At 36.0% G+C, this 72,089-nt stretch overlaps 1 long non-coding RNA gene across 1 annotated transcript; it reads left to right on the forward strand.

Annotated features, from left to right (window-relative positions):
* Positions 1-29,057: 29,057 nt before the first annotated feature.
* LOC129624068 (uncharacterized) lies at positions 29,058-50,998 on the forward strand. The gene is made up of 3 exons (XR_008700722.1): positions 29,058-29,173; positions 48,132-48,272; positions 48,894-50,998. It is a non-coding gene; the product is annotated as an uncharacterized LOC129624068 (long non-coding RNA).
* Positions 50,999-72,089: the final 21,091 nt, after the last annotated feature.

The following is a 72,089-nucleotide window of genomic DNA, read 5'->3' on the forward strand; positions in this document are numbered from 1 at the left end:
ATCATCTCTCCAAATATGGTAATGTTCTAATGTACTAGGGAAAATGACTTCAACATATATATTTTTGAGGTACACAATTTAGTCCATAATAGACACAGGTATGTATATATATATACATATATATATATATATATACATATATATGCATATATATACATATATATATATATATATATACAGGTATATATATACACACACACACATATGTATATATACACACACACACATATATATATATATATTTATACTTTGCTGTATATATAATGCTCAGTATCATTAAACTTGAAATTCAGTTCAGTATTAGACACATGGCATTGTAGAATGTGTGTACTTTACATACAAAATACTTTAAAGGTCAGAAAATCAATCAGCTATATTTTACTTGTCATGCCTGCTAGACTTAGCCAATATAATATAATGAACACTATTCTGTATTTTAGCTTTGTATGAAACTGATTGATTCTCTATAAACCCATTATTATAGCTCAAATGCTTCTGTGGGATGGAAAAAAAAAAGGTTTGAATTGATGGTTTGAATAAGCACATACAATCTGTTGAGCTATAGATTTAATCAATCCTGGAAAATTGTGAAAGACATGGGAATACTGGACCACATGATCTTCCTTCTGAGAAATCTGTGTGCAGGTCACAAAGCAACAGTTAGAACTGGACATGGAACAACAGACTGGTTCCAAAAAGGAAAAGGAGTACCTCAAGACTGTATACTGTCACCATGCTTATTTAACTTATATACAGAGTACATCATGAAAAATGCTGGGCTGGATCAAGCACAAGCGGAAATCAAGATTACTGGGAGAAATATCAATAACCTCAGACGCAGATGACACCACCCTTATGGCAGAAAGTGAAGAGGAACTAAAGAGCCTCTTGATGAAAGTGAAAGAGAAAAGTGAAAAAGCTGGCTTAAAACTCAACATTCAGAAAACTAAGATCATGGCATCTGATCCCATCACTTAATGGCAAATAGATGAGGAAAGAGTGGAAACAGTGGCAGACTTTATTTTGGGGGGGCTCCAAAATCACTGTTTGGTGACTGCAGCCATGAAATTAAAATATACTTACTCCTTGGAAGGAAACTTATGATCGACCTAGACAGCAAGCAGATCCAACCAGTCCGTCATAAAGGAAATCAGTCCTAATCATTCATTGGAAGGACTGATGTTGAAGCTGAAACTCCAATACTTTGACCACCTGATGCCAAGAGCTGACTCATTTGAAAAGCCTCTGATGCTGGGAAAGATTGAGGGCAGGAGGAAAAGGGGATGGCAGAGGATAAGATGGTTGGATGGCATCACTGACTCAATGGGTATGAGTTTGAGTGAATTCCAGGAGTTGGTGAGGGACAGGGAGGCCTGGTATGCTGCAGTCATGGGGTTGCAAAGAGTTGGACATGATTGAGCAACCAAACTGTACTGAATTGAACTGATAGTTAACAATATGTGGTAGAAGTACCTCCCACGAGCCATGTAAAATATTTATGTGGCACAAAATACTGCAATTTAGAGAAAAGTTTTCTCTATCCACTCTTTTTGTAGCCTGAGAACTGAAACAGTTATTTACGGGTTTCAGTATTTGAAACAAAAATACAGTGAACAGAGGGAGTTCAGATATGATATGCTAATCATGATCAACTTCCAGGATCACAATATGATACTAAAAATTCTGAAGAAGCAAAATAGCACTTTTTACATATCATATCACAAGAAACGCTGGGCTGGAAGAAACACAAGCTGGAATCAGGATCACCTGGAGAAATATCAATAACCTCAGATACACAGATGACACCACCCTTATGGCAGAAAGTGAAGAGGAATTAAAAAGACTCTTGATGAAAGTGAAAGAGGAGAGTGAAAAAGTTGGCTTAAAGCTCAACATTCAGAAAACGAAGATCACTGCATCTGGTCCCATCACTTCATGGGAAATAGATGGGGAAAGAGTGGAAACAGTGTCAGACTTTATTTTTTGGGGCTCCAAAATCACTGCAGATGGTGACTGCAAACATGAAATTAAAAGACGTTTACTCCTTGGAAGGAAAGTTATGACCAACCTAGACAACATATTGAAAAGCAGAGACATTAATTTGCCAACAAAGGTCCGTCTAGTCAAGGCTACTGTTTTTCCAGTAGTAATAAATGGATGTGAGAGTTGGACTGTGAAGAAGGCTGAGTGCCAAAGAATTGTTGCTTTTGAAATGTGGTGTTGGAGAAGACTCTTGAGAGTCCCTTGGACTGCAAGGAGATCCAACCTGTCCATCCTAAAGGAGATCAGTCCTGGGATTTCTTTGGAAGGAATGATGCTAAAGCTGAAACTCCAGTACTTTGGCCACCTCATGAGAAGAGTTGACTCACTGAAAAAGACTCTGATGCTGGGAGGGACTGGGGGCAGGAGGAGAAGGGGACGACAGAGGATGAGATGGCTGGATGGCATCACTGACTCTATGGACATAAGTTTGAGTGCACTCTGGGAGTTGGTGATGGACAGGGAGGCCTGGCATGCTGTGATTCACGGGGTCGCAAAGAGCTGGACACGACTGAGCGATTGAACTGAACTGAACTAAAAAGATAAGTGCTCACTGCTATTATTTTGTTTAAATTTAATTAAATAATTAATTTATTTTTGTCTATGCTGAGTCTTCATGGTTGCACAGTCTTTTCTCTAGCTGCGGTGAGCAGGGGTTTTTCTCTAGCTGCAGTGTACAGGCTTCTCATTGTGGTGGCTTTTATTGGGGAGCACAGTCTGTAGGTTGTAGGCTTCAGTAGTTGGGATGCAATGATGCAATGATGACTTAGTTGCTCAAAGGTACGTGGGATCTTTCCAGATCAGGGACCAAACTCATGTCTTTGCTTTGGCAGGCAAATTCTTTAGCAGTGAGGCACCAGGGAAGTCTGTCACTGTTTCCTGCCACTCTTTATAAAGATAAGGACAAACTTTATCAAATGGTATTATAACATTTGTCTTGCATGTAAAAGAAATATGTGAATACAATGTGCATAAACTAATCTATAGAATTGCACTTTTGATTGTACTGTGGTATCTGGTCCTCTTTTGAGGGCAGATATCCTAAAGGGGTAAAAAAAGTCCTTTATTGAGGACTAGCCTGCATTTATGAACAAGCATGCTTGTTTATAGGGACATAATTAAAAATGTTTTATAATGATCTTAGAGTAGTCTTTGGGCAACAAAGCTTTAATTGAAAGCCCATTTCATCTCACAATTAATTTGGTTTGGATTGGCTCTTTAAAACTTTGAATGTGCTTTTATAATACATTATAACAATTGATTCTTGCTATTTCCTAGAGAAAGGGGCTGTGTAAGTATTACTACAGGTCTGCACTTCTAAAACATGGTAAGAAATAAAAAAATTTCCTAAATTAAAGTTTGTTTGTTTTCTTTCTTTCTTTTTTTTTTTTTTGGAACAGCTCTCTAGAAAGTAAACAGAACCTTAATTTACACCTGAAAACTGATTTAATACTTGATCCATTTTTGTAAAGGATAGAAATAGATCTGCTGCTGAAGACCATACTGGGGCTATTTTACACAGCAAGTGTGTAGAAAAAAAGCGAAATAAAATTGAATTCTGAAATATTTGTTGCCCAAAGCTTTGGGATATAAGGATTTGTTTTAGAGAAGTATGAAGACAGTAAGGCTGGTCAAGTGTGAGTTGCTCAAGACCATATTAATTTACCTGAACTGGGTAAGATATTTTTTCTGGTTGTCATTAAAAAAAAAAAAAAAAGCAACACTAAAACCAAGGAAAGAAAAAGAAAATTAAAACCAAGAGTTCAAGTAATTTGTCAAATGCCCCACAGTAACTTTTTCCAGTAATCTTCCTTCATCCTTTGTAATAATGTTCCCCATGCTTCTTTCACATATGTCTTCTGTCACAGTGAGTTCCCTGCTTGGAAAAACCTTTCTTTCCAGTGTATTCACCTCTTTATTAGATACTTTTCTATCTTTGTTTCTGATGGAAAATTTCAGATCAGTCTCCTTAAGGCACATTTTCTGTGATCCCTAGAAAATGTCAACTCTTCATGCTTCTAAGGCATTCAAAATTCTTCTTTCTGCAATTACCACAGTTTTAGTTTCACATGTGTGTGTACATGCACACATGTGAGGCTATTTGATGAATGCTTTCCTCACTTTTTAATCTATAAATCTCACAAAAGTGGGCACTTGGTTTTTCCTGACTTGTTGCTATAGATTGAATATTTTCATTCTCCCACCCCATTCATGTATTGAAGCCTCAATTCCCCAGATGATGGTACTCAGAAGTTAGGCCTTTGGGAGATCATTGGATTTGAAAGAGATCTTGGCAATCCCCATGATGGGATTAGTATAAGTGGAAAGCTACAAAAGATTTTCCATTGTGTGAGAATACAGCAAGACAGTGGCTATCTACAAAAAAGGAAAGGGACTCTCACCAATAAGCTGATCACTCTCCAGGAAAGAATACTGGAGTGGGTTGTCATGCTCTTTTCCATGGCATCCTCCTGACTCAGGAATTGAACCTGTGTCTCCTGTATTGCAGGCAGATTCTTTACCTACCAAGCCACCTGAGAAACCCACCATATGTATCAGTTCAGTTCAGTTCAGTCGCTCAGTCGTGTCCTACTCTTTGCGACCCCATGAATCACAGCATGCCAGGCCTCCCTGCCCATCACCAACTCCCACAGTTCACTCAGACTCACATCCATCAAGTCAGTGATGCCATCCAGCCATCTCATCCTCTGTCGTCCCCTTCTCCTCCTGCCCCCAATCCCTCCCAGCATCAGAGTCTTTTCCAATGAGTTAACTCTTCGCATGAGGTGGCCAAAGTACTGGAGTTTCAGCTTTAGCATAATTCCCTCCAAAGAAATCCCAGGGCTGATCTCCTTCAGAATGGACTGGTTGGATCTCCTTGCAGTCCAAGGGACTCTCAAGAGTCTTCTCCAACACCACAGTTCAAAAGCATCAATTCTTCAGCACTCAGCTTTCTTCACAGCTTATGTAGCTCAATAACAACATTGAAAGCCCAGGTTAAAAAACAAAAAAGTATAAGATCTAAATATATATTGTTTCCAAAGAATACATGCAGATAATAAAAACACACATGAAAAGATTCTTAACATCACTAATTATTAGAGAAATGCAAAGCAAATCTACAATAAGGCGTCACCTTACACTGGTTGGAATGGGCGTCATCAAGGAATCTAGACACAAACAAACAAAAAGTCTAGAAACAATAAATGATGGAGTGATTGTGGAAGAAAGAAGCCCTTGTACACTGTTGGTGAGACTGTAAATTGGTATAGACTTTATGGAGAACAGTGTGAAAGTTCCTTTAAAAAATAAAGCTAGTGCACGATACTGGATGCTTGGGGCTGGTGCACTGGGACGACCCAGAGGGATGGAATGGGGAGGGAGGAGGGAGGAGGGTTCAGGATGGGGAACACATGTATACCTGTGGCGGATTCATTTTGATATTTGGCAAATCTAATACAGTTATGTAAAGTTTAAAAATAAAATAAAATAAAAAAAAAAAAAAAAAAAAAAAAAAAAAAAATAAAGCTAGAATGACACTACAATCCAGCAATACTACTCCTGGGCATATGCCAAAAGAAAATTATAATTGATAAGACATTCATGCCAACATTTATTTCTGCACTATTTACAATAACCAAGACAAAGAAGCAACCTAAATAAACACTGACAGATGAATCAATAGCTAAGATATGGTGCATGTATACAATGGAATATTACTAAGCCATAAAAATGAAATAATGACATTTGCAGCATTGTGGATGGATCTAGAGATTGTTATATTGAGTAAGGCAGAGAAAGAGAAATGCATGATATCTCATAAGAAGAATCTTAAAAATGGTTCAAATAAAGTAATTTACAAAGAAGAATTTCATATGCAGAAAGTAATCTTATGGTTCACAGAGGTAAAGGAGGATGAGGGATAAATTGGAAGACTGGGATTGACATATATACACTATAATATGTAAAATAGATAACTAAAAACGACTGACTCTGTAGCAGAGTGAACTTGACTCGGTGGTCTGTAATGACCTATATGGGAAAGAATCTGAAAAAGAGTGGATATATGTACAACTGATTCTCTTTACTGTACAGTAGAAAGTAACACAACATTGTAAATCAATTATACTCTAATAATTATTTTTAAAAATGAATGGGATAAGAGATATAGAAAATAGTCAAGTGAATACTAAAAAATACTTCTATAGTTATGAATGTACAAGAGCATAAACATTAAAACTCTTCATTAAAGTTCAATTAATTTTTTAATATAAATATATATATGGAAATAAACATAAAATTCATATAAAAAGAATAATTAAGTATATAATATACTTGAAAAGAAGGTCAGGATTCAGGTTCTCCAGCATGTTTTTAAGTGTTAGATGGCAATGTCAAACTTTTTAGAAAAAAATGTACAACCAGTACATTGTATATCAAATCACTCCATTGTGCATGGACAATGATAACAAAATCTCTCTCTTCTATGAGAAGACATTCATACTCTTCAGGAATATAATACAATACTTAGAATTATGTTTATATGATAAATTGACCAAAAGAAATTGTCCAAAGCTATTGGGCATTTCTAAAATGTAGAATCAAGTTAATTAGGACAATTTTTCCAACATACTGCTGCATTACTCTTTCATTTATTCATCTATGTACCACCAAATTAAGCCAAAATTCATCAGCATAAGTCAAAAGAAAATATAGAAAGTAGCAACAGATATGTAAATAAGATATCCTATTAATTCTACAAAACAAAAAGGAATTTGTGACAGTGTTAATTTGACCAGATTAAAAATTGCACGGGCCCAGTAATCTGGCCTGGAGAATTCCATGGACTGTATAGCCCATAGGGTCACAAAGAATCAGACACAACTGAGTGGTGTTCATTTCACTTCGCTTCCTTGATGGCTCAGTTGGTAAAGAATCCACCTGCAATGAGGGATATCTGGGTTCCATCCCTGGGTTAGGAAGATCCCCAGGAGGAGGGCATGGCAACACACTCCAGTAGTCTTTCCTGGAGAATCCCCACAGACAGAGGAGCCTGGTGGGCTATAGTCCATGGAGGCACAAAGAGTTGAACATGTCTGAGTGACTAAGCACAGAAAAATTACACACAAGGACCTGCTATAAGGATAAGGGATGTCAAGATACAGATAAAACATGGCCAAACCCTTTTGAGATTTGAAGATTATGAAAAGTATATCAATAGATATCCACTCTTATGGTTTAAAAACATATCCACAAAACTTCTCCATCAAAATTGAAATTTGATTTCCTCTCCTTTAAATGTGGATTAGCTTCAGTGACGAATATCTAAAAAAAATAACATTATGGTATGATTTTTCATGACTCTTATGTTAGGTTATAAAATGTTACAAAGCTGTGACATGACTATCTTTGGGATATTCACTCTGGAAATTAATTTACTATATTTTGAGAAAGTCCAGGAAATATAAAGAGGTCATGACACTCTTGGCTAAAATCTCAGTGACAGCCAGTATCACCTTCTGTATATATGAATGAGCTAGAATTTAGTTGATTCTAAGGAGTATGTAAAGGCTGTATATTGTCACCCTGATTATTTAACTTATATGCAGAGTGCATCATGAGAAATACTGGGCTGAAAGAAGCAAAAGCTGGAATCAAGATTGCCAGGAGAAATATCAATAACATCAGATATGCAGATGACACCATCCTTATGGCAGAAAGTGAAGAGGAACTAAAAAGCCTCTTGATGAAAGTGAAAGAGGAGAGTGAAAAAGTAGGCTTAAAGCTCAACATTCAGAAAACGAAGATCATGGCATCTGGTCCTATGACTTCATGGGAAATAGATGGGGAAACAGTGGAAACAGTGTCAGACTTTATTTTTTGGGACTCCAAAATCACTGCAGATGGTGACTGCAGCCATGAAATTAAAAGAGGCTTACTCCTTGGAAGAAAAGTTATGACCAACCTAGACAGCATATTGAAAAACAGAGACATTACTTTGGCAACAAAGGTCTGTCTAGTCAAGACTATGGTTTTTCCAGTAGTAATGTATGGCTGTGAGAGTTGGACTGTGAAGAAAGCTGAGTACTGAAGAATTAATGCTTTTGAACTGCGGTGTTGGAGAAGACTCTTGAGAGTCCCTTGGATTGCAAGGAGATCCAACCAGTCCTTTCTAAAGGAGATTAGTCCTGGGTGTTCTTTGGAAGGACTGATGCTAAAGCTGAAACTCCAGTACTTTGGCCACCTCATGCGAAGAGTTGACTCATTGGAAAAGACTCTGATGCTGGGAGGGATTGGGGGCAGGAGGAAAAGGGGATGACAGAGGATGAAATGGTTGGATGGCATCACCGACTCGATGGACATGAGTTTGTGTGAACTCTGGGAGTTGGTGATGGACAGGGAGGCCTGGCGTGCTGTGATTCATGGGGTTGCAAAGAGTCGGATATGACTGAGTGACTGAACTGAATTGAACCCTTAGTCATTGGGCTGACCCAACTGATGACAAATGGAGCAGAAATGATGTCACTATTGAGCTTTGTTTAAATTTCATATTCATTAAAAAATATTTTTGTAAAAAGGCTAGAAGCAATAGATGAATTGAATATTCTGACATTTTCAAAGGGATGAAGGAATTGTAAATGCTGATTATTGAAAAAGATTTGTAGCAGACATTTTCCAAGGATAAGTCACATGCATTCAAAATCAGTCAAACTGTTCAAGGAGGTACCAGAATAAAGACTGACATAACTAACAACTGTGGAGGAGTTGAATTATCCCAGAAAAAGCTAAACATTTCCATATTCTAATAATGAATTGTTCCAGGAGGGACGCCGAAACCTAACAACATCATGTCTTAGAAAATGAAACCAAATTAAAGAAAAAATGTTGATGGAAATCCGCCATTATCGAATTTTCTTCAACATTGGAGAGAAACCCTCTAATAGAGTTTTTTGTGACTATAGAATTATGAAATGCTAGAAAACAAGCATTTAGTAGTTTTCAAGAAGTTTCTGCGTACTTTTATAGCTGACTCAACTTCAGGCTCTTCATATTACAAGAAATTAAATTTTTGTATCTATTGGAGAAACCTAATGTGCATTACATTTTAGAAGTATAATCACATGGACCAATCAGCTATAAATACTTTAGTAATAAATTTACTTATTGCCTTATATCACCTATGTATACAGTTATACAAACTGAGTTTTCTATTTCTTTTGAATAAAACTATACAGATATAATTACTATTGTTTAACATAATTCTGAAAATTCTGGTAAGCACCATAAAACAATTAAAAGACATAAATGCAATTATCAGAATATAAATTATTTCTTAGATGATACTACAAAAAAGATCAATAGTCATAATATTGATTCACTGCTGCTGCTGCTGCTAAGTCACTTCAGTCGTGTCCGACTCTGTGCGACCCCATAGTCGGAAGCCCACCAGGCTCCCCCGTCCTTGGGATTCTCCAGGCAAGAACACTGGAGTGGGTTGCCATTTCCTTCTCCATTGCATGAAAGTGAAAAGTGGAAGTGAAGTCGCTCAGTCATGTCCGACCCTCAGTGACCCCATGGACTGCAGACTACCAGGCTCCTCTGTCCATGCGATTTTCCAGGCAAGAGTACTGGAGTGGGGGTGCCATTGATTCACAGGAGAGTTTAAATAGATGTCAAATACAATGCTGTTTTATAAAACTCAATATATTTCTTCTACATCTGTAGTAACCAAACAAAAAATATTAAAGGAAGCATTCTATTAACAAGAATAATTTAAAATATAGTTCCCTGCTCTTACTTCTTTCACCAAATTTGTCTGGGAAACAGCTTAATTTTATGCTATGTGTAATTACTGATTTAAAAAAGAAAATATATTATATACAAATTTTATGTACAACTCAATTATTAAATAGTAAAATTTTCTAAATTAAATAATACAAATTATATATATATATATATTTACAGCCTACAGTATTTACTCTAATTAAATATTGTATTAACTCAAATTAAATATGTTTAAAATGTACACAAAAAATTTCTTTTTTTAAGTAAGACACTGAAAAAGCCAATTGGTATAATGCTTAGTAAATTTGTGCAGAGATAGATTAAAATCATAAAGCATACTACAAATTTGGCTAAAGAAATGTAGGATGCCAACCAATAAAAAATATGGAGTCTTGTATTTCTAACATTGATGAGCTAACTAATGAATCTTCTTAAAGTCTCAAAAGAAACAATTATAGAAGGGATAATGTTAGAAATTTCAGACATTGTTGAAGACAAGAGTATAAATAAGAAAATAAGGAGATGCTCTTTGAAATAAAATTTAATAATCCTCTCCATGGACATTTTTTTATAAAATAAAAGTAATTTTAGTAGGGCATGAGACCAATCAAAGAGCAGATGCCAATTTTAGAAAATCTATTTCATATGACCATCAAATATTTTTGAAATATGTCTTTAAAAATGTTCTAGTGGTGAGTTGTTTCATCATGATTGATTCATTATTTAGAAAGAATAGTGTATATTTTATTCTCAGGTATCTTTTTTTTTTTTTTTTTTTTTTAATTTTATTTTATTTTTAAACTTTACATAACTGTATTAGATTTGCGGGTGGGAAGATTTGGGAGAATGGCATTGAAACATGTAAATATCATGTATGAAATGAGTTGCCAGTCCAGGTTCGATGCACGATACTGGATGCTTGGGGCTGGTGCACTCAGGTATCTTTTTTAACAAAAACCAAACTACTTCAAATGTTTGCAATTCAAAATAAATCTTCAAAGACTGGAAGGAATTAAACAGAATTTATAACAAAAAAAAATCAATTTTCATTATGTTGCTCTTCTGAAGTGGGAATGTTCTTTTGTCTTAATGTTTAAATGTATATTAATATATGTTGTCTTGCAGAGGTTGATAACATAAGAGAAATAAAATGGCAGAATATCTTGAGAGTGATTTTAGGTGTTGCTGTGTTTTGTACAAAAAGTAATTTGCATCTTAGAACACCAGAAGAATTTATTTAGGTCCAAATATTGGAATGTTTCTAAATTTAGTGTAACTTATGGCCCATTATCATGTTGATATAGCTAATCATAAAAAAAGAATTATACTATTTATGTAACAAAGGTAAAAAAAAAGAAGGATCTATAATGCTAGTAGAACATCATGCTGCTGCTGCTGCTGCTAAGTGGCTTCATTTGTGTTCAACTCTGTGTGACCCTATGGACAGCAGCCCACCATGCTCTGCTGTCCACTGGATTCTCCAGCCAAGAATACTGGAGTGGGTCACCATTTCCTTCTTCAATGCATGCATGCATGCTAAGTCACTCCGACTCTGTGTGACCCCATGGACAGCAGCCCACCAGGCTCTGCTGTCCACGGGATTCTCCAGGCAAGAATACTGGAGTGGGTTGCCATTTCCTTCTTCAGTAGAACATCATGTTAGAGATGAAATAATAGGAAGTATACTAAAGTAATGAAAATAATTTTCTTCACTATAAAAAGTAAGGCAACTCTGAGTTGCATAACTGAAATGTTACAGTTTATTTGGCCATATAGTTTAAGCATTTAAATTAAAATAAATGATGCTATTTTATCATAAAGTTGGATCCAAATCATACTTATATGTTGTTCTGAACATATTAAGTTATATCCAATTATGCAAATATATATGCATTTCCAGTTTATCAGTGATGCTGGGCTGGATAACCTAGTCACCTGATATAATTCCAAAATCCAGTGTCCAAAGGTAGCAAGTTTCATTTTTTGCTCAACTTACCTGTTCAATGGTTGCCAAAGGAAACAATTTCAAATGCTAAGGGATCAGATATAAGGAAACAAGAAAGTCCTAGAATCATGTAGAAGATAGAACTATGGAAAACCACATAAACTGTTTAATGTTTCTAACTAGAATCAGTATGAACTCTTATTTTATTGCTTAGAATAAATAACCTAGTCATGCCTTATTCTAGATTGATTATGGCAGTAAAGTGAGACACTCCCTTATTTTCAGAAAAGAAGATTTTTATACTAGGGAAAAGTTATAATGCAAAGCAAACACACACACACACACACACACACACACACACACACATACACATACACATGTAGTACTGTTGTTCAATCTATAAGTCGTTTTGGACCCTGCGATCCATGAACTTCAGCACATCTTCTGTACTCCACTATCTCCTGGAGCTTGTTCAAATTCATGTCAATTGACCTGGTGATGTTATCTAACCATTTCATCCTCTGCTACCCGCTTCTCCTGGAGCTTCAACATCAGACTTTCCAATGACTATTCAGGGTTGATTTCCTTTAGGATTGACTGATTTGGATTTCTTGCAGTCCAAGGGACTCTCAAGAGTCTTCTCAAACAACACAGTTCAAAAGCATCTATTTTTCAGTGCTCAGTATTTTTTTATGGTCCAGCTCTCACATTCATACATGACTACGGGAAAAACCATAGTGCTGACTACATGGATATTTGTTGGGAAAGTGATGTCTCTGCTTTTTAATTTCTGTCTAGATTTGTCATAGCTTTCCTTCCAAGGTGCAAGCATCTTTTAATTTCATGACTACAGTTACTATCCACAGTGATTTTGGAGCCCAAGAAAATGAAAAAGCCCAAGAAAATAAAATCTGTCACTCCTTCCATTTTTTCTTCTTCTATTTGCCATGAAGTGATGAGACCAGATGCCATGATCTCAGTTTTTTGAATGCTGAGTTTCAAGTCAGTTTTTTTACTCACCTCTTTCACTGAAATCAAGAGACTCTTTAGTTACTGTTCACTTTTTGCCATTAGGGTGGTACCATCTTCATATTGGAAGTTATTGATACTTCTCCTGGCAATCTTGAGTCCAGCTTGTAGTTCCTCCAGCCCAGCATTTCACATTATGCACTCTGCATATAAGTTAAATAGGCAGGGTGATAATATACAGCCTTGACGTACTCCTTTCCCAATTTTGAGCCAGTCTGTTATTCCACATCCAGTTCTAACTATAGCTTCCTGACCTTCAAGTACATTTCTCTAGAGACAGGGAAGATGATTTGGTACTCCCATTTCTTTGAGAATTTTCCACAGTCTGTTGTGAGCCACACAGTTAAAAACTAGTCAATGAAGTAAAATTAGATGTTTTACTGAAACTCCCTTTCTTTCTTCATGATCCAAAAAATGTTGGTGATTTGATATCTGGTTTCTCTGCCTCATCTAATATTAGCTTGTATATTGGGAAGTTCTCAGTTCACGTACTGCTGAAGTCTAGTTTGAAGGATTTTGAGCATAACCTTGCTAGTATGTGAAATGAGCACAGTTGTATGGTAGTTTGAATATTCTTTGGCATTGCCCTTCTTTGGGATTGTAATGAAAACTGACTTTTTCAGTTTTGTGGCCTCTGCTGAGTTTTTCAAATTAGCTAGAATATTTAGTGTAACACTTTAACAGCATCAACTTTTAAGATTTTAAATAGCTCAGCTGGAATTCTGTCACCTTCTCTAGCTTAGTTCCTAGTAATGCTTCCTAAGGCCCACTTGACTTCACACTCCAGGATGTCTGGCTCTAGGTGAGTGACCATATCATCATGGTTATCTGTATCATTAAGACCTTTTTGGTATAATTATTCCATGTATTCGCTTAAAGTTGTATAAGTATTTGCATATGCAAATACAGATGTAATACATTTACATATACACTTACATATACATGTATATTACATATACATTTATATGCAAATACAAATGTATTTGCAAATACAAATATATGTACTTGGATATTTATATGTATTTGTATCTCTATATATCTCTATGTATTTATCTTCTCTATTAGATAATTTAAGAACTTCTAAATATGTATTTCATGCATTATTTGTGATTAACATTAACTGAAAAATACATGCCAGTCTTATTCAAATATTTATAACCTGGTGGCTTAAATGGTAAAGGATCTGCCTGCAGTGCAGGGCACCCAGGTTTGATCCCTGGGTCAGGAAGATCCCCTGGAGAAGAGAATGGCAACCCACTCCAGTATTCTTGCCTGGAGAATCCCATGGACAGAGGAGCCTGGTGGGCTGCAGTCCATGAGGTCACAAAGGGTCAGCATGACTGAAAAACTAGCACGCACAAGATACACACGAGTGTTAAAATGCACGTTTTCAGGTTTTGCATCTTCTATTCTTTCTTGCATAGAAAGTTTAAAATATAACTTTTATAAAGTCAGAAAGATTATTTCAGATATCTACTCATAACATTGAACCAAATAACTGACAGTCTCAAATGTATCTAGGAATAGAGAAATAAAAGCAAGAGCTTCTACCTTAATTCTTCTCAGAATTGGATATTTAGCCATAAATTATTTGAAAATTAGCAAAGCATACAACCTCCTGCATTGTATTTTAATGTCTGCATTTATATCATCTGACTTTTCCTTCACAGTTATCTACCTGAAAAGCTTACTGCTTAATACAGTAATGATCTGATTCTTTCCCCCTCTTGATTCTTAGTTGGCTGTATTGTTCCTGTACTACTTTCTCGGGCTTCAATCGTGTGATTGCATTTATCCGAATTATCAGCTGTCCAAGAAGGCCTCACTCTTGTCTGATACATAGTGCTGGTTTTTAACTTGGTTACTTCACTTCTCCTTCACATTGCTTTCTTAGTCTAATTAGTAGCAATATGAGCCTCTTCAAACTGCAGTGCAAAACAGCTTTCTAACCAGTTGAAGATAGAAGAATCAAAACCTCTTGTGGCCAAACCTCATAACTCACTCATCATTTCTATGAAATTCCTTTGGTCAAAGCACAAGCACAGGCCAGACTCAGTGATCAGTATAGCCCCACTGTTAATGAAAAAAGTTACAGGCAGAAAAAAAAAAGGTCCTATTTATGGCAGAGTAGAAGGACATGCCGGAGAAGGTAATGGCACCCCCACTCCAGTACTCTTGCCTGGAAAATCCCATGGACAGAGGATCCTGGTAGGCTGCAGTCCATGGGATTGCGAAGAGTCAGATACAACCGAGCGACTTCACTTTCACTTTCATGCATTGGAGAAGGAAATGGCAACGCACTCCACTGTTCTTGCCTGGAGAATCCCAGGGACAGGGGAGCCTGGTGGGCTGCTGTCTATGTGGTCGCACAGAGTTGGACATGATTGAAGTGACTTAGCAGCAGCAGTAGAAGGACGTGCACTCATCTTCTCCTGTGAGAACTCCAAAATTACAACTCGCTGTTGAAAAACCATCTACAGGAGAATGTTGGATCCCATCAAAAAAGATACCCCATGTCCAAGGGTAAAGGAGAAGCCAGAAAGATGGTAGGAGGGGAGAAATCATGCTTAGAATCAAACCCCACACCCACCAGAGATGCCCAGAGGACTCAAACAAAATGTTGCCTGCACCACAGGACCCCACTGAGACTGAGCCAGGCCAGTGTTTGAGTGTCTCCTGCAGAGCTAAGGGTGAGCAGTAGCCTACCAGAGGAGCAGGGTCCCTGGGTGCAGCAGACCTGGGTGTAGCATAATCCCTCTTTAAGGAGGCCACCATTAACCCCACCACAGGGCCACCAGAACTTGCGCAGGACTGGGGAAACAGACTCTTGGAGGGCACAAACAAAATCCTGTGCACCAGGACCCATGAGAAAGGAGCAGTGACCACACAAAAGACAGGCCCAGACTTGCCTGTGAGTGTCCAGGAGTCTCTGGAGGAGATGTGGGAAGATAGTGGTCTGGCATACATGGTCACATGCAAGGGGTTATGCTTTTGTGTAGTTTGCAATACAAATTTTATCAGATCAGATCAGTCACTCAGTCGTGTCTGACTCTGCGACCCTATGAATCGCAGCACACCAGGCCTCCCTGTCCATCACCAACTCCCAGAGTTCACTGAGACTTTCGTCCATCGAATCAGTTATGCCATCCAGCCATCTCATCCTCTGTCGTCCCCTTTTCCTCTTGCCCCCAATCCCTCTGAGCATCAGAGTCTTTTCCAATGAGTCAACTCTTCGCATGAGGTGGCCAAAGTACTGGAGTTTCAGCTTTAGCATCATTCCTTCCAAAGAAATCCCAGGGCTGATCTCCTTCAGAATGGACTGGTTGGATCTCCTTGCAGTCCAAGGGACTCTCAAGAGTCTTCTCCAACACCACAGTTCAAAAGCATCAATTCTTCAGTGCTCAGCCTTCTTCACAGTCCAACTCTCACATCCATACATGACCACAGGAAAAACCATAGCCTTGACTAGACGAACCTTTGCTGGCAAAGTAATGTCTCTGCTTTTGAATATGCTATCTAGGTTGGTCATAACTTTCCTTCCAAGGAGTAAGCGTCTTTTAATTTCATGGCTGCAGTCACCATCTGTAGTGATTTTGGAGCCCAGAAAAATAAAGTCTGACACTGTTTCCACTGTTTCCCCATCTATGTCCCATAAGTGATGGGACCTAATGCCATGATCTTCATTTTATGAATGTTGAGCTTTTAGCCAACTTTTTCACTCTCCACTTTCACTTTCATCAAGAGGCTTTTGAGTTCCTCTTCACTTTCTGCCATAAGGGTGGTGTCATCTGCATATCTGAGGTTATTGATATTTCTCCTGGCAATCTTGATTCCAGCTTGTGTTTCTTCCAGTCCAGCATTTCTCATGAGAGTACAGTAGTACAGTGTAACTTGACCATTTTTTCAAGAGGGTAGATAGAATTCAGTCTAGCAAGGAACAAGAAACTTTGCCATCATTGTCAAGCATGAGTGCAATTGCAGCTTGCCCTCTGACTCCTGTTGCTGACAGTCCTTCAGCTCTACCATATCCCACCTCCTCTCCCTCCACCAATCAGTAACACTTCTTGCCTGGTCACTTGATGCCAGCCCCTGTATACTGCTGCTGTACTATATTACTGTATTACTCCAGGTACTGTACTGCAAGATTAATGCTTTCTTTATTTCTTCTGCTTGTTTTTATGTATTATTTGTGTGGAAATATTATAAACATATTAGAGTACAGTATTAGATAGTCAAATGTGTTAGTTGAGTAGGCAGGTTAACTTCGTTGGACTTAGGAACAAATTGGATTCATAAATGGGCTCTCAGAATGGAACTCGTATGTATGTAGGGAACTTATTGTATAAGATTTTAAGGCCAAATGAGGTGTATAGCTATAAAACTTGCACGTGTGAGTACATTTAGGATGCATTTAAGCTGAATGATCTTAAATATCTTAGGGATCTTTCAGCAAACATATATATTTAGTTTTTAAAACAATGGCCATAGGTAAAGGATTTTACAAAAAGGGACAGACAAAATGAATGAATATGAATAGATAAGAATCACAAATAGCTTACATTCAACTGTCCTAGCAGATGATTTAGATTGACAGGTATTTTGGAGAGGTGCTAAAACGGAACCATATGTCTGATAATTTCAAGATGATGACAGTTGAGAGAAGTGAGCTTTGCCTTGACTGGGTTATACAACTTGTGAATATCAGAATCTCTGTCACAAACTTGAGAGGCACAGACACATACTCCTCCACACCAGCCAGAGGCAGAACACAGCATTCAGCTGAGCAGCTCATATGAAAACTCCATGACACCCTCAACCTTTTTCATGTCTCTTTGTTTTTTGACTAGACAGACTCACCCACACCACCATCTGATCATACGGAATGAAATATTCTTTTATTATCACTTTGGATTGACATGCCTAAAATCAGAATTTTTAAAATGCAATTGGAAAATGTGGGAAATAATTCTGTAATTTTTTCAAAGCTCTAAGTTCTATTTATTGCCAAATAGAATTTGGCAATAGACATAAATTAACATAGACATGGTTATAAACATAATTTCAATGAATATATTTAAAAGCTTATTAAATATTACAAATGTGGGAAAACAAACTAAAAGTGTCACATTCCTTATCAGCTTGCTATACATTAATAGAACACACTTAAAAAGTTAAATCTCAAACTAAGTTTACCTCCAACAAAGATAAAGTTTGAATTACTTATAAATAAATCTTTAATGCAATATTCTTATGAACAACATATTAGAAATAATTAAGTAGAAATGTTCTTTTTGACAGTGGGTCAGTGTAAAGAGAGTTTTCTCCTGTCAGTTAAACCTAGGAGCTACTAAAGTTTTGAATCTTGCCTCAAGAAAAATGTTAATAATATTATCCTCAATAAGTAGCATAAGATGAGGATCATGTTTGAAGTCAGATGAGATTTATTTAGACATACTTAAGCTATCTTTATGGTCTTAAAAAAAAAGTGAAAAGATGAACCTAGAACTCAAGTTAAAATGCAGAATGAAAAACATTTCAGTAGAGAGAATGAGAGAGAAAGAAAGAAAGAGACTCCTAGAGGAGAGATAGATCTCTCACACTTGCCCATCAGTAAAGAGGAGCCTCTGTCCCTGGATGTTAACAGAGGCCAAGTGGGGAATTTGGACATCTACTCTCACATGTAGTCATGTACAGATGAGAGAGTTGGACTATAAAGAAAGCTGAGCCCCGAAGAATTGATGCTTTTGAACTGTGGTGTTGGAGAAGACTCTTGAGAGTCCCTTGGGCTGCAAGGATATTCAACCAGTTCATCCTAAAGGAAATCAGTCCTGAATATTCATTGGAAGGACTGATGCTGAAGCTGAAACTTGGCCACCTAATGCTAAGAGCTGACTCACTGGAAAATCCCTTATGCTGGGAAAGATTGAAGGAGGGAGGAGAAGGGGACAACAGTGGATGAGATGGTTGGATGGCATCACTGATGTGATGGACATGAGTTTGAGTAGGATCCAGGAGTTGAGGATGGACAGGGAAGCCTGGCGTGCTACAGTCCCTGGGGTCACAAAGAGTCAGACATGACTTAGCAACTGAACTGAACTGAACTCTCACATGGCAATAAATAAGTGTCCCAACACCATTCCCTGCTGCTATACCTCAGTTAAATTCAACTGAAACAGAAGTTTTAATAATATTCAGAGTCTCATACCATAGTGTCCAAAACATGCACATTTCAATTAAAACTCATTCCTTATACAAAGAACCAAGAAAACAACACTTTTGAAGTGATAAAATTATGGAAATGGAAAACAAATTAGTGGTTTCTTAAAGTGAGGGATGGAGAGATGAGTGAGTATATAAAAGGGCCATATGAGGCATTTTTGAAATGACAGGTATGTCTTGATGTATTATTTTCAACATATTGGCTTTTATATTGAACTATATTTCTGCTAGATTTCCCACCGGAGGAAAGTAGGTAAAGTGTACAAAGTTCTCTATGATTTCTTACAAATGCATGTAAATGTATGATTAACCTCAAAATAAAAAGCTTAATGAAAATATTTAATAGTAATAAAATTAATATGAAAGAAAACTATTATCAGCAAATATTTTAATTTGTTGATAAGAGGCCTTCTCCATAAGAAATTGAGAAGATATTTTTTAGATTATTAAAAAATGTACTGCAGTCTAAACACATCACGGCCACATTTGCATTGTCACACACACACACACAGGTTTAGATTTCCATGCTCTTAATTGCAACATGGTAGTCTAGTGTTCTGGATGAACTGCTGGACAGCCAGCCTTACATGCAAAGGTAAAGCCATGTAAGACACACAAAGAAGCAAAGTGAAACAAGGTAGTTCTCAATGATTTTGTGACTGGATAACCTAATTAAAATTAGAGTACTCATTATTTACATAAATACTTTTCTCATCCTACAATTCATCAAGTGTTTTTTAAAATATATTTACTGTTACTATTTATAGAAGTGATTAATTGCAGCTGTGCACTATGTAGGTGGGCCATGGCGCTTTACTATTTTTTTTAATTTTAGTTTTATCACCTGAAATAGAGCAACTATATAAACTATCTCAGCGTTTTATTTTGAAAACATAAAAATATTAAATATATTTAATAATATATATACTGTATGTGTACATGTATATATATATATATAAAAAACTTTTCTAAAATGTCAAAATTCTAGAAATGGGGAACACCTGAGTGGTTGCCAGTGGTTATGGATGGCTGATGGGTGGGTCTATAAGATGGCAGTATGAGGTTTTCATTTTGAATATGTATTTATACATATATATACATCACTTTGCATATTTGTGTGTAAATTCATACACATCAAAGGACTTAGCCTGGCCTCTTATATGCATTAGCTGGTTAATATGTAGTAATCATTGTTTTCAATAACTATTATTATTCCCAATAATATTATCTTTGAAATGAATGATGTTAATATAACTTAGAATAACACTAGGAGAATTAAAAGGTTGTAATAAAAAGTAGTTGTAATGCAGTCATGCCTTGAAGAATAAGCATCATTTTCTGAAGCAGAGAAAAGAGTGAAAAATAATTTCAATCCAGAACAATTTATTGTCATTGAGTGTAGATCTATAAACATTAGCAATATCCATGAAAGAGAACAAAGGGATCAATGATCTTACGGAGGCACCCGGAGTACTGCTACCTCACAGTTTCAGCATGATACCAACGCACAGCTCTATTTTACCGAGTATTGAATTTGCTTCATATTGAAAAAGTCATCCATGACATCCTCAATCACTGATTCAAAAACGATAGTAAACAGGCTTTTAACTAAGATAACTTATTATCCTAAATTGTCAGCCTTGAAAATCACTAGAACAGAGAGAAACAGAAAGGAAATGAGATGTGTTAAGAGATATGAGCAAATAATATAGTGTGAATCATTTTTAAAATAAAGAGGCTATTAAGCACAGTGACAGAATATCTATGACAGATATATTTAATATACGGGAGAGTCTTCAAAGCAAAGCAGAAAAACATGCTGAAACTCCAAAGTTCTACAAATCAGATTAAAAGTTATAGTTCAGTAATAAAAGGTTAAAGGGTCAGCACAATATCAGTGTGAAAATTCAAAATCACATATTGAAAGATCCAGGCAATATTTTTTCTGATGCAACTGAGCCTAAACAGGAAGTGTTCATGTTCGAAACAGAGATGTTATTGTGCTCCAAATCTTTAATTAATTGAAGAAAAATATTTTTATTACAAACAAGTATTTATTTCATTGTGTAATTTCTACTCTATATAATATAATCTATGCATTCTATATCTACATTATGTCTGTATAAAGTCCAAAATGTTATACCTGTTACAACCCACTGTACCTCACCTGTCTCTAAGGCATTAGAGTTTTTTTATAGGGGTTTTTTACATTGATAAAGTAGTCTCATCTCAGCCTTCCACTTTCTGTATTTCCATCTCCATTTCTTTTTTTTTTTTTTTTTTTTTTTTTAATTTTATTTTATTTTTAAACTTTACATAACTGTATTAGATTTGCCAAATATCAAAATGAATCCACCACAGGTATACATGTGTTCCCCATCCTGAACCCTCTTCCCTCCTCCCTCCCCATTCCATCCCATCTCCATTTCTAATCAAGAAGGTCTGTAATAGGAGCTACTTCTCCTGCCCTGAGTTGAGATAACTGCTTTTTTTCCCACAACAGGAGGAGATTGATTGGTTTAAAAAGCATGTTATATACTTTAAAAAGAGATAAATGTGTAACAATGCAAGTTTATCCTTAAAATGCAAATTTCTTTGTATTCATACATCATTCTTCCATAAAGTCATTTTCTGAATAATTGCCATTTGCCAGATAGCATACTGATAGCCAAGTACACCTACTCTAGGTACAAAAGAGTTTGCCTAAGATTAACATTATTAACCACTCTGTTTCATTTATGCATTAAATAGAGGTAATGATATAAATCAATATAAATATTGCTTTGGTGATCAGAAAGATAACGTGAGAAAAGTACCTAGTACATTAAATACTTAGCAAATACATGTCTACTTTGTAAAAATCATTATAATAGAAATGCATGTAAGAATTTCAAACTTGAAAATCCTCGAATGATATTAAAGGAAAATATTAGTCTCTTTTCTGTTTCCATTTTTCAAGGGTAGCTTTTCTTTTTTCTTTTTTTTAAATTTTATTTTATTTTTAAACTTTACATAACTGTATTAGTTTTGCCAAATATCAAAATGAATCCGCCACAGGTATACATGTGTTCCCCATCCTGAACCCTCCTCCCTCCTCCCTCCCCATTCCATCCCTCTGGGTCGTCCCAGTGCACCAGCCCCAAGCATCCAGTATCGTGCATCGAACCTGGACTGGCAACTCGTTTCATACATGATATTTTACATGTTTCAATGCCATTCTCCCAAATCTTCCCACCCTTTCCCTCTCTCACAGAGTCCATGAGGTACCATTTCATACCAGTCAGAATGGCTGCGATCCAAAAGTCTACAAGTAATAAATGCTTGAGAGGGTGTGGAGAAAAGGGAACCCTCTTACACTGTTGGTGGGAATGCAAACTAGTACAGCCACTATGGAGAACAGTGTGGAGATTCCTTAAAAAACTGGAAAAGGGTAGCTTTTCTTATTGCATCAGTGTTTAGTTCTTAGTATATTTTAAAACTACCCTGTCCAACACAGTAGCCACTAGCTACATATGGATATTTAAATTCACATTAATTAAAATAAAATATATTTCTTTATTTTTTTTTTTTTTTTTTTAATTTTATTTTATTTTTAAACTTTACATAACTGTATTAGATTTGCCAAATATCAAAATGAATCCGCCACAGGTTTACATGTGTTCCCCATCCTGAACCCTCCTCCCTCCTCCCTCCCCATTCCATCCCTCTGGGTCGTCCCAGTGCACCAGCCCCAAGCATCCAGTATCGTGCATCGAACCTGGACTGGCAACTCGTTTCATACATGATATTTTACATGTTTCAATGCCATTCTCCCAAATCTTCCCACCCTTTCCCTCTCTCACAGAGTCCATGAGGTACCATTTCATACCAGTCAGAATGGCTGCGATCCAAAAGTCTACAAGTAATAAATGCTTGAGAGGGTGTGGAGAAAAGGGAACCCTCTTACACTGTTGGTGGGAATGCAAACTAGTACAGCCACTATGGAGAACAGTGTGGAGATTCCTTAAAAAACTGGAAAAGGGTAGCTTTTCTTATTGCATCAGTGTTTAGTTCTTAGTATATTTTAAAACTACCCTGTCCAACACAGTAGCCACTAGCTACATATGGATATTTAAATTCACATTAATTAAAATAAAATATATTTCTTTATTTATTTTTTTTTTTTAATTTTATTTTATTTTTAAACTTTACATAACTGTATTAGATTTGCCAAATATCAAAATGAATCCGCCACAGGTATACATGTGTTCCCCATCCTGAACCCTCTTCCCTCCTCCCTCCCCATTCCATCCCATCTCCATTTCTAATCAAGAAGGTCTGTAATAGGAGCTACTTCTCCTGCCCTGAGTTGAGATAACTGCTTTTTTTCCCACAACAGGAGGAGATTGATTGGTTTAAAAAGCATGTTATATACTTTAAAAAGAGATAAATGTGTAACAATGCAAGTTTATCCTTAAAATGCAAATTTCTTTGTATTCATACATCATTCTTCCATAAAGTCATTTTCTGAATAATTGCCATTTGCCAGATAGCATACTGATAGCCAAGTACACCTACTCTAGGTACAAAAGAGTTTGCCTAAGATTAACATTATTAACCACTCTGTTTCATTTATGCATTAAATAGAGGTAATGATATAAATCAATATAAATATTGCTTTGGTGATCAGAAAGATAACGTGAGAAAAGTACCTAGTACATTAAATACTTAGCAAATACATGTCTACTTTGTAAAAATCATTATAATAGAAATGCATGTAAGAATTTCAAACTTGAAAATCCTCGAATGATATTAAAGGAAAATATTAGTCTCTTTTCTGTTTCCATTTTTCAAGGGTAGCTTTTCTTTTTTCTTTTTTTTAAATTTTATTTTATTTTTAAACTTTACATAACTGTATTAGTTTTGCCAAATATCAAAATGAATCCGCCACAGGTATACATGTGTTCCCCATCCTGAACCCTCCTCCCTCCTCCCTCCCCATTCCATCCCTCTGGGTCGTCCCAGTGCACCAGCCCCAAGCATCCAGTATCGTGCATCGAACCTGGACTGGCAACTCGTTTCATACATGATATTTTACATGTTTCAATGCCATTCTCCCAAATCTTCCCACCCTTTCCCTCTCTCACAGAGTCCATGAGGTACCATTTCATACCAGTCAGAATGGCTGCGATCCAAAAGTCTACAAGTAATAAATGCTTGAGAGGGTGTGGAGAAAAGGGAACCCTCTTACACTGTTGGTGGGAATGCAAACTAGTACAGCCACTATGGAGAACAGTGTGGAGATTCCTTAAAAAACTGGAAAAGGGTAGCTTTTCTTATTGCATCAGTGTTTAGTTCTTAGTATATTTTAAAACTACCCTGTCCAACACAGTAGCCACTAGCTACATATGGATATTTAAATTCACATTAATTAAAATAAAATATATTTCTTTAAAAGACAGTTTCTCAGTAATGAAATTTCAAGTGCTCAGTAGTCATATGTGTGGAGTGTCTATCCAATTGGGCAGTAAAAGTAAATTTATCATTGCAGAGTGCCTTAAGCAGTATACTTAGACATTGGTATTGTTATCTTGAAGAAAGTGTTAAAGTATCTTGATAAAACTTTCATATGGCCACAACTTTTCTTGAAAAATTCTATAGTAATTAACATCTAGGAGGCCATAGTTAAAATTCTTAGATGTTTCATAACGGCTTTTTTGTCCTCCTGTGCTTTGGAAAAAACTGGCTTCCACGCTTCAGACTCTACAAAGTAGGTGTCTTATGTCTGAATTCCATTTATTTTAATTAAAACTACATCCTCTATAAATACTGGACGCACAAATGGAAGGAAGATACTCTCAGAAAGTCACAAGGAAATTGACACTGGTTGAAAAAGAGAAGCAATTTCTGTCTTCCTTAGAATTTTCACATGGGCGAATGCCCAGTGCATTATGCACTATTTATGGATTTATGGTAAATTCTCTCATCCCTTTCCTTCTTTCTTGTCCTTCTCCCTCTCTCTTTCTTCTAATGACTTAAACCAAATTCCATTAAGTTAAATGCATTTCTGTGGTGATTCCACCTCCAATTTTTGCTTTTGACATTATATATAAACTCTCTAGAGAAGAGATTTTGAAGCTTTTAATATAACTCATTTACAGACACATTCCTCCTGGTTTCTTAGCTCCACTATATTTTTAGACCCAGGCTTGGACCGGTAAAGCGTCTGTCTGCAGTGCGGGAGACCCAGGTTCGATCCCTGGGTTGGGAAGATCCCCTGGTGAAGGAAATGTCAACCCACTCCAGTACTCTTGCCTGGAAAATTCCATAGACTGAGGAGCCTGGTAGGCTACAGTCCATGGGGTCACAAGCAGTAGGACAAGACTGAGCGCCTTCACTTTCATTCTAAGACAAATTATTCCATCTATTCAGAATTTTTTTCCTTTTTTTCTTTTCTCTTTTCATTTCTCCATTCCTTCCTTTCCCTTCCTTTTTTTTTTTTTTTTCTTTTTTTCTTTTTACCTAAATTCAAATAGCCTTGCCTTTTCCTGAGGGCAGGGGAGCCAACAGGGCTTGAGGCTAACTTTAATCACATTTCTCAGGAAGTGTCCTTTATTAATGATTCCTTTAAAACTTGCTTATGAAATCTAAGCTTAGAGAATTCCCACACTTCTACTTGGAAGAATAAATTACACATTTTTGTTGTCTTCTTCAGTACATGTTTGAAGTTCAGCTCAGCTGTATACCTCATAACATATGTATCAGCTTGCTATATTCCAAAAAAAATTATTAAAAACTTTTACTTAATTGATGAACCTTCCTCCTAACCTTCATGTCATTGTTTTAGGTTGCATGCATTCCTTTATGGTCATATCAATAGAATTTTAAGAGGGAAGATATGAATATGTGTAGTCAGTCTGCTGATGTCTGAATGTGGAAGCTGAATGCATATCTGAAATATGTTTTATATGGAGTCATATTATATAAAATGACACCTGGGGCAGCAGTTTGTATGCAGCACTAGGTTGCCATTTAATCTCTTAGAATGAGAAATAAAAGTGCTAGGAGGCTTAGTGCTAGGAGATTAACCTCATCTGCTGGACAGCAAGGTACAAAGCCCAGCTTTTGTCTGGATGTAAGAAGTAAAATTTATTCTCCAGGGCTCACTGCAGAATCGGGCTGAGTTTGGTACCCAGCTGAAATTACAATCTTGTTTAGCTTTCTTTCGTTCCCTATTCTGTTTCCTCCAGCCTCCAGTGATTTCTCCTGGCAAATTTCCTTAATATATCATTTGCTCCTGAATCTTTGGCTCAGTGTCTGCTCTATGAGAACCAAGACTAGGACGTTCTGATGCTCTGAAATGGTGGTTGGTGGTTGGATCACTCGTCATCCAGATCACTTGCTGTTCATATCACCAGGCATTGTCATGAGGATGCATCTCTGGTATTAGGTGAAGTGATAAAAATCCTGGTGTGCTATAGAACTGCAATTGCTGAGAATTTTACTGATGTTAAACTTCTATTGTTGTTTACTCACTAAGTCATGTCCTTCTCTTTTGCAAACCCATGAACTGTAGCCCATCAGGCTCCTCTGTCCATAGGATTTCCTAGGCAAGAATATGGAAGTGGGTAGTCATTTCCTTCTCCAGGGGATCTTCCTGACCCAAGGATAAAACCCACATCTCCTGCATTGCAGGCAGATTCTTTACTACTGAGCCACCAGGGAAGTCCATGTTAAACTAGCAGGATAATAATAGAAAGGATGCATTTTGAATGAATTATATATATACATATGACATTTGAGGAGTGGGCTGGGGATAGTGATTACAGGAACCTTGGATGTGAGTGTTTATTTTTGAATGACATTGACACATTGAAAAGAGAAAATAACCACTTGGGTAGGTCAATTACCAATTTAAGAAAATTGTTAGAGTGTGTATCCAAGTCATCATGTATTAATAAAACGATGAATTTTCAGGCCTCTGATGAAGAACCTAATACTGGTTAAATGCAAGGATACTGCCTGTGATATATGCATACTACAGTTTGTAATAGATTGCTCTGAACCTTCTGGGAGTGGATTTTGGGAAATGGAACTAAAAATATAAATAAAGCTGGATAATGAAGAAGTTTTTTATTTGGAAATGCTCTCCTATGCCTTAAGATTTTGTATCCTGGCAAGAACTCTTGGTGCTAAGTTTGATGTTCTGGAGGATGCCTTTTGGGAATTCAGGAAAAAGCACACTAAATGAAATCAAGACGCCAAAACTGCTGTGAAAGAGTATGAGTTTGGGAGAGATGAAGTGAGCAGGGGTATGATGGTTTTTTTACTCAAACATAGGTTGATTTCTTCTTTCCCCATTGAAATCAAATGGGACTCAGATATTTAAGTATTTATATGAAAATAAGGACCCTAATTGTTCTGTGCTAAGTCACTTGCGTCACATGCAAATCTTTGTGATCCCATGGACTGTAGCCTGCCAGGCTCCTCTGTCCATGGGATTCTCCAGGCAAGAATACTGAAGTGGGTTGCCTCTTCCAGGGGATCTTCCTGATCCAGAGATTGAATCTGCATCTCTTACATCTCCTGCATTGGTAAATGGGTTTCTTAAGATAAATGTAATCTAGTGTTCTCTCTTGCGATGGACCATCATGCCCAAAGACATCTTCTCAAATTTGGCCTACAGAAAAAAAATTCAGTATTCAGAACAGCTTGTTACTAATTCAGGCCATGTCCTGAAGTTGAGGTTGCTGTAAATTCTTTGGGAGAAGATATAAGTGTATTTTCACTTTGTTTTATTAATCAGTCAAAAAACTGTCTCTCTGATTGAAATAATTTTAATTTTTAAATCAATGCAGGCTGCTATGCAACTTTTCCAAAATATTTAAAATGGATTAAATCTTTTTCTTATATTGTAAACCATATAGTCAGGTACAGTGTATTATATGATTTTCTTATTGTACTTCACTTCTGAAAGATACTCCCACTATGTAATCTCAATTAATATAGATTAAGATATAATATGTATATGTATACATATGTAATATATAATATGTAATGCATAATATAGTATATGTAATATATAATAATAATATGTTTGGTTGAAAAAATTATGAAATTCAAAATATATTGCCATTTGCAGAATAAATAGTTTTTTTTTGAAAAAGGAAAACTTTATCTGTAAGGAATTATCCAGCTTAACTTTACTCTTGACATAATCTTTATCTTCATATCTCTTTCTGTTTGTAAAAAAAATAACTGATCCATTTGCCATAATTCTTCAGGTATACAGAAAGAGAGGAAAAATTATCATAAATGCCTGAAAATAAATGTTATTTGACAAGTTCCACACGTGTGCCCACTTCTTCCTGCCTTCAGTACAAGGTGGTTTTGAGGGGATTTTTCACTGTAGAGTTACCATTTTAGTTATACATTATCACACTAATAAATATTAAATTCACTTTTTTCCTATTCTAATTTCTTTCTTAATTATATTTTTCCTGAACTACTGACCATTAAAGAGTCTTCAGTCATGAGACACAACCAAGTAAATGGAAGTTTTGCTATATTTTTTATGATTTAAAAAATGTAAAGAATTAGGATTCCTTATATGTAAACATATGTCTCTTCATTTACCATATGTCTCTTATTTTCATATTAAATGGATTATCCTTCCTTTCTATCCAGAGAAGTACACATGTCATTCTAGTCTACTGGTCTGATATTAACAATCTTCAAAATGTCATCTCTACGCATTTCTGAGAGCTATATGTAGAATCATCTCAAGTGAGTTTAAGAATAGTTTTCCTCCAATCTGTCTTCTCAAGGCTTCTCCCTCTCCTCAATAACATAATACAACTCCTGAAACTAAAGACCTCATGGATTAGCTGTTCACAGGTTTTATTTTAACTGAGAAGATTACAGAACAACTCAACCTTGTTTCAAAATTGAGAAAATCACTCTTACTAATTCCACAACACATTTAACTAATCCACTAAAATACAGCAATTAGCTGGCAATTAACCTTCTTCAAAGAGATCTTTTTTTTTTTTTTTTCTTCAGTTATCTCTAGTTCTTTAAATACAGGCCACAACTAAAGCTTTCTCCACAATGAAGAAATCCTTTGCCCTTCTAATTTCCTTTTTTCTTAAAAGAGAGCACTTAAGAGAGGGACAGGTAAGAACATTCCTATTTTCTTTTGCTAGGCTTTTGCTCTCTGATGAACAACTATTTATGAAAGAACACACCTACATCTGCCAAATATCTGTATCTATCCATAGATATCTATATCTATTTAAGTATCTGCCTCTCTCTCTCTCTATATATATATACACACACACACACACACACACACACATATGTGCATTGTCAGTTGCTTAGTCATGTGTCTGACTCTGCAACCCCATGGACTACAGACTGCCAGGCTACTCTGTCTGCTGGATTATCCCAGCAAGAGACAGCAAAAGAGACACAGATATACAGAACAGTCTTTTGGACTCTGTGGGAGAGGGAGGGGGGGATGATTTGGGAGAATGGCATTGAAACATGTATAATATCATATAAGAAATGAATCGCTAATCCAGGTTCGATTCAGGATACAGGAAGCTAGGGGCTGGTGCACTGGGATGACCCAGAGGGATGGTATGGAGAGGGAGGAGGGAGGGGGTTCAGGATTGGGAACACATGTACACCCGTGGTGGATTCGTGTTGATGTATGGCAAAACCAATACAATATTGTAAAGTAATTAGCCTCTAATTAAAATAAATAAATTTAATTAAAAAAAAAAAAAGAAGATTGGAGTGGGATGTCATTTCCTCCTCCTGCAGAATCAGGGTTTTTTCCAATGAGTTGGATCTTTTCATCAGGTGGCCAAAGTATTAGAGCTTCACCTTCAGCATCAGTCCTTCCAATAAATAGTCAGGATGGATTTCCTTTAGGATTGACTGGTTTGATCTCTTCAAAGTCCAAGGGAATCTCAAGCGTCTTCTCCAGCACCACAATTCAAGAACATCAGTTCTGCAGCCCTCAGGCTTCTTTACAGTCCTGTTCTAACACCCATACATGACTACTGGAAAAACCAGAGCTCTGGCTAGATGGACCTTTGTCCGCAAAATGATGTCTCTGCTTTTTAATATGCTGTCTAGGTTGGTCATAGCTTTTCTTCCCAGGAGCAAGTGTCTTAATTTCATGGCTTCAGTCACTGTCAGCAGTGATTTTGGAGCCCAAGAAAATAAAATCTTTTTCCGTTTTGTTTTTTTTTTTTTCCATTTATTTGCCATGAAGTGATAGGACCAAATGGCATGATCTTAGTTTTTTGAATGTTGAATTTTAAGCCAGCTTTTTCACTCTCCTCTTTCATCTTCATCAAGAGGCTCTTTAGCTCCTCTTCACTTTCTGTTATAAGAGTGGTATCATATGCATATCTGAAGTTATTGATATTTCTCCCAGCAATCTTGATTTCAGCTTATGATTCATCCAGTCAAGCATTTCGCATGATGTACTCTGCATATAAGTTAAATAAACGGGGTGACAATATACAGCCTTGACGTACTCCTTTCCTAATTTTTAACCAGTCCTTTGTTCCATGTTCAGTTGTAACTGTTGTTTCTTGACCTGCATACTGGTTTCTTAGAAGGCAGGGAGGGTGGTCTGGTATTCCCATCTCATAAAGAATTTTCCACACTTTGTTGTGATCCACACCGTCAAAGGCTTTAACGTAGTCAATTAAGTAGATGCTTTACTGGTTCCCTTCTATGATCCAACAGATGTTGGTACTTTGATCTCTGGTTCAAATTTGTTCAAGCCTTTTCTAAATCCAGTTCGTACATCTGGAATTTCTGGTTTACTTACTGTTGAAGCCTAGCTGGAAGACTTTTGAGTAATACCTTGCTAGCATGTGAAGTGAGTGGAATTGTATAGTAATTTTAGCATTCTTTGGCATTGCCCTTCTTTGGGATTGGAATCAAAACTGTACTTTCCTATTCCTGTGGCCACTGCTGAGTTTTCCAAATTTGCTGACACATTGTATTTACCAGCAACATCTTTTATAATTTGAAATAGCTCAGCTGGATTTCCATCACTTCCACTAGCTTTGTTATAGTAATGCTTTCTAAGACCCACTTGACTTCATACTCCAGAATGTCTGGCTCTAGGTGAATGATCGCACCCTAGTTGTTTTCCAGGTCATTAAAACATTTTTGTTTTTGTAGCATTCTTCTGTGTATTATTGCCACCTCTTTTTAATATCTTCTACTTCCCTTGTGGCTCAATTGGTAAAAAATCCTCCTGCAATGTGGGAGACCTGGGTTCGATCCCTGGGTTGGGAAGATCCCCTGGAGAAGGAAAAGGCTACCCACTCCAGTATTCTGGCCTGGAGAATCCCATGGACTGTATAGTCCATGGGGTTGCAAAGAGTCGGACACGATTGAGCGACTTTCACTCACTTCTGTTAAGTCTATATCTTTTCTGTCTTTTTTTGTGCCCATATTTGCATGAAATCTTCTCTTTGTAACTAATTTTCTTGAAGAGATCTCTAATGTTTCCCATTCTATTGTTTTCCTGGATTTCTTTGCGTTGCTCACATTTTAATCTCTCCTTGCTATTCTTTGGAACTCTGTATTCAGATGGATATATCTTTCCTTTTCTCCTTTGCCTTTAGCTTCTCTTCTTTTCTCAGCTATTTGTAAGGCTTCCCCAGGCAATTATTTTGCTATGTTGCATATTTTTTTTTTCTTTAGGGATGGTTTTGATCTCTGCCTCATGTGCAATGTTATGAACCTCCATCCATTGTTCTTTGGGCACTCTGTCTAGCATATCTAATCCCTTGAAACTATTTGTCACTTCCACTGTATACTCATATTTTATTTAGGACATGCCTGAATGGCCTAGTGGTTTTCCTACTTTCTTCAATATAAGTCTGAATTTTGCAGTAAGGAATTCATGATCTGAGCCACAGCTCCCAGTCTTGTTTTTCCTGACTGTATAGAGCTTCTCCATCTTTGGCCATAAATAATATAATCAGTCTGATTTTGGTATTGACCATCTGGTGATGTCCATGTGTAGAGTCATCTCTTGTGTTGTTGGAAGAGGGTGTTTGCTATGACCAGTGTGTTCTCTTGACAAATCTCTGTGAGAGTTTTCCTAGCTTCATTTTGTATTCCCAGGCCAAGTGAAAGTGAAAGTTAGTTGTTCGGTTGTGTTGGACTCTTTGCAACCACAGGAACTGTAGCCCACCAGGCTCCTATGACCATGGAATTCTCCAGGCAAGAATACTGGAGTGGGTAGACTTTTCCTTCTCCAACAGATCTTCCCTACCCAGGGTTATAACCCTGTTCTCCTGCACTGTAGAAAGATTCTTTACCATCTGAGCCACCAGGGAAGCCAAACTTGTCTGTTATTCTAGGTATCTCTTGACTTCCTATTTTTGCATTCTGGTCTGCTGTGATGCAAAGGACATTTTTTTTTTTTTTTTTTGATGTTAGTTCTAGAAGATTTTGTAGGTCTTCATAGAACTGTTCAGCTTCTTCAGCACTAATGATTGGGGTATAGAGTAAGATTACAGTGATATTGGATAGTTTGCCTTGGAAGTATACACACACACACACACACAGACATATGTATAATATTATGTAATATTATATATATATATATATTTTTTTTTTAATGTAAGGTAATCCAGATTTCAATGATGAAAACCTCTAGATCTGCATGAATGTATCCAATTTGAATGATAAAATGGTATTTAACATGTAATCTTAAATACTGGCTAGCTATTTGTTTTTTCTTTTCTTTTTTCTGTTGACTAAAAAGCTCACTGTTCAAATCTCTCCCAGAACAATGAACAATATAGTTTGAGGACTAATTATGTTTTCCAGTACAGAACATGGAAACTCATCTCATGTCTCATTGGCAGAACACCAACTTCAAAAAAAGTATGAGATCATACCACCACCAAGCACTTTAATGTGATTTTCTTCCTGATTCCTTTGGTTATGATACTTCTGTATCTGGAATGCCATCAGCTGTGACCTTTTCAGCTTGCAAAAATCTTTTAAAGACAATCATCAGAGCCATAGAGACAATGAATGTCTTTAATCTTCTTTACCAAAAGAAAGCTCCCATTTTCTACATAGAGTTTTACTGAAAATTCATACTAGAAAGTGCCAAATCACTTTATCTATCATCTCCTGAATAAACAAAATACTACCCATTGGCCTACTTTCGGGTTCTTCAATTCCTCTAGCCTGCTTCCTCTCTACTCATCCTCTTTCCTTACTGAATTAATTCTGGAAACTGGTTTGGGGTTCCAAAAAGCCTTCATTGTTCTTCACATTACATAAAGTTGCTCTAGTTATACAGCCTTGTATTAGATTCTATTATATTATTTAACATAGATACAATTTAATATTTTTATATCTGTTTAATAAAAGAGAAACATGCATCTGTCATAAACAGTGTTGCAATCTGCAAACATAAGCTAGTTATTGTGCTATCATATATGTTAAATATTTATGGAATAAATGAGGGAATAAATAAATACTTCCTTTGATTTAACATATGCTCTTTTATTGGCATTAGAATTGGAATTTATCTATGTGTATTGTGAAACTGAAATGTTTAAATCCTAGGGCAGAAATCTTTTCAAGGTAAAGTTTAATGTTTCAAAATATTCAACATAGTTAAACCTGTTCAGAACCAAAAGATCCACAATATAGTCTCAAAAATACCTATGCTGTTGATGACGGTGTTTGGAGAAGAATAGGTTAGTGGAAGAGGTAGAAGCCTCACTGAAATGGGTTGAGGAGTGAATGAGTGGTCAAAGGGAGGATGGAAGCAATTCGCTGGGAAAGTTACTGAAATCATGAGGCATTCTGTGTGTTACATATGTTGTTGTTGCTGTTGGGGGTATCCATTTTCAATAAGACAGATAAAAGTGTGCTTAATGTTAGGGAGCACCCTACTCCAGTACTCTTGCCTGGAAAATCCCATGGATGGAGGAGCCTGGTGGGCTGCAGTCCATGGGGTCACTAAGAGTCAGACACGACTGAGCAACTTCACTTTCACTTTTCACTTTCATGCATTGGAGAAGGAAATGGCAACCCACTCCAGTGTTCTTGCCTGGAGAATCCCAGGGACGGGGGAGCCTGGTGGGCTGCTGTCTGTGGGGTTGTGCAGAGTCGAACACGACTGAAGCGACTTAGCAGCAGTAGCAGCAGTAAAGTTAGGGAACTAAGACAGTAGGGATTTTAGAGCTAAGAAGGATATGTAAATAATAGATACAAATGTCCTTGAAAGAGAAAAAATCTGGAACCATTTTATTTCTGAGAAGGATTAGCCTTAGTTGGTGATAGGTGGAACTCCCTTGCTTTCTTCCTGATCCAATAAATGTTGGCCATGACCTTTCTTTTTTTTTTTAATAGTGAGTTTCAAGTCATCTTTTTTTCTCTCTTTCACTCTCTTCAAGAGGCTCTTTAGTACCTTTTCACTTTCTGCCATAGAGTGGTATCATCTGCATTTGTGGGGTTGTTTATATTTCTCCCTGCAACCTTGATTCTGGCTTATGATTTATCCAGCATTTCACGTGATGTATTCTGAATACAAGTTAAATAAGCAGGGTGAAGTTTACAGCCTTGTCATTCTCCTTCTCAAATTTTGAGCCAGTCCATCATTCCAAGTCCAGTTCTAAGTGTAGCTTCCTGACCTCCCTATAAACTTCTCAGGAGACAGATAAGGTGGTCTGGTACTCCCATCTCTTTAAGAATTTTTCACAGTTTGTTGTGATCCATGTAATCAAAAACTTTAACATAGTCAATGAAGCAGAAGTAGGTGTTTTTCTGGAACTCCCTTGCTTTTCCTGATCCAATATGTGTTGTCAATTTGATATCTGCTTCCTTGGACTTTTCTAAACCCAGTTTGTTCATCTGGAAGTTTTCATTTCACTTACTGCTACTGTCTAGTTTGAAGGATTTTGAGAATAACATTTTTAGCATGTGAAATAAACACAGTTGTATGGTAGTCTGAACATTCTTTGACATTGCCCCTCTTTGGGATTGGACTGAAAGCTGACCTTTTCCAGTCCTGTGACCACTTTTGAGTTTTCCAACTTTGCTGATATATTGAGTACATCATTTTAATAGTATCATCTATTAAGATTTTTAATAGCTGAACTGAAATTCCATCACCTCCATTAGCTTTGTTCATACTAATGCCTCCTAAGGCCCACTTGACTTTGCAATCCAGGATGTCTTTCTCCAGGTGAGTGATCACACTATCATGGTCATCCTGGTCATTAAAACCTATTGTACAGTTCTTCTGTTCATTCTTGCCACCTGTTCATCTCTTTTTCTATGTCCTTATTGTTTCTGGCCTTATTGTGTTTATCCTTGCATGAAATGTTCTCTTGTTATCTCCAATTTCTTGAAGACATTTCTATTCCTTCCCATTCTATTGTTTTCCCATTTTTTCTTTGCATTGGTAATTTAAGGAGGCCTTACTCTCTCTCCTCACTATTCTCTGGAACTCTGCATGCAGTTGGATATATCTTTCCCTTTCTCCCTTGCCTTTCACTTTTATTCTATTCTCAGCTATTTCTAAAGCCTCCTCAGAAAACCACTTTGCTTTCTCGGATTTCTTATTCTTTGAGATGGTTTTGGTAATTGCCCCCTATACAGTTAAGAACCTCCATGTGTAGTTCTTGAAGTACTCCGTCTACCAGATCTAAGACCTTGAATCTATTCCTCACTTCCACTGTATAATCATAAGGGATTTGATTTTGGCCATGTATGAATGGCCTATTGGGTTTCCCTACTTTTTTTTTTTTTCAATTTTAGCCTGAGTTTTGCAATAAGGAGCTCATGATCTGAGCCCCAGTTAGTTCCAGGTCTTGTTTTTGCTGACTGTATAGTGCTTCTCCATCTTTTATTGCAATGGACATAGTCTCATTTCAGTATTGACCATATGTAAATGTCCATTTGTAGATCTGTCTCTTGTGTTGTTTGAAAAGAGTGTTGCAGCAACCAGCATATTCTCTTGACAAAACTCTGTTAGCCCTGCTTCATTTTATAATTTAAGGCCAAACTTGCCTGTTATTCTGGGTATCTCTTATATTCCTCCTTTGGCTTTCCAGTTCCCCATGGTGAAAAGGACATCATTTGAGTGTTAGTTCTAGAAGGTGTTCTAAATCTTCATAGGACCAGTCAACTTCAGCTTCTTCAGCATTGGTGATTGGGACATAGACTTGGTGTGATATTGAATGGTTTGCTTTGGAAATGAATTGAGACCATTCTGTCTTTTTTGAGGCTGTCCTCAAGTACTGCATCTCAGACTCTTTTTTTTTTTTTTTAATCATGAAGGCTACTCAGTTTTTTAAGGCATTTTTGCTCACAGTAGTAGATACAATGGTCATCTTAATTAAATTCACCCATTCCTGAACATTTTTGTTCACTGATTCCTAAGATGTCAATGTTTAATCTTGCCCTCTCACATTCAATTTACCTTGGTTCATGGACCTAACATTCCAGGTTCCTATACATTATTGTTCTTTACATCATTGGTCTTTATTTTCACCACCAGACACATCCACAACTGAGCATCATTTCTGTTTTGGTCCAGACACTTCATCCTTTCTGCAGCTGTTAGTAACTAACTGCCTTCTACTCTTCCATGGTAGCCTGTTAAACACCTTCAGGGTTCAATATGACTGAGGGAGGTCATCTTCTGATGTCACATCCTTTTGCCTTTTTATACTGTTCATGGAGTTCCCCTAGAAAGAATAGTGGAGTGGGTTGCCATTTCCTCCTCCAGTGGACTGCATTTTATTAGAACACTTAACTATGATCCATCCATCTTGGGTAGCCCTTCAGGGCATGGCTAATGTCTTCTTTGAGTTATGCAAGCCTCTTTAAAATGACAAGGCTGTGATCCATGAAGGAAATTAGTGACAAGATACTGAAGGATTTTCTTTATGATATTTTTGTCATAGATAAGGGATCAAGACAGAGGTAGTAAAGAAGTGTTGAAGGATATTAGAGAAATACTGAAACCTCTGTTGCACTAAGTCAAAGCATGGGTTACGGATGGGCATATAGAATTTCTAAATAATTTTGATGGTACAGTTATGTAAACAGATCAAACTTTCTAATGTTTCAATCCCCCATGCTATCTTTTTCTAAATAGTGTTTAGGAGTTCAAGGATATGTTCAGTCAAGATAGGGCAAGAACTTGATACTGACAAGTAATTAAAGTTGTAAACCATGTAGATGGGATGAAGAAGAACATAAAGAATTGAATATTTTAGAATAAACAGAGAGAAAAATGGGGTAAGTGAGTGTTATTGTGTCAGAGTTTTAGTGCTTTCTGAAATCTCTGAGTGAGTTTAGATCTTAGAGTGGTATTTGTTATGGTTTCTTAAGCTGATGCCCATCATTTGGATTTCTGAATAGTTATCCATGTAAGGAATTCATTTTTTATTGTTAATCTTAAAGCTGAAAAATAGAGGTGTGTCAGGAGGATAATTTTTATTTTAATATTCAAATATTTAGGCAAATAGGAAAGGGAAGAGGTAAGTTTCCGTTCCATGTAATCTTTTTTTTAATTTTATTTTATTTTTAAACTTTACAATATTGTATTTGTTTTGTCAAATATCGAAATGGATCTGCCACAGGTATACCTGTGTTCCCCATCCTGAACCCTCCTCCTTCCTCCCTCCCCATACCATCCCTCTGGGTCGTCCCAGTGCACCAGCCCCAAGCATCCAGTATCGTGCATCGAACCTGGACTGGCAACTTGTTTCATGCATGATATTATACATGTTTCAATGCCATTCTCCCAAATCTTCCCACCCTCTCCCTCTCCAACAGAGTCCATAATAATCTTCAAATTTTATGTCTGAATTTATCATGGAGATTACGAGAAGACATTCTATGGTAAGACACTTTATTGGCTTGTTTGTTTCTATTTATCTGATGCTGTGTGTATCAGTGAGTTAAGTTATTTAAATTGCATTTCCATCTTGCTGCTGAGGACTGGAAAAGGTCTTTCTGAGGGCAGAGTAATAAAAGAAAATGGGAATTACCCCTATGGAAATAGGACATTTTCTGGGGAATTCTGAGTAATGTGCTTACTTTTCTTGTTTTGTAGCCCAGATATTTGGATTATTGCATTCTAAAGTCATGATTAATAATATAGCTGCTATTAATAATGAAGTAACTAATATTTACACATAATCCTAATTGTATTCTGGCCATTGTGCTAAGAGCTTCATGGAGATGATCTTAATTGTAACCATAGATTTAGCTGTAGGAAATATATTTATCTAACATGCTATAGATTAATTCAGAAAATGTTCGAGAACTTAAGTAACTTTCCCAGTATTACAGTTAGAACAAATCAGAGAGAAATTCAATTTTGGGAAGTGATCTACTCTGCTCTTTACAATATGCTTTCAGAAGTCTCTAACAATCACGTCTCTCTTGTACTCAGCCTGACAACTTTGCTAGATGGAGCAAACGCATTTGCTGGTTCCTCTGTGTAAGAGAGAAATGGCTCTCTAAGTGTAGTTTCTGGACTGGTGGCAGTGGCATCAATTTACTAGGGATGCACGTTCTCCAGCTACCACCCCATAACAACCAGTCAGAAGTGCAGATTGCTAGTTGGGGCAATCTATCATGATTATGAAACACACAACAGTCTGAGAACAAAAACAGTGGAGTGTAAGGTCATAGCTCCTGAAGTTATTTGATTTGATCCATTTAATTGTGCCTGAGAAGCTTTGACATTTGAATGCTGGATTCCGTGCTTAGGCATTTTTACTTTCCAAGCAGGAACCTCCTATTCCTGTACTATTACACGTTGAGATCAATACTTATCTAACCCCATTCTCCCTAGATTCTTTAGACATTCTTCAAGTTTTCTGAACTATAGATAATACCATTATCACTGTTATTATCTGTTAGAGGTGGTAAAACTTGCCAGGCTTAAAAAAATGTCTTTTGTCATTTCAAAGGAAGGAGATGTTAAGTGATCATTTTTTTCTTTGGTAACTCAAACGCTCTTTGTTTCTCTCCCTTTTTCATGACACCATAATCATTCTGCAAGTTTCCACTGGTGCTCCTCATCTGACCACACTTTATAACTAGGATCTTCTATAGAATTTTCTACTCGATTTTCTCTACACAAAATTTATAGGTTGGACAGTACTCTAAGCTTTGTGAACAGCTCAAGTCAATATCTAATATGCCAGGATTACTATTTTAAGAGAGTTATGAGAAAGTTTGAATTCTATTAATTTGTGTTTTTCACAACATTCCTATGGGCTAGTCAAACTGGGTCACTTTGAAGATGTGCTTAGATTTTTAAAGGCTCGGGATTATTTGTGTTTTAGAAGACTAATAACTTTAAAGACTAGCAGTTTAAACATTATTTCCTCACTCAGGACATATTTTTTCTTAAAAATATGTTTATTATTTATAATCAGTTAAAAGAAATTGGAAAGAAATACCATTAAAATACTATTCACATTGTAATGTATCTATTCTTCTTGTGCTTTTATTCTCATTTTACATGTCATTTCTTTTCTATTGTTTTCATCCTTTTGTTTAAAAATAAATTGGCAGGCCACGTTAGGAAATATGAGCTAATTAAAAATATTTCAAAACAGCTTCTTCTGGGCTTGATCATGAGATTATTATTATATTTTTATTTGCTTATAAAGCAAACTTTGCTTTTTTTCTAAGATGTTTATCAGTTACCTTAGGTAGACTGGCATGCCATAACTGACAAACTGATAAACACCAAATTCATATCTCTATTCTGCTAACATTACCTCTCAGTACATGTTACATTGCTCTTGTCAATATTACTTGTCTTTTAAAACATTTGAAATCAATTAGAGAACTATGTAATGAATGGCACCTGCATTCTGGTGTCTAAAAATGTTTATAAAAGTGGATATAATGTTTCTGGGTGGGGAAATCTTTGCTTACTGAGTAAATCACAGGCATTAGTAGCAGACAGTCTCAGCTTTGATGTGCTGAAAAATCTATTCTCAGAACACTCTTCATACTATAAATGACTCACTAATAAATAATTTCAAATAAGTCAGTACTTCCTTAGTAACATAATGTTTAAGTTAAACAAAATGTGTACATTTTTATTCCCACTATGGCTAGTGCGGAAGGACTATGCTTGCCATAATAATACACAATAACTGAAGGCTTTCACTAGGTATTACTTAAAACTTTGTGTATTGATTGAATAGCACATACCAATTAAGTATTAACTATATTAGATTGGGATCTTTTACTGCAACACATTTTCAGTGATCAGGACACACCTCCTGTTTGAACTTAGTATCCCATTAAATACATCTTTTTTTTAATATATTAAAAAACCTGCAGGCTTTCATACACTTCTATTTTTCCATTTTTATAAATGATTAAGTTGATAAAACAATCAATTTATTTCATATTGTTCTGGTCATACACAAAATTATTTAAGTTTAGGCATTTCCATTTATGAATTATTGCAATAAACTGAACTAAGATATAAGAGATACAAGATATAACTGGATATAAGAGATCACAGGAAGACAATCTGGGGCCCAGAAGGCTTAGGATGAGACACAGGTCCATAACTTGTATGTCATAGACTTTTAGAGAGTCTGTCTACAATCAGCTCTTCCCGCCAGCACCCAAGAGACTTGGAGTAGACCCAGCATAAATACCAATCCATGGTTTGGCATATCCCCTCCATGTTCATGTAACGAATATAGTACCAATGATATTTCTCAACTAGCCCTATTGCAATTTAAATAAGCAGAAAAATCCTCATATGAATACAAGTGGCAATTCATGAAAAAAATACTCCAAAGGCATATTATACTCTTCTATTCTTATTTCTCATTTTTAATTGCATAAATCTATTGCCTGAGAATTTTCAGAGATCTCATTTTGATGTGTAGCACTTTGCCTCTCAATATTCTTGAGAGGCATTGTAATGTTCATGTAGTGAATTATATTTAGTGTCAATCCTTTCATTTCTAACCAATATAATAGTCTATAGTCCCCCTTTCTTTATCATTATATAGTTTTCTTCAAAAGCTCTACCACCTGGAGCAAATGTTACTTTTTGATAGCTACATTTACAATTTGACTCAAAGAAATTTTCCTTTTCCTTCAGGTTGGGACATTATGTGATTTTGACAGATGAATAACATGACTTATAATGCTTTTACATTCATAGTTTCCTAAACTAACATTCTATTATTCCTCATTTTAAACCTTTATTTGTAAAAAAAATAAAGATTGTAATATTATTTTTCAGAAATTGTTCCTTTCCACATTCTTGTTCTCCTTTGCTTTCCTACTGTCCATGATAGGCTCGTTCTAACTTTGCAGCAAGATTTTACACACTAGAAAACAGAGAACTACCATCAAGTCAAATGAGAAAGACAGGTGAATGATAAATGTGAAAAGAAAGCATCAATGTAGCACTCCAGTTACATACTCATTACTCATTACTTAAAATGTCTTTAAGAAAACCAACATTTGTTTAGTAACCTGGATAAACTTAACTTTTACTCACTCCTTGGATCAATTTCATTTTAAAGTGATGATAGATCAAAATTACTTTTCATTGTAATGAAATCATTATGTATCAAACAGCATCTGAAAAGCTAGGCTACTAAGATCTTTTCTCTACTTTTTTCCCCATCCAAACACAAAGAAATTCCCATAAAAAGTGCATAACTGCAGTTTTTGCTTCTCTGATAATGAAGCTTCCTATTTCAAAAATACATAAGATCATAGATAGTAAGTGATTTATTCAATATCTCTCTTTGTTGGTTTCCAAAAGCAATATAATATATATCTAATGGCTCAGGATTGGGTCTGATTCCCCTGAGGCTTGTTCCTCACCTTTCTCTGCTTGCTCTGGAACACCGGAGTGCTGATCACTGCAGGCAAATTGTCAAGCCCTCCAAGTCAGTTAAGTATTTGGCCAAATAAAGAGGGGCATTGTAAAACCCAGAGGGCAGGAGAGAGGAAGGAAAAGCTTAGATTTTTCATTCTTTCTCTCTCCCTTTCCCTCTCTCTCTCTCTCTTCCCACTTCTTCTGTTTCTCTATTGGGCACATATCCAGTAGTAAATTGAATTTTCTGCCAGTGCCCTTTTTTCTCTGGTCTCAAATAACACTGCTTCCTCCAGTCCTAAGAATTTTTTTTTTTTGTTTCTTTCCATTGATATTTCCTAGGCTAATTCATCACATCCAGTTTGAATTTTCAGGTCCTTGATCAATTATGTAACTGATTCCCTGCATGAAATTCCTGAGGCTTAAATGCTTAAGTGTATTTCCAATTTATTGGTTGTTCCCTGACTGATACATACAGTACTTAAAAATAAGCTGTTATAAGGAAGATCTCTATTATACCCCATATAGCCTTCAGTCAATACATACTTTTTTTTAATAAAACCTCAAAATCTCAGAGTTGCAATGGGTCTTAAAACTCAGACATTATGACAGTATACCTAAATATAGTTCTTAACAAAGTTTCTCCAGGCTTTGTCAGATATAGACAGGCATTTCACCTATTATCTTTAAAAAAAAAAAAAAAAAAAAAAGACTTTCTTCATGTCAAATTGAAATCTGACCTATTTGGCTTGTATATGTTACTCTATGTGGTTAAGAGTCTACATATTGCATTATATAAACCTATTTTCCTTATCTGAAAAACTGAGAAAACATTGCTTCAGAGTTTTTGCTAAAAAACTTAAAGGAGATGAGGAGTGTTAAAATACCTGATGACTCTGGGAAATATTGATTCTCTTCCCCCTTTCTTTCTCTAATTCACATTCTCCACCTTTTAACATCATAGATTATTGGATATTTGAAGGATATCCCTCAAATTTCTATTATCAAGTTTAAGCACCCTAGACTATTCAAACATTCCCCATAGAATGTAGTCTTTTTCTTTCAGGTCACTGTTCATTAATTTCTCATATAGCAATTCCTGTTCGTTGCAATAACTCTCAAATGGCAACACCTGGAATTCAGGTAATTTTGTTTATAACCAGAACAGCCCCCATGGACATGTTTCAGTATATGGGTTGCAAAGAATTGGACATGACTGAGCAACTGAACTGAACTGAACTGAACCATAACTGAACTGAACATGGCTATAACAGAGCAAAGGGTGCTTATCAATTCACTCATTTCTAGGAATAAAGACAATGTACAATAGCATGCAGGACAATATGAAGAAAAAAATATTTTGTCCTTAGCTCTAAGATATCACTGATTATTAAGCATACTTGATTTCAGGTGTGCTAAAACATAAAAGGTCAGTTTTCATTCCAATCCCAAAGAAAGGCAATGCCAAAGAATGCTCAAACTACCACACAATTGCACTCATCTCACATGCTAGTAAAATAATGCTCAAAATTCTCCAAGCCAGGTTTCAGCAATATGTGAACTGTGAACTTCCAGATGTTCAAGCTGGTTTTGGAAAAGGCAAAGGAACCAGAGATCAAATTGCTAACATCCGGCTGGATCATCGAAAAAGCAAGGGAGTTCCAGAAAAACATCTATTTTTTTCTTTATTGACTATGACAAAGCCTTTGAGTGTGTGGATCACAATAAAATGTGGAAAGTTCTGAAAGAGATGGGAATACCAGACCACCTGACCTGCTTCTTGAGAAACCTATATGCAGGTCAGGAAGCAACAGTTAGAACTGGACATGGAACAACAGACTGGTTCCAAATAGGAAAAGGAGTATGTCAAGGCTGTATTATTGTCACCCTGCTTATTTAACTTCTATGCAGAGTACATCATGAGAAACGCTGGGCTGGAAGAAGCACAAGCTGGAATCAAGATTGCTTGGAAAAGTATCAATAACCTCAGATATGCAGATGACATCACCTTTATGGTACAAAGTGAAGAAGAACTAAAGAGCCTCTTGATGAAAGTGAAAGAAGAGAGTTAAAAAGTTGGCTTAAAGCTCAACATTCAGGTAACTAAGATCATGGCATCTGACCCCATTACTTCATGGGAAATACATGGGGAGACAGTGGAAACAGTGTCAGACTTTCATTTTTTGGGCTTCAAAATCACTGCAGATGGTGATTGCAGCCATGAAATTAAAAGATGCTTACTCCTTGCAAGGAAAGTTATAACCAACCTAGATAGCATATTAAAAAGCAGAGACATTACTTTTCCATCAAAGGTCCATCTAGTCAAGGCTATGATATTTCCAGTGGTCATGTATGGATGTGAGAGCTGGACTGTGAAGAAAGTTGAGTGCCAAAGAATTGATGCTTTTGAACTATGGTGTTGGTGAAGACTCTTGAGAGTCCCTTGGACTGCAAGGAGATCCAACCAGTCCATCCTAAAGCAGATCAGTCCTGGGTGTTCGTTGGAAGGACTGATGCTGAAGCTGAAACTCCAATACTTTGGCTACCTCATGCGAAGAGTTGACTCATTGGAAAAGACCCTGCTGCTGGGAGGGATTGGGGGCAGGAGGAGAAGGGGACCACAGAGGATAAGATGGCTGGATGGCATCACCGACTCAATGGACATGAGTCTGAGTAGACTCTGGGTGTTGGTGATGGACAGGGAGGCCTGGCGTGCTGCAATCATGGGGTCACAACGAGTCGGACATGACTGAGCAACTGAACTGACTGACTGAAAATGTAACAACAACAAAAAAGACCAATATTTATGTAGGATATCATCAAATTTAAGATTCACCCTGATTTCATAGATGGCAAAATATGAAAACAGGGCTAATTCTGTCATGGCACAGGGTGTTTCATATTTCAGAGCATACATTCAAGTAAAGAGAGTGTTTTACATTTATGCATACTTCTCTGCTAACCTAGGTAAAATCACATTGCAGATTTATACCTACCTATTTCATATTTTTAGTGTTACTACACATGATATTTTTGAAATTTATATTTCTTGATATTGATATATGAAGAAATACTAGACACATGTTGTTCACTCTGTGGGATCAGCACAATATCACTGATGGTAAGGATAGTGTTTTGATCAGCAGGATAATGTAATAGTCTGGATCACTTCTGACTGCGTTATGACAAAGGTTACAGAATTAAAGTCACCTGGGAAATTTTATAAAAAATATTTTTGACAGCTCAAGTGAACTCAAACTGTATCTAGCCATTTTTTTTTTTTTTTTTACTAATAAGAATGAAATAAGAATTCTCTCTACCTACATGGTTTATATCTGAAGCCTTAGTAGTAGTGTTAGTTGCTCAGTCGTTTCCGACTCTTTGCACCCCATGGACTGTATCCCACCAGACTCCTCTGTTCATGGGATCCTTCAGTCAAGAATAGTGGAGTGGGTTTTCATTCCGTTCTCCAGAGGATATTCCCCACCCAGAGATTGAACCCAGGTCTCCTGTACTGCAGGCAGATTCTTTACCACTTGAGCTGCAGGAAGACCATCTGAAGCCTTATGCTCTAGTAGTGCTATGATCTCTGTCTGGTGTTTGCAGGGGCCAGATAAGATATTTATGTATTTATTAGGTTGTGCTGCGTGGCTTATGGAATCATAATTCCTCAACCAGGGACTGAACCTATGCCCTAGGCAGTGAAATCTAGGAGTCCTAACCACCGGACAGGCAGGGAATTCCCCAGATTAGCAATTTAAATTGAGTGATATGGATTACCACTAAGCTTTCTTTCTTTCTGATGGTAGAAGTGTCTTGTGTGCAAAACATTTTAAAGACAGTCGTATACTGTGGATGAAATGTGTCACCTACCATATCACTAAACAAAGGGTGTCCTGACCATCAAGCTGTCAGCATCGACAGCCATCCTTGGCAGTGCCCCCTCAGAGGATTCAGGATAGAGAAAAACAGCATACTGGCCCTCAATGATTAAGGCACATATCCAAGGAATGATTTTAATGTGTTCAGCTCCTTGTATCTTCACATACATAGAAAAGTGCTACATTCATTATCTTGAGATGTCTGATTTTCTGTAATTAGCAGTAATTTGTTAACGATTGACACTGCTTTGTTTGTTTGTTTGTTTGTTTGAACTTGTATATCCTGGCTCCTCCTTTCTTCTTCAGAATAGTCCTCAGAGATACTCCCAGGCTTAGGTTCTCAGAAAATCCACCTAGTAAAATATAACTCTCAACTTTTGAGTCATGTGTTTCTTTTCAGTAGATTCTTTGAAGGTAGGTCTCACCTTTATTGTAGGTGTATATCAATGATCCTAAATTATATAAAGACAGAAAACTCCTCCTCACTAAGGCAGACCTCTGCCTCACCACTCCCTCCCATTAGAATTCCACTGCTGCATAGAATACTTTTTCATTTCTATTTTCTTACTTTGTTACTTTTGTGAACGGCCAGGACACAAAAACTTGGAGATAAGATATCTACTTTACTTGATGAGACTTCTTGAGAGAATGATCCCAACTTGCTGCAAAGAACAAATACAGTATTCTTCACACACACACACAACATTTGGAATTCTCATGATATCCATTATAATAGGATTTGCCCTATATTAGAACATATTCTGTGAATGTATTCTCTACTATAAATGTTGAACACCTATTTATGACTTTGAAATTGCTTTTTCTCTCATGTCCATCTCTTTCTCTTTTTCGGAACTAAATACCTGCAATAGGGGCCTTCCTGATGGCTCAGTGGTAAATAATCCACTTGCAATGTAAGAGACATGGGTTTAATCCTTGAGTCCGGGAGACCCCCTGGAGGAAGCAATGGTAGTCCACTCCAATATTCTTGCCTGGAAAATCCCATGGGCAGAAGAGCCTTGTTGGCTATAGTCCATGGGGTCACAAATGTCAGACATGACTGAGCACACATATGCTGCACTGCTCACTGCTATCTGCAACAACTTTAAAGGACACAGTTGAAGATATTGTGCCATTGCATGGTACACACAATAAATTTATGTTACATATTTATTAAAAATATATTTTTAAATATTTTAAAGTAGAGGAAATAGAAAATTTCCTTGAGGACATAAATAAACTTACTGAATCTAGGATGAAAATTTATATTTTTCTACAAAATGCACAATTTCTATAGTTGGTGAATTTAAGAAATAGTTGAATATATATTTTGGTTTTAGACTTAAGATTAATCTATTATATATAAGGAAAAATCTCTAGCTAGTCTATGAATAATTTAAATAACTCATTTAAATATTTAAATTTTTAGATAATTATAATAACTAAAAAGCAAATTTAAGTTGTCATTATTATACGAGAGAGTGATGCAAGGGATTCTATCAATGCACACAGAGCCACATTCTACTTTGGTTAAAGGAAACTAGTATCCTTGGTAAGAAAAGAAACATCATCCTATTTATTTATTTAGACTCCATCTCTAGTGTTAAAATATTAGGCAATGATTGTAGGTTAAATAATCCAAAATGATATACAAAAATAGCACAAGCAAATATCTTACAGCTAAGTAAACACACATTTTCTATATCCAGTGCAATTTTTTGCTTGTAAAATTGCTTACTTATGAAAATATTTTGTTTTTGTTTTAATTTACTGAGATTAGGAAGACACCATACTGGAAATAAGGTGATTTCACGAGATAATTTGGCCAGAAACCTTGTGAGATTATATTATATGTAGTTGCTGGTTCATCCTTAACTTTCTGAGTAGAGCTCTCTCTCTTTCTAATTGTTTATGCACTTGTTTAGAGGACTCATGCTTCTTTGGGTGTGGGAGTATGCTCTATCAATATGTTGTAAAATACAAAAAAGACAGCACAGAGGTTCTAAAGAGACTTTAATCAATCATAAGAAACATATATAAAGCTTGGAAAGTAGTTTAGACCTCACATCAAAGAGCGCTTCTACCTGTATGTGTTCCCAGTCACTTCAGTCATGTCTGACTCTGCAACTCTATGGGCTGTGGCTCCTCTGTCCATGGGCTTCTCTAGGCAAGCATACAGAAATGGGTTGCCATTTCCTTCTCTTGGGACTCCTTCCACCCCAGGGATTGAACCCACATCTCCTGCATTGTCAGGGAGGTTCTTTAGTACCAGCTGGGAAACCCTGAAGAGCCCTTGCAACAAATCAAACCATTCACATTCTAATAGTTATATTTTTATGTTTCTCAGGAACCTCCATACTGTTTTCCATAGTGGCACCACCAACTTGTATTCCTAAGAACATTGTACAAGGGTTTTCTATTCTCCATATGATCAACAACTTTTGTTATTTGTTGACTTTTTGGTGACAGTCATTCTGACAGGTGTGAGGTAAGATCTCATTGTTGTTTTGATTTTCATTTCTCTGATGATTAGTAATGGGGAATATATTTTTATGTGCCTGTTGACCATTTGTATATCTTATCTGAAAAAGTTTCAGGTCTCCTGTCCATTTGTTAATAGAAGACTGTGTGTGTGTGTGTGTGTGTGTGTGTGTGTGTGTGTGTGTGTGTATATATAGTTGGTATTGATTTGCATGACCTGTTTGCATATTTGAAATATTAACCTTTAATCCATCTTATAATTTATAAATATTTTCTCCCTTTCAGTTGTTTATATTTCCATTTTGTCCATGGTATCCTTAGCTGTGCAAAACCTTTTAAGCTTAATTAGATCCAACATGTTTCTTCTCTCTTTTCCTTCTTTTGCTTAAGGAGACTAATCCAAAAAGCTATTCCTATAATTTATGTCAAAGAGTGCTCTGCTTATTTCTTTTCTACTTTTATGATTTCAGGTCTTACATTTAGATCTTTAATACATTTTTAGTTGATTTTTGTAGGTGGTGTGAGAAAATATTCTAATCCCATTCTTCAACATGAAGCTGTCCAGAGTTCTTACCAGCACTTATTTAAAAAGTTATCTTTTCTCAACTGTATATTTTTGCCTCCTTAGTTATAAAAGCTGAGCACCAAAGAATTGATGCTTTTGAACTGTGGTGATGGAGACGACTCTTGAGAGTCCCTTCAACTGCAAGGAGATCCAACCAGTCTATCCTAAAGGAGATCAGTCCTGGGTGTTCATTGGAAGGACTGATGATGAAGCTGAAACTCCAATACTTTGGCCACCTCATGTGAAGAGTTGACTCATTGGAAAAGACTCTGATGCTGGGAGGGACTGGGGGCAGGAAGAGAAGGGGATGACAGAGGATGAGATGGCTGGATGGCATCACTGACTCGATGGACGTGAGTTTGGGTAAACTCTGGGAGTTGGTGATGGACAGGGAGGCCTGGTGTGCTGTGATTCATGGGGTCATAAAGAGTCGGACACAACTGAGTGACTGAACTGAACTGAGTTATAGATTAATTGAACACATGTGTTTTATTTCCAAGCTATTTTCCATTAATTGATGTATCTGCTTTCATGCCAGTGGTACAATGGATACACATTTGAAGAAAGTGAAAACACTAATTTGAAAGGTTCATGTACCCCCATGTTCATAAAAGCATTATTTACAGTAGCCAATATATAGAAGCAACCTAAGTGACCATCAATAGATGAATGGATACAGAAGGTGTGTTATATATATTCAATGGAATATTACTTAGCCATAAAAAGGAATGGGAACTGCCATTTACAATAATATGGGTGGACCTAGAGAGTATGAAATGGTGAAATAAGACCAAGAGAAAGACAAATACTCTCTACTATCACTTTTATGTGGAATCTAAAAAAAAAAAAAAAAAAAAAAAACATAAATGAATGTATATTACAAAATGGAAACTGACCCACAGATATAGAGAACAAACTAGGATTATCAGTTGGAAGAAAGAACGAAAAAGGGATGAGGTAGGGATATAGGATTAACAGATACAAACTACTATGTGTAAAATAAATAAACAACTAAGATATATCATATAGCACAGGATGTAATAACCATAAATGGAGAATAATGTATAAAAATATCAAATCACTATCCTGTGCATGTGAAACTAGTATAAAACTACAAATCAATTATATTTCAATTTTGAAAAAATAAATCCACATTATACTAGCTGTATGTGGAGTTTTCCAAAAGTGCTCACTGAGATAGACTTTAGGTTGCCAGATATTTGTTAGGGAATGTGGTCTATGAAAGGAAAGAGAAAGAAGTAAATTAGACAAATCGAGAAGCTGAACTGATATTCCATGGAACAAAACTTCAGTTGTCCCAGTAAGAAATTTTGGAGGAAGTACTTTCCATCAGAATTATACCACATTGAGAAGAAATGAATCTGCTTTTATACCCACCTTGTTCAGTCATAGGATATGGGTTCTATCTGGAAGGGTATGACAGGGCATTTGAGGCAAATCCTGAAGCAACATGCAGACGGAGGCTGTCTGTCTGCTTGATGGTGCTCCCTGGAAGAGAATGCCAAGTCTTTGCTTGAAGGAGGGTCATGGCAGCTCATCTCTTTTTCTGCCATAATTTGGGACATTTTTGGTGCTTCACTCTTTTTCATTTGGGTTACTTCTTAGCAAGAGATTGGCAAAGACTGTATATACCCTAACATAGGCTAAGTTAAAAAAAAAAAAAAAAAAGAATATATGGTAACCATATTTGTCTTAGAAACCACAAGTAAGAGAAGATTTCACTGTAATATAGTTTTCCTAATGTAAAGCAAAAATATAGGCATGGTTTATTTCCTTGCTGCCATTTATTTATATTTGTTTGTTTAGAAAATGATGCCTTACATTTAAATTTTATCTTAGGATCTGAGCTTCATTTATTTTTGCTTGTTTGTTTTGTGTTGTTTTGTTTTTAATTTATTAAAAAAACAAGCATCTGTTAATTTCATGCTGCAGTCACCAACTTCAGTAATTTTGGACCCAAAGAAATAAAGTCTATCACTGTTTCCATTTTTACCCATTTATTTTCCATGAAGTGATGGGACTAGATGCCATATTAGTTTATTGAATGTTGAGTTTTAAGCCAGCTTTTTCACTCTTCTCTTTCACCTTCATCAAGAGGCACTTAAATACATAAGTAAACATGTATCTTATACTACAATTTAAAATATATATATATATATATTTTTTTTTTTTGCAAAAGAGGTAGATGTATGTATGTACTCTAATGAACAATTTGTTAATTTCTTTTATACTTTAGTTTTTTACTTACAGTTAAAATATAATGCTTTTTTGGGTTGTAGAATTCTTTTCTATAAAATAGATGTAAAATATCCAATAAGTTTATTTTTCATTATTTCTTTGTTTTAATTTTAAATTTATTTTTTTAAATTGAAGGATCATTGATTTACAGAATTTTGCTGTTTTCCATTAAACCTCAGCATGAGTCAGCCATAGGTATACGTATGTCCCCTCCCTCTTGAACTTCCCTCCCATGTCCCTCCCCCATCCCACCCCTTTAGGTTGATACAGAGGCCCTGTTTGAGTTTCCTGAGACATACAGCAAATTTCCGTTGGTTATCTATTTTACGTATGGCAATGCAAATTTCCATGTTACTCTCTCCATATATCTCAGCCTCTCCTCCCCTCTCCCTGTGTCCATAAGTCTATTATCTATGTCTCTTTCACCATTGCTGCCCTGAAAATAAATTCTTTAGTACCATCTTTCTAGATTCCATATATATGTGTTAGAATACAGTATTTACCTTTTCTTTCTGACTTATTTCACTCTGTATAATAGGCTATAGGTTCATCCACCTCATTAGAATTGATTCAAATGCATTCCTTTTTATGACTGAATAATATTCCATTGTTCATATGTGCCACAACTTATTTATCCACTTATCTGTCAATGGACATCTAGGTTGCTTTCATGTTCTTGCTATTGTAAATAGTGCTGCAAGAGCACTGGGGTACGTGTGTCTTTTCAATTTTGGTTTCCTTAGGGTATATGTCTAGGAGTGGGATTGCTGGGTCATATGGTGGCTTTATATACCTAGTTTTTAAGGAATCTCCATACCATCTTCCATAGTGGCTGTATCAGTTTACATTCCCAACAACAATGCAAGAGTTATCCCTTTTCTCCACACCCTCTCCAGCATTTATTATTTGTAGACTTTTCGATGATGATCATTCTGACCAGCATGAGGTAATATTTCATAGCTTTGAATTTGCATTTCTCTAATAATGAGTGACGTTAAATATCTTTTCATGTTCTTGTTAGCCATCTGTATGTTTTCTTTGGAGAAATGTCTGTTTAGGTCTTTTTCCCACTTTTTGTTTGAGTTGTTTGTTTTTCTGGTATTGAGTTGTATGAGCTGCTTGTATATTTTGGAAATTAATCCTTTGTTTTATTTGATATTGTTTTCTCCCACTCTGAGGGTTGTATTTTAACCTTGCTTATAGTTTCCTTTGCTGTGCAAAAAATTTTAAGTTAAATCAGGTCCCACTTGTTTACTTTTATTTTTATGTCCATTACTCTAGGAGATGGGTCACAGAGGGCCTTGCTTTGATTTGTGGCATCAAGTGTTCTGCTTATGTTTTCTTCTAAAAGTGTTGTAGTTTCTGGTCTTACATTTAGGTCTTTAATCCATTTTGAGTTTATTTTTGTGTATGGTGTTAGGTAGTGTTCTAATTTCATTCTTTTATATGAAGCTGTACAATTTTCCCAGCACCATTAATTGAAGAGAGTGTCTTTGCCCCATTGTATATTCTTATCTCCTTTGTCAAAAATAAGGTACCCATAGGTGAGTGGGTTTATTTCTGAGATTTTATCTTGTTCCATTGGCATATATTTCTATTTTTGTGTCAATATCATATTGTCTTGATGACTGTAGCTTTTTAGGATAACCTGAATTCAAGAAGATTGATTCCTCCAGTTGCATTCTTCTTTCTCAAGACTGCTTTGGCTATTCTGGATCTTTTGTGTTTCCATATGAATTGTGAAATTTTTTGTTCTAGTTCTGTGAAAAAAGCCATTGATGACTGGATAGAGATCACATTAAATCTGTAGATTGCATTCGGTAACATAGTCATTTTCACAATATTGATTCTTCCAACCAGGAACATGGACTATCTCTCCATCTGCTTATGTCATCTTTAATTTCTTTCACCGGTGTCTTATAATTTTCCATATACAGGTCTTTTGTCTGCTTAGGTAGGCTTATTCCTAGATATATTATTCTTTTTGTTGCAGTGGTGATGGGATTGGTTCCTTAATTTTTTTTCTGATTTTTCATTACTATATATGAATGCAAGTGATTTCTGTGTATTGATTTTGTATCCTGTAGCTTTAGTAAATTCACTGATTAGCTCTAGTAATTTTATGATAGTATCTTTATGGTTTTCTAAGTATAATATTATGTCATCTGCAAACAGTGAGAGCTCTACTTCTTTTCTGATCTGGATTACTTTTATTTATTTATTTATTTCTTCTCTAAGCTATAGATAGGACTTCTAAAACTATGTTGAATAATAGTGGTGAGAGAGGACACCCTTGTCTTGTTCCTTATCTTAAAGGGATTTCTTTCAGTTTTTCACCATTGAGAATGCTTGCTGTGGGCTTATCATATATGGCCTTTACTACAATGAAGCAGGTTCCTTCTATGCCCATATTTTGAAGAGTTTTAATCACAAATTGTTGCTGGATTTTGTCAAAGGCTTTTTATGCATCTCTTGAGATTACATTATGGTTTTTATCTTTGAATTAGTTAATATGGTGTATCACATTGATTGACTTGCCTATATTGAAGAGTCCTTGCATCCCTGAAGTAAACCCAACTTGATGATGGTGTATGAGCTTTTTAATGTGTTGTTAAATTCTGTTTGCTAAAATTTTGCTGAGGTTTTTTTTTGCATCTATGTTAATCAGTGATATTGGCCTGTAGTTTTCTTTCTTTCTTTTTCTTTTTTTTTTTTGTATTGTTTTTGTCTGGTTTTGGTATTAGGGTGATGGTGACCTGAAGGAGTTGGAAGTGTTCCTTCCTCCACAATTTTTTTAAAAGAATTTTAAAAGGATAGCTAATAGCTCTTCTCTAAATGTTTGATAGAATTCACCTGTGAAGCCGTCTGGCTACCTGTGAAGCTGCAACATTGCCCTGGGCTTTTGTTTTCTGGGAGATTTTTTATCACAGTTTCAATTTCAGTGTTTGTAATTGGATTGTTCATAATTTCTATTTCTTCAGGGCTCAGTCTTGGAAGACTGAACATTTTTAAGAATCTGATCATTTCTTCCAGATTATCCATTTTATTGCCATATGGTTAGTTACCCTTAATAGTCTTTTGCTGCTGCTGCTGCTGCTGCTGCTGCTGCTAAGTCGCTTCACTCGTGTCTGACTCTGTGCAACCCCAAAAATGGCAGCCCACCAGGCTCCCCTGTCCCTGGGATTCTCCAGGCAAGAACACTGGAGTGGGGTGCCATTTCCTTCTCCAATAATAGTCTTATAATCCTTTGTATTTCTGCATTGTTTGTTGTAACCTTTCCATTTTTATTTCTAATTTTGTTGATTTGATTCTTCTCTCTTTTGTTCTTGATGAGTCTGGCTAAAGGTTTGTCAGTTTTGTTTATCTTCTCAAAGAACCAGCTTTTAGTTGTATTAATCATTACTATTGTTTCTTTCATTTCTTTTTAATTTTTTTCTTTCTGATCTTTATGATTTCTTTCCTTCTGCTAATTTGTTGTTGTTGCTGTTCTTCTTCTTTTTTCCAGTTGTTTTAGATGTAAAGCTAAGTTGTTTATTTGATTTTTTTTTTTTTTTCATTTCTTGAGGTAGGATTGTATTGCTTTAAACTTTCTTCTTAGAACTACTTTTGCTGCGTTACATAGGTTTTGAGTTGGCATGTTTTCATTGTCATTTGTTTCCAGGATTTTTTTTATTTCCCTTTTGATTTCTTCAGTAAGTTTTTCATTATTTGGAAATGTATTGTTTAGTCTCCATGTATTTGTGTTTTTACAGTTTTTTTTTTTCTTGTAATTGATATCTAGTCTCAATAGCATTGTCTTCAGAAAAGATGCTTGATATGATTTCAGTTTTCTTAAATTTACTGACTTTTAATTTGTGATCCAAGATGTGGTCTATCCTGGAGAATTTTTCATGTGCACTTGAGAAAAAGATGTATTCTTTGGCATTTGGACAGAATGTCCTGAAGGTATCATTGAGTTCCTTCTCATCTAATGTATCATTTAAGACTTGTGTTTCTTTATTAATTTTCTGTTTTGATGATCTGTCTGTTGGTGTGAGTGGGGTATTAAAATATCCTATTATCATTGTGTTACTGTCAATTTCTCCTTTTACGTTTGTTAGTGTTTGTCATATATTGAGGTGCTCCTATGATGGATGCATAGATATTTACAATTGTTATATCTTCCTTGTGGATTGACCCCTTGATCTTTAGGTAGTGTTCTTCCTTATCTCTTGTAATATTATTTATTTTAAGGTCTATTTTGTCAGATACGAGGATTGCTCCTCAGCTTTTGAATTGATGCTTTTGCACTGTGGTGATGGACAAGACAACTGTTGAGAGTCCTTTGGACAGCACAAAGATCAAACCAGTCAATGTTAAAGGAAATCAACTCTGAATATTCATTGGAGGGACTGACACTCAAGCCAAAGCTCAAATAATTTAGCCATCTGATTCGAAGAGCCAACTCATTGGAAAAGACCATGAAGGAGGGAAAGATTGAGGGTAGGAGGAGAAGGGGGCAACAGAGGATGAGATAGTTGGATGGCATCATTGACTCTCTAGACATGAGTCTAAGCAAACTCTGGGAAGTGAAGACAGGGATGCCTGGCATACTCCATCCATCAGGTTGCAAAGAGTCAGACATGACTGAATGACTTAACAATAAAATCAACACATGATCATGTGAACTCGGGATCAACTACAAATTCAGATAGGAACGTTTTACTTAAAAAAAAAAAAAGAAACAGATTTCTCCCCTTTGATCATCTCCAAATACACTATATTCAGATTATTTTATTCAAAAAAGTATGAGAACTATTGTAATCTTCTGTGTCCCTTCTTATCAAGTGCTGATCAGCTGCCCAATATATTTAGCATGTTGCTTTAGGGGTTTTCTTTTTAGGAAGATCTTGATTTAACTCATTTTATTCTTTCAAATAGATTTTTAAATTTATTTCACTCAATAATGATGGTTTATTGTATCATAGTTGAAAATGGATAGTGAATTAAAAAACCAATGAAAACACATTAAATATTAGTTGAATAAGAGAAAGAGCAGACACAAAAGAAAAGATAAATAGCAAACATGAAAGCAACAGCAATTAAGATTACTCAGTTCTAAGAATAATGCTTACTTTGTTTAGAGAGCAAGGCAAATTTAGCCAATCCAATAAATAATACATGAAAACATGATAAATAATACACAACTATTATAAAACTAGTGGTCTAAATGTTCCTTTCAGATAGAGCAGATATTATAAGAGATCTTATATTTCTAGACAATTCTTATATATTCTTTATTAATATTTTTGGCTTCAAATGAAATAAGTCTTCTGAGGATCACTATCTTATGTCTAAGATCACTTTCTTCTCCTTCAGTTGAAATGTGAAAACTGTCACTTTATTACACTCTCTCCCAATCATATTCATATGTCCTTTTGACTTTGTTCTTGACCAGAGACTAATGGTCACTACTCTGGGAATATGCCACTAAAGGGAAACTTAGTATTTTGCAGTGAGCAATTTCCCTCAGTAAACATTACTTGTCACCTTGGAAATACAGCTCACCAACTTCATCCTAGCTCCCAGAATTTTTTTTTTTTTTTTAACCTCATAGCAGTTCACATTTTTACTGTGATATCTGATAGCATTTCCAGAAACTAGTGTGGCTAAAGTTTTGAGTATGGGTTTCTTAATGGGTGAGTGTGTGTAAATTTTGACAACACACAATTCAAAGTTTAATGACATGAGGTATAAGTTTTTAATTATATTTAACTATCCACCAATAATTTATAATTTGTAAATGGATTGTGATTGTTCTCTGGCATTCTTTTTAATACTTGATTTTTCTACTTTATCTAGGAACAAATGAGAGGATTTTCTCAAATTTTTTTTCTGCAAGTGACCACCTGTCTGGTTTCTATGTATGTGCAATAATATTTGATTTAAAAAATATGTTAATTCTTACTATTAAACACACTGGAGCTTCTCAGGTGGTTCTGTGGTAAAGAATTCACCTGCCAATGCAGAAGATGCAAGAGACTCAGGTTTGATCCCTTGGTCAGAAATATCCCCTGGATAAAGAAATGGCAATTCACCCCAGTATTCTTTCCTGAGAAATCCTGTGGACAGAGGAGCCTGGCAGGCTATAGTCCATGGGGTCACAAAAGAGTTAGACATCCCTTGCCAACTAAATAACAACAATTAAACATACTTAGACACAGAAAGATTATTAAACATTTTTCTATGTTTTTTTATTATTGTTCATGTTTCCCTCTATTTAAGAAAAGAAATTCTGAATTTCTGATCCAGGTTTAACTACTGTTATACCATGAATAATACACTCTTCTAGTTCCCCAGTATCCTCCATATTCTTAAATGAATGATCACTTTGTAGTCTTTATCTTCCTTGATCTTTTAGCAGCATTTTACATAGTTGAGAATTCCCTCCTTTCAATATGTTGTCTAAAATGTGTATCTTCTTCTAGTTTTATTTCTATCTCGTAGTACCTTCTTCTCAGGACCTGTGACAAGTTCTTTTTCTTATAAATTTATTAATGTAAAAGCAGCTTTAGGGTTTCAACCTTTTTAATGCTTTATTCTCTGTCTTTATTCACTGCTTTGTAAAGTGTTCTGGACTATGGCTTTAAATAGAATTTATATACCCATTTCTCTCCTCTGGCATCTGTGCAGTATGGTATAATGGTATACATGGAAGCAGAAATAAATTTGTCTATATTGTTATAATGTTATAAATTTATTAAGGCTGCAAAGTGCTAAATAAAATATGCTATAATGGCATAGTTTGATGTATATACCAAAAATGTGGAAAACTGAAATTAAGTTTAGAAATTTTGTAGTGATTTATTGTAGCAAAACAGAGATTTGGGGCATGGCCCCTATCTTATAGCACACCACCTGTTTTCCCATGACAAGCTCCTTCCCTTGCTACTCACTTTGTCATGTATGACTCATTGCAACCCCATGGACCCCATGAACTTAACCCTCAAGGCTCCTCTGTCCATAGAATTCTCCAAGCAAGAATACTGGAGTAGGTAGCCATTGCCTTCCCCAGGAGATCTTCCCAACCCAGGGATCAAACCTAAGGTTCCTGCACTGCAGACAGATTCTTTACTATCTGAGTCACCAAGGAAGCCCAAAAAAGGCCTTACAAACATATATTAGGATAACTCTGAGTAAAAGTACAAACTCCATCTATATTTCTTGCCAAGAATCATCACTGGGTTATACTCTGGAGATTGGGCTTAGGAAAAGACCTATACAGGTCTTTGGGACAATTTCACAGAGTACTGTGGCATCCTAAATACTTGAACTGGAGTTAGAGTGAATGGTCTGTAAGGATTCCAGATGTTTATATGTCAATGACTGCACAAACTACATGCATTAGGGTAGCTGAATAGTCAGACAAGGAAAATTAGGGCCTTCTAAATCTTGAAACCCAGGACAGAAGCCACTTTTGTATTACCTAAAAGCACTATTGCCTTAAATCCAAACCTCATGTCAGGCCTCTTGCTCACACTTTTGGATTTCATATCTAACTAATTGCTTTATGTTTGTACCTGGGTGCCCAACACTCAGCTCAAACCCCAAAGTCTCCAGAGTCTCCCCTCATTTCCGGGATAGTAAGTCAGAGTAATAAAAATGGCCTGCAAAACACTTAATAACCTGGTTCCTATAAACCTCTCTGGTTTATATGGCTTTTCTTTCTCTTAACTTATTCACTTCTGTGCAGACAGCTTTTGACACTTCTAAATGAATGCATCAGGCATGTTCTTGTTATAGTGTTCTTGTTCTACATGCTAACTATGCCTCAGTATTCCTTTAAAAAATATGATAAACACACAAAATAAGAAAAAAAACTCAAAATACTAAAAAGCTGAAAGTAATGAGCAAAATCATATTTTTAAAAAATGACCCAAAAGTTGGGTTTATTATATAAGAATTTTAATTCTGATTAGTATATTTAAGGAACTTGTGGGACAGGTGATAACATTAGAGAAAATTCCAGCTATTTTAGTAAAAAGAAGGGCATATTTTCAAAAATTAAGAGTTAGATTTAAAAGAAAAACATATTATTGAATATTTTAAATAACTTTGATGTAATATAAGAATGGATACAGCTGAGAAAAACAATCATTGAACTGAAAGGCCCATAAGAATTGTTCAAACCAAAATGCAGCCTTGGAAAGAGAGTGAAAAAACCCTGATGCACACTATACAAGAGTTGGGCTTCCCAGGTGGCTCAGTGGATAAAGAATCCACCTGCAATGCAAGAGACACAGGTAATGTGGCTTGGATCCCTGGGCTGGGAAGATACCTTGAAGGAGAGCGTGGTCACCCATTTCAGTATTCTTCCTGGGAAATCCAATGGAGAGGAGACAGGCAGGCTAGGCTTGCACTCATGCACACACATTCAAGAGATATTGTGTGTGCGTACTAAGTCACTTCAGTCGTGTCTGACTCTGTGACCCCATAGATGGCAGTCCAGGATCCCCTGTTCATGGGAATTCTCCAGGTAAGAACACTGGAGTGGGTTGTCAAGCCCTCCTCCAGAAAAGTTATTGGGTAATGTTAAATGATCCAGAACACATGTAATTGAAAGTTTGAGAAGGATAAGAGATAGAGAGGATGAGACAAAATTTTATTAAAAAAATATAGAGAAGAATGTTTCAGAATTATTTTATTTTTTTTTATTTTTTTATTTTTTTATTTATTTATTTTTTTTAGGTATTTATTTATTTTTTTTTTTTTTTTTAATTTTTTTTTTAAATTTTATTTTATTTTTAAACTTTACATAACTGTATTAGATTTGCCAAATATCAAAATGAATCCGCCACAGGTATACATGTGTTCCCCATCCTGAACCCTCTTCCCTCCTCCCTCCCCATTCCATCCCTCTGGGTCGTCCCAGTGCACCAGCCCCAAGCATCCAGTATCGTGCATCGAACCTGGACTGGCAACTCATTTCATACATGATATTTTACATGTTTCAATGCCATTCTCCCAAATCTTCCCACCCTCTCCGTCTCCCACAGAGTCCATAAGACTGTTCTATACATCAGTCAGAATTATTGAAAGAAGAAAAAGATGTAGCCAAAAGTTCTGAGATCCCCAAATACAACAAAACATACACTCAGGCATATCCTAGTCAAAATTAAGTTTGAAACTCTGAATTATTATTTTAAAGTTCTCATTTGACTTTGGACTTACATGAATTAGTTATTCTGATTATTTCAGAATGTTTTTATTGGCCAAAGAAAGGTAAAATGAACATGCACGTTAAAATTACAACCATTATGTTTCAATTAACTACTAAACAAAATTTGAATGCAAATTACCAGTGCAATACTTTTGCACACAATCTTCTAATAAATTATTTTTATTATTCATAATACGAACAGAATATAAATAAGTTCACAAGAAAGACACAGCCACATTTTTCAAGATGTTATTATTTTTTAGTTATGAAAAATTTCATGTGGTTCAATTATTTGATGAGAACTTTGGGATGCAATTCTTATAGCCTATTCTATAAATCTCAATTATTTTCTGCTATCTTATCAACTAGAAAAAAAAAATAAAACCATGCCAGATAAAGTTACTATCAAAACAGAATCTCTGTATTGAATCTCTTTCAGAAGAGTATATGTCATTCATTTTGCTTTCAATATGCAGTTATTGGTAGGTGACATAACATTGACACTGAGTGCTTTCAAATTATCTACCATTTATTTAGGTCTTCTATATCAATATGATGGACAGTATAATATTAAATACTTTTTCAAAACAAAATTAAACACCAAAGTAGCAGTTTTATGTCAATGTACACTTCTAAATATGTACAATTTTCATCTTTTCGGTGTCTACTGATAATGAATGTTCACAGATCCTGTCACAGAAAATGACCTCCACACCTCAGTTTTTTATAGCAGTAAAGACATTAAAGCAAGAAATTCGTATCAGGACTAGATAATAAGGAAAATTAAATCATTAGGTCAATCAATTTTATAGTAGAGATATTTTTTCCTCCACAACTTTCAGTAAAATTATGTCTTGAATGTGATTATTGATGCTTAAATATTAATTAAAAATATTAAGCTTATCAAATTAAATGTCAATAATTGTAGGCATGTTTTGAGTAATTTTATTTAAATATTTAAAAATTTTAAACAAATAACTTTATATAAAATGGATATACTTAAAATTTCTGATACAATATTGATATTAATTTTATAAGTGGATTGCTTATGACAAAAGCATCCAGATACAAAAGCCACATTTGTTTAGTGCCCAAGCCAGATTCTATTTAGTTTTAATTTAACCTTTTATAAAATCTTTATTACCATTTCAATCAAACTTTGTGTTAGTCACTCAGTCATGTCCAACACTTTTTGACCCCATGCACTCTAGGCCAACCAGGCTACTCTATCCATGGAATTCTTCAGGCAAGAATACTGGAGTGGGTTGCCATTTCCTTCTGCAGTTTCCTTCTCAAACTTAATAAGTGATTAAATATTCCTGAACTAGCAAAAAATAACTCCTCTAACCAGCGAAAGTTTAATTTACAATTAAAGGACAGCTTAACTTTATGGAATCATAACAATCATAGTCTTAAATATAATTCACATTTTATTCTCAAATAATTTTTGACAATGAAAAAAGCACATATTAAAAACTACATAATGGATTAATTTGAAGAACATAATTATCACTGAGTTCATCCTATTTATTATCTTCATAAGAAAAACAAAAAATGCTCTGGTTGTCATTCAGGATGTTGAATTTAATGTCAATGTGTATGTAAGCCAAACATTTCTTCATCCAAATAATAACACATTTTACATTTTTAGCACATTCTTTTCTGCTGAAAGGAGCAATATATACCAAATATATCATGACTGACATATAGAATTAGATTAATATTAACAGCAAGGCTATGGTTAATTGATAAGAGAATCTAGGTATTCAAACTGAAATTATTACACTCAGTTGAATTACTTGTGATATTTTGATCAGTGGCATAGCTTTATTCTTTGAGTGAGTATATTTCATTTTTGTCCTTGGTCTTAAGGCATGACTCTTACCCTAGAGTGTGTCTGTTTTTTTTAAAGTATGAATTATAATCAGACTCAATGGAGTGTTTGAAATGCTCATCAAGGTCTCTAAGATGGCTGACCTGAAACACAATGTCTCCCAGGAGAGCATATCTGGTGCTTCTTTCCATTCTCAGCTCCTTTCCTCAGGAGTCTTGAAGTGTATCTCAGGCTTAGCTGATGATACATTGACACATGGAAAATTTCTCTCACATTTCTGAGCCTCCCTTCTCCTACACAGCCACCCTGATTCCCTACCCAGCAAATTCTAGCCAAGCAAACAGCCCTGAATATAACCTTGGCCCTCTCACTCAGTGAGAATAATTTATGCCTCATTCCTGTATTGTCAGTGAAAAGTACTCCAGGATTAAAGCTGAGTAAACTGTAAAGGTAAATTGGTGTGCTTTATCTTCTCAAAAACACTTAACCCTATATATATATATATATATATATATATATATATATATATTTATGCTGGAAGGTAAGTCTCAACTTTTATTCATGTGGCAGAAAAGGAGGGAGGAGGGTTCAGGATGGGGAACACATGTATACCTGTGGCAGATTCATTTTGATATTTGGCAAAACTAATACAATTATGTAAAATTTAAAAATAAAATAAAATTAAAAAAAAATCTTGTCTTCTATATTGTCTTTGAGTAATACCTACTATGTTAGTTTGGCTAAAAATATTAAAATATGTATGATAATATTTATATCAACTGTACTGGTTATTTAATACCATCATTAATATGAATATACTGTTCAAAGGTTCTTAAGGTAAGTATACTGAAGTGGTGAGTGGTCAAACAGGAGATGGTAAGAGTGAACATCAACATTTTGGGAATCAGAGAACTAAAATGGACTGGAATGGGTGAATTTAACCCAGATGACCACTATAACGATGAATGTGAGCAAGAATCCCTTAGAAGAAATGCAGTAGCTATCATAGGCAACAAAAGAAGCCAAAATGCAATACTTGAATGCAATCTCAAAAATGACAGAATGATCTCTGTTCATTTCCAAGACAAACCATTCAATATCACGGTAATCCAAGTCTATGCCCCAACCAGTAATGCTGAAGAAGCTGAAGTTGATTGGGTCTATGGAGACCTACAAGACCTTCTAGAACTAACACCCCAAAAAGATGTCCTTTTCATTATAGGGGACTGGAATGCAAAAGTAAGAAGTCAAGAAACACCTGGAGTAACAGGCAAATTTGGCCTTGGAGTACAGAATGAAGCAGGGCAAAGGCTAATAGAGTCCTGCCAAGAGAATGCACTGGTCATAACAAACACCCTCTTCCAACAACACAAGAGAAGACTCTACACATGGACATCACCAGATGGCCAACACCGAAATCAGATTTATTATAATTTTTGCAGCCAAAAATGGAGAAGCTCTATACAGTCAGAAAAAAAACAAGACCAGGACCTGACTGTGGCTCAGATCATGAACTCATTATTGCCAAATTCAGATTTAAATTGAAAAAAAGTAGGGAAAACCTTTAGACCATTCAGGTATGACCTAAATAAAATCCCTTACAATTATACAGTGGAAGTGGCAAATGGATTCAAGGGATTAGATTTGATAGACAGAGTGTCTGAAGAACTATGGACAGAGGTTCATAACACTGTACAGGAGGCAGGGATCAAGACCATCCCCAAGAAAAAGAAATCCAAAAAGGAAAAATGGTTGTCCGAAGAAGATTTACAAATAGCTGAGAAATAAAGGGATGGTGAAGGCAAAGGAGAAAAGGAAAGATATACCCATTTGAATGCAGAGTTCCAAAGAATAGCAAGGAGAGATAGCCAAATCCTCAGTGATCAGTGCAAAGAAATAGAGGAAAACAATAGAAAGGGAAAGACTAGAGATCTCTTCAAGAAAATTAGAGCTACCAAAGGAACATTTCATGCAAAGATGGGCTCAATAAAGGACTGAAATGGTATTAAACTAACAGAAGCAGAAGATATTAAGAAAAGGTGGCAAGAATACATAGAAAAGCTATACAAAGAAGCTCTTCACGACCCAGATAATCACGACGGTGTGATCACTCACCTAGAGCCAGAGATCCTGAAATGCAAAGTCAAGTTAGCCTTAGGAAGCATCATTACGAACAAAGCTAGTCAAGGCGATGGAATTCAAGTTGAACTATTTCAAATCCTAAAAGATGATGCTGTGAAAATGCTGCACTCAATATACCAGCAAATTTGGAAAACTCAGCTGTGACCACAGGGCTGGACAAGGTCAGTTTTCATTCGAATCCCAAAGAAAGGCAATCCCAACTAATGTTCAAACTACCACACAATTGCATTTATCTCTCATAATAGTAAAGTAATGCTCAAAATTCTCCATGTCAGGCTTCAACAGTATGTGAATGGTGAACTTCCAGATATTGAAGCTGGATTTAGAAAAGGCAGAGGATCCAGAGATCAAATTGCCAACATCTGTTGGATTATCAAAAAAGCAAGAGAGTTCCAGAAAAACATCTATTTCTGCTTTATTGACTATGCCAAAGCCTTTGACTCTGTGGATCACAACAAACTGTACAAAATTCTTAAAGAGTTGTTAATACCAGACCATCTGAACTGCATCTTGAGAAATCTATATGCAGGTCATGAAGCAACAGTTAAAACTGGACATGGAACAACAGACTGGTTTCAGTTCTGGAAAGGAGTGCATCAAGGCTGTGTATTGTCACCCTGCTTATTAAACTTCTATGCAGAATGCATCATCAAAAAAGCTGGGCTGGAAGAAGCACAAGTTGGAATCAAGATTGCTGGGAGAAATATCAATAACCTCAGATATGAAGATGACACTACCCTTGTGGCAGATGGTGAAGAAGAACTAAAGAGCCTCTTGATGAAAGTGAAAAAGGAGAGTGAACAAGGTAGCTTACATTAACATTCAGAAAACTAAGATCATGGCATCTGGTCCCATCATTGTATGGCAAATAGATGGGGAAACAATGGAAACAGTGACAGACTTTATTGTTTTGGGTTCCAAAATCACTGCAGATGGTGACTGCAGCCCTGAAATTAAAAGACACTTGCTCCTTGGAAGAAAAGCTATGACCGACCTAGACAATATATTAAAAAGTAAGAAATAATTTTGTCAACAAAGTTCTGTCTAGTCATGATGCAAAGAACTGACTCATTTGAAAAGACCCTGATGCTGGTTAAGGTTGAAGGCGGGAGAAGGGGACGACAGAGGATGAGATCGTTGAATGGCATCACCGACTCAATGGACATGAATTTAAGTAAACTCTGGGAGTTGGTGATGGACAGGGAAGCCTGGCTTGCTGCATTCCATTGGGTCATAAAGAGTCAGACACGACTGAGCAACTGAACTGAACTGATCTGAATATGTATATAGACAACTATATGTTTTTAGAGTTTGCATGATAGAAAAATTGAAAATTTGTCCAAATTATTAAATTAATTCCTTGAATTTTGAGATAAAATATACTTTCCTGTGGTTTGTATTAATATTAAGGACACTAAAATAATTTTTATATAAATACAACTGTGTCAATCTTTGTGTAGGTTTTACTATAAAAGTAATATCTCTAAGGGATACCCGAACTTCGCTCATTAAATTTCATTATCTTGAACAACTGTTTTAATTATTTGACTTTTAGTTACATCATGTTTCAATAGAAATTATATTATTTTATTTTGATCATATAGAAATTTACTGAAGAAAACAAACAAAATAGTATCTTGTATAGAATTTGAGTGCCTAGTTATTATCAAAACAGTGCTTACACACCACTACTTTCAAAATGCAAACTAAAAGCAAAAACAAATGCAAACTTAAAATTTGAACAAACAGTGTGCAAGGGAGGTTCAAGAAACAGAGGAGATATATATATATATATCATATATATATATATATGATATGTATATATCATATATATATATATATGATATATATATATCATATATATTGCTGAATGGCAGAAATCAACATAACTCTAAAGTAGTTACTCTCCAGTTTAAAAAAAATGAACAAATGAATAATTTTAAATTCAGATCATGGAATTGTACCTAAAGGAGCCCATATATAAGAGAGTAGATATACGTTGATTTCTAAACATAATAATAAAATGTTTATCTACTCACTTAACTGTGCCAAGAAATGAAATACATGTCAAAATGTCACTGACTACTGAGAAAAATTTCCTACGGATAGGTAAAACTTTCTGGTGATAGCCTGGTTTGAGAAAATATATAAATATATAATGAAATGTTTATATTAAGATACATTTATATTACAATATTTAAAATTTTTTGAATATTATTTATTTAGAAATTTCTTAAGATTTTGTTTTTCTATATGATTTGAGATTTTTTTAATTAATTAATTGTTTATATTGAAGGATAATTGCTTTACAAAATTTTGTTTTATGTCAAACCTCAATATGAATCAGCCATAGGTACACATATATCTCTTCACTTTTGAACCCCTCTCCTACCTCCCTTCCCATCCCACCTCTCTAGGTTGATACAGAGGACCTGATTGATTTTTTTTGAGACATACAGAAAATTCCCATTCATTCTCTCTTTTTATATATGATAATGTAGGTTTCCAAGTTACTCTCTCCATACGTCTCAACCTCCTCCCCTCTCCCCATGTCCATAAGTCTATTCTCCATGTCTCTTTCTCCATTGCTGCCCTATAGATCAATTCTTAAGTACCATTTTTCTAGATTCCTTATATATGCATTAGAAAGAAAGAAAGAAGGTGAAGTTGCTCAGTTGTGTCCGACTCTTTGTGACCCCATGGACTGTAGACTCCCAGGGGATTTTCCAGGCAAGAATACTGGAGTAGGTTGGCATTTCCTTCCCCAACATATGCATTAGTATATGATATTTATCTTTCTCTTTCTGACTTACTTCGCTCTGTATAATAGGCTCTAGGTTCATCCACCTCATTAGAACTGATTCAAATGCATTCCTTTTTATAGCTGAATAATATTCCATCATGGCATCTGGTCCCATCACTTCATGGGAAATAGATGGGGAAACAGTGGAAACAGTGTCAGGCTTTATTTTTTTGGGCTCCAAAATCACTGCAGATGGTGATTGCAGCCATGAAATTAAAAGACACTCACTTCTTGGAAGAAAAGTTATGACCAATCTAAATAGCATATTCAAAAGCAGAGACATTACTTTGCCAACAAAGGTCCTTCTAGTCAAGGCTATGGTTTTTCCAGTGGTCATGTATGGATGTGAGAGTTGGACTGTGAAGAAAGCTGAGCACCAAAGAATTGATGCTTTTGAAGTGTGGTGATGGAGAAGACTCTTGAGAGTCCCTTGGACTGCAAGGAGATCCAACCAGTCCATTCTAAAGGAGATCAGCCCTGGGATTTCTTTGGAAGGAATGATGCTGAAGCTGAAACTCCAGTACTTTGGCCACCTCATGTGAAGAGTTGACTCATTGGAAAAGACTCTGATGCTGGGAGGGATTGGGGGCAGGAGGAGAAGGGGACGACAGAGGATGAGATGGGTGGATGGCATCACCGACTTGATGGACGTGAGTTTGAGTGAACTCCAGGAGATGGGGATGGACAGGGAGGCCTGGCATGCTGCGATTCATGGGGTCACAAAGAGTTGGACATGACTGAGCAACTGAACTGAACTGAACTGAATATTCCACTGTGTGTATGTACCACAGCTTCTTCATCCATTCATCTATTGATGGACATCAAAGTTGCTTCCATGTTCTAGCTATTGTAAAAAGTACTGCAATGAATAATGAAATACATGTGTCTTTTTCAATTTTGGATTCCTCAGGGTATATGCTGAGGAGTGGGATTTCTGGGTCATATGGTGGTTTTATTTCCAGTAAACAAAACCTTTCTTAAGTAATTGCCATACCGTCTTCCATAGTGGCTGTATCAATTTACATTCCCACCAATAGTGCAAGAGCATTCTCTCATCTCCACAGACTCTCCAGCATTTACTGTTTGTGGACATTTTGATGATCACCATTCTGACTGGTGTGAGGTGATATATCTCATAGTAGTTTTGATTTGCATTTTTCTAATAATGAGTGATGTCGAGTATCTTTTCATGTTCTTGTTAGCCATCTGTATGTCTTCTTTGGAGAAATGTCTGTTTAGGTCTTTTTATCACTTTTTGATTATGTTGTTTGTTTTTCTGGTATTGAGTAGTATGAGCTGTTTGTATATTTTGGAAATTAATTCTTTGTCAGTTGTTTCATTTGAATTATTTTCTTCCATTTCTGAGGGACATCTTTTCACCTTGCTTTTAGTTTCCTTTGCTGTGCAAAAGCTTTTAAGTTTAATCAGGTCCAAATTGCTTATTTTTGTTTTTATTTCTATTACTCTATGAGGTGGGTCATAAAGGATCTTGCTTTGATTTATGTCATCAAGTGTTCTGTGTATGTTTTCGTCTAAGAGGTTTACAATTTCTGGCTTTATATTTAGGTATTTAATCAATTTTTAATTTATCTTTGTGTATAGGATTGGCTCAGGTGGTAAAACATCTGCCTGCAATGCGGGAGACCCGGGTTCGATCCCTAGGTTAGGAAGATCCTCTGGAGAAGGAAATGGCAACCTACTCCAGTATTCTTGCCTGGAAAATCTCATGGATGGAGCCTGGTAGGCTAAAGTCCATGGGGTCACAAAGAGTTGGACATGACTGAGCAACTTCACTTCTGCATGGTATTAGGAAATGTTCTAACTACATTATTTAACATGAAGCTGTCCAATTTTCCCAGCACCATTATTGAAGAGGCTGTCTTTGCCTCATTATATATTCCTGTCTCCTTTGTCAAAATAAGATACCCATAGGTTCATGGGATTATTTCTGGGCTTTCTATCTTGTTTCACTACTCTGTGTTTCTCTTTTTGTGCCATTACTATACTATCTTGATGACTGTAGCTTTGTAGTATAATTTGAAATCATATACATGGTTGACTCCTCCAGTTCCATTCTTCTTTCTGAAGACTGCTTTGGCTATTTGGGGTCTTTTTTGAATCCACATAAATTGTGAAGTTTTTTGATTTACTTCTATGAAAAATGCCATTGGTAATTTGAGAGTGACCACATTGAAACTGTAGATTGCATTTGGTAGTATAGACATTTTCACAATATTGATTCTTCCTACCCAGGAAGATGGAATATCTTTCCATCTGTTTATGTTATCTTTGATTTCTTTCATCAGTTCAGTTCAGTCCCTCAGTCGTGTCCAACTGTTAGTGACCCATGGACTGCAGCACGATAAGATTCCCTGTCCATTACCAACTCCCGAAATGTACTCAAACTCATGTCCATCAAGTTGGTGATGCCATCAAACCCTCTGATCCTCTGTCTTCCCTTTCTCCTGATGAATTCAATCTTTCCCAGTGTAACAGTCTTTTCCAATGAGTCAGTTCGTTACATCTGGTGGCCAGAGTATTGGAGTTTCAGCCTCACAATCAGTCCTTCCAATGAATATTCAGGACTGATTTCTTCTATGATTGACTAGTTGGATCACCTTGCAGTCCAAGGGACTCTCAAGAGTCTTCTCCAACACCACAATTCAAAAGCATAAATACTAAGGGCTCAGCATTCTTTATTGTCCAAATCTCATATTCATACACAACTACTGGAAAAAACAGCTTTGACTAAATGGACCTTTGTTGGTAAAGTAATGTCCTTGTTTTTTAATATGCTGTCTAGGTTGGTCACAGGTTTTCTTCCAAGAAGAAAGGTTTTATTTTTTTAATTTCATGGAGTAGCCACCATCTGCAGTGATTTTGCAGCCCCCCAAATAACATCTATCACTATTTCCATTGTTTCCCTATCTATTTGCCCTGAAGTGATGGGACCAGATGCCATGATTTTAGTTTTCTGAATGTTGAGTTGTAAGCCAACTTTTTCACTCTCCTCTTTCACTTTCATCAGAGGCTCTTTAGTTTATTTTTTTTTATTTATTTATTTTTGTCCACTTTCTGACATAAGAGTGTCATCTACATAACTGAGGTTATTGACAATTCTCCAAGCAATCTTGATTACAGCTTGTGCTTCATCCAGCCCAGCATTTCACATAATGTACTCCGCTATAAGTTAATACTGTTGAAGCCTGGCTTGGGGAATTTTGAGTATTAGTTTGCTAGTGTGTGAGACAAGTGCAATTGTGCAGTAGTTTGAACATTCTTTGACATTGCCATTTTGGAGATTGGAATGAAAACTTACGTTTTCCAGTCCTGTGGCCACTGCTGAGTTTTCCAAATTTTCTGGCATATTCAGTGCATCATATTTTAGGATTTTAAATAGCTCAACTAGCATTCCACTAGCTTTGTTCTTACTGATGCTTCCTAAGGCCCACTTGACTTTGCATTCCAAGATGTCTCGATCAGATGAGTGATCACACCATCTTAGTTATCTGGGTCATGAGATCTTTTCTGTATACTTCTTCTGTGTATTCTTGCCACATCTTCTTAATATTTTCTGCTTCTGTTAGGTCCATAACATTTCTGTACTTTATTGTGCCCATCTTTGCATGAAATGTTCCATGCTATCTCTAATTTTTTTCAAGAGATATCTAGTTTTGCCCTTTCTATTGTTTTCCTCTATTTCTTTGCATTGATTTATGAGGAAGGCTTTCTTATCTCTCCTTGCTATTCTTTGGAAGTCTGCATTCATATGGGTAAATCTTTCCTTTTCTTATTGGCCTTTAGCTTCTCTCCTTTTCTCAGCTATTTGTAAGGACCCATCAGACAACCAGTTTGCCTTTTTGCAAATTTCTTGGGGATGGTCTTGATCACTGCTTCCTGTACAATGTTATGAACCTCTAATAATTCTTCAGGCACTCTGTCTATCAGATCTAGTCCCTTGAATCTACTTGTCATTTCCACTGTATAATTGTAAAGGATTTAATTTAGGTCATACCTCAATGGTCTAGTGGTTTTTCCTACTTTCTTCAATTTAAGTCTGAGTTTGGCAATAAGGAATTCATGATCTGAGCCACAGTCAGCTCCTAGTCTTGTTTTTGCTGACTGTATAGGGCTTCTCTATCCTTGGCTGTAAAGAATATAATCAATCTGATTTTGGTATTGACCAAAATCAGATTGATGTCCATGTATGGAGTCTTCTCTTGTGTTATTGGAGGAGGATATTTGTTATAACAGTGCATTCTTCGCACAATAAGCTGGAAATTTCTAAAAGAGATGGAAATACCAGATCACCTAACATGCCTCTTGAGAAATCTGTATGCAGGTCAGGAACCAACAGTTAGAGCAGGACTTGGAACAACAGACTGGTTCCAAATAGGAAAAGGAATACGTCAAAGGTGTATAATGTCACCCTGATTATTTACCTTATATGTAGAGTACATCATGAGAAATGCTGGGCTGGAAGAAGCACAAGCTGTAATAAAGATTGCTGGGAGAAATATTAATAACCTCAGAAATGAAGATTACACCACCTTTGTGGCAGAAAGCAAAGAAATAAAGAGCCTCTTGATGAAAGTGAAAGAGGAGAGTGAAAAAGTTGGCTTAAAGCTCAACTTTCAGAAAACTAAGATCATGCATCCAGTCCCATCACTTCATGGTGAATAGATAGTGAAACAGTAGAAACAGTGGCAGACTTTATTTTTGGGGGGTTCCAAAATCACTGAGGATGGTGACTGCAGCCATGAAATTAAAAGAAGCTTACTCCTTGGAAGGAAAGTTATGACCAACCTAGACAGCATATTAAAAAGCAGAGACATTACTTTGCCAACATAGGTTCGTCTAGTTAAGGCTATGGTTTTTCCAGTAGTCATGTATGGATGTGACATTTGGGCTATAAAGAAAGCTGAGTGCCAAAGAATTGATGCTTTTGAATTGTGGTGTTGGAAAAGACTCTTGAGAGTCTTTTGGACTGCAAGCAGATCTAACCAGTCCATCCTAAAGGAA

The sequence above is a fragment of the Bubalus kerabau genome, chromosome 12, assembly GCF_029407905.1.
Source record: "Bubalus kerabau isolate K-KA32 ecotype Philippines breed swamp buffalo chromosome 12, PCC_UOA_SB_1v2, whole genome shotgun sequence".
Taxonomy (NCBI): Eukaryota; Metazoa; Chordata; class Mammalia; order Artiodactyla; family Bovidae; genus Bubalus; species Bubalus kerabau.